The sequence below is a fragment of the Nuphar pumila genome, chromosome 1, assembly GCF_984573655.1.
Source record: "Nuphar pumila chromosome 1, dmNupPumi1.hap1.1, whole genome shotgun sequence".
NCBI classification, from domain to species: Eukaryota; Viridiplantae; Streptophyta; class Magnoliopsida; order Nymphaeales; family Nymphaeaceae; genus Nuphar; species Nuphar pumila.
In genome coordinates this window covers 2,349,369-2,421,457 of record NC_143249.1, presented here as the reverse complement: position 1 = coordinate 2,421,457, position 72,089 = coordinate 2,349,369, and the positions used below count along the sequence as shown (strand labels likewise).

Genomic DNA, 72,089 nt, shown 5'->3' with positions numbered 1-72,089 from the left:
AATGCGATTGCCTTCGTAAGGCAACAATGTGTATGTGTGTAGTGCTAACCGCTAAGTTGCCTGAAAATGCAGGTTGGGGGGCCATCTTATGCAGTGGAATTGGGAAGAAAGGATGGGCTGAGCTCGACCGCCAGAAGCGTTGCTGGCAAGCTTCCTCAACCAAGCTTCAGTTTGGATCAACTCAACTCCAAGTTTGCTGCAAACGGTCTTACACATACAGACATGATTGCCCTCTCAGGTTAATGAACAAATGGAGCCATTGATTCTTTTTCAGAGTTTACTGTTTGGCTCTTTTTGTTCCCAGTCGAGTTCCTATCTCTAGTTTTAGATTCAGGATCTAGGATATCATGAACTTTTGGCAGCTAGGCTTGATATAGATATTTGGGGTTCCTTTAATTTAGCGGCAGGAACTTGGAAAATTCAACCCTGGTTTTCATGGAGTAGAAATCATCTTAATATTTGCAACTAAACTTAAATCACAGATTCGTTCCCAACCAATCGTTCCAAAATCTATCAGTCAAACTTGACTTCCCCACTTGACCAACTACCAAATTAAAGTTTGCAGTTCTGCATCGTTTTAGATTCAGGATCTAGGATATCATGAACTTTTGGCAGCTAGGCTTGATATAGATATTTGGGGTTCCTTTAATTTAGCGGCAGGAACTTGGAAAATTCAACCCTGGTTTTCATGGAGTAGAAATCATCTTAATATTTGCAACTAAACTTAAATCACAGATTCGTTCCCAACCAATCGTTCCAAAATCTATCAGTCAAACTTGACTTCCCCACTTGACCAACTACCAAATTAAAGTTTGCAGTTCTGCATCGTTTAATTGAAAACATTATCTTGTGACATTTACTATTCTTTCTCTTTAATTTCTATAATATCAAAATTGTACTTGTTCTAATATTCCTATAAACCTGCAAGGGCTTGATTCGCTGATCACAATTAAGCAATCTCATTACCTAAAATTCTTTTGTCTTTGTTTAATTTGTGGTCTGCAGGGGCTCATACAGTTGGATTTTCACATTGCAGTCGGTTCTCTAGCCGTATATACAGACCTAACAATGGAGTGGACTCAACAATGAACCAGACCTATGCAGTCGAGCTCCGTGGCATGTGCCCTGTGAATGTGGATCCGAGGATAGCCATCAATATGGACCCAACAACTCCTAGAACATACAAAGATGCATGGGACTCTTCACTTCAGACCAGTCTCTTTACCAACTGGCGTTCTCAGCCTACTTCAATGCATATGCCGGAAAAAGGTCGCGTTCGAGAGAACATTTATCACTGCAATAACCAAACTGGGTCGGGTCGGGGTGAAGACTGGACAGCAGGGAAACATCCGGCGTGACTGCAGCTTGTTGAATTAGGAAAGAGGGTTATGGGGAATATGTCCTATTCGCTAGCAATGCTCATGCTCTTTGGTTCACTTCTTGGTTTGTCTGTATCTTGGTGTCAAGCTCATTTGTTAGGCTTGTGCTCATAAGATAAAAAATTGATCAGTAAATTGAAAATGAGGTACATGGGTCGCATATTTTTATTTGTGGGTGCCAATTACTTTTATTTTTGCGTAGGAAAAAGAAGATAAAGGACTACCCACCAAAGAATACTTACATGTGCATCAATTGCCATGTCCACAAGAGAGAGAGAGAGAGAGAGAGAGAGAGAGAGAGAGAGAGAGAGATTTTCAAAATATAAATAAATAAACCCACTTAGTCTTTCTTTCTTTTTCTTTTTGTAGATACAATAAAGTGGCTTTGGTGCTTTACAAGATGCTTAGAACCTCATCCCTTTGTTTTTCGTTTGCAAAAAAAAAAACAGTGGATGAGTTATGAAGTATTAGATAACCTTGGTGATGCATTTAAAAGTTTATTTAATCAGCTTGCCAGAATTAAAATCAGTACCACATTATTACAGGTTGGTACCGTAGCGATCTAAAGCATCTGGGAATTGTCATGTGGCTAACCAATTCACACTGTTTTTAACTCGATCGTTAGAAGGCAAATTATTTTCAGCACCACCAATGTCTAGGTCAAATATATAATTGAAGAAGGCTTGGAAGCAAGATACAAACGCTCAGCCATACCACCTACCAAGTTGCTGCTTTAGTAATACGAACAACAGACTGTTGAACATAACGGATCTGAGTTTAACCCATTGGGAGATACACTGTCTCTTCCTCTCATTATATAAGGGGTAGGCTACCACGAAGATGACGAGAGATTCATAGCTATTAGCCTATCCTAAATTTCACATAAGGTTTACGTGGTATAGGGGTATAGGGTCCTGCTCATCGTCTGGGCTCATCATGGGCGTCGGCCGGCTAAGGAGAATGCCGAGCACTCACACGTTGTTTTCATGACGTCTTCAAGTATGCTTTCTGTTTTTTATTATGAAGATACACCAACATTGGGTTATGGGCCCATGATGTGAATTTTTATTGCGCGTGCATCAAGCATTTTCTTTTGACATTGCTAATTGACTACGACTGTCGTTGTAGGGCGACGTAAGTCGCAGATTGACAACAATTATCATCATGAGTCGACTAATTTTTTCTGGCAGTCTGTCGTGGTGGGGCGACAACGTTTCCCAATATCACATCCACAAAAAAAATAGTGGGCCGCCTTTTTACCTATGGCCGTAAGGCTGTAGGGGGATTTGGCAGCGTTGGGGTTCACTGCGGATCGTCGTCTGAGGGGGGGGGGGGGGGGGGTTCGCCGGATTGCCGGCAATGTGTGGCAAACCGCTTCCCTGTTCTTTCTCCAGTCGTCGGACAATGGAGATTCTTCACGCCGTTGGCAAATACAGGAGCCATGCCGGCCATTGTCGGATAACCTCTAGGTGTGCAAGGTTCGACATGGCCATTCTCCTCTCAGTTGATCGCCGAAAAGTGGTTTGAAAAAACCCCTTTTCTTTTCCTCTATCGTCGGAATCGATGGAGGTTTCGTCATCAATGATGTTGACGTTGCTGGCCAGTGGGTCGCCGGCAGGCAATGTGGGTCATCGGCAAGCAACTTGGGTCACTGCCGATCGAGTTGCGATATTCAATTTTCTGAAAAACTGAATGCATTTGGTTTCTCAGAAAAAATGAATGCACGTCTTTTAGTATTCTTAATGGGTGACCCGGGTCAGACTGGGTATTTCGACCCGGTGGAGACTTGATCCGACCCATTTTAGGTGGATCAGGTCTGCTCAGATCCACTTGGATCCGGTCTGAGGTTTTGTCCCAGGATTGGACCCGAACCCATAAGGCATCCGGGTCTGGGTCTGATCCTGTGGACCCAAATCCATTTAGTAGTGGGTCCGGGTTTGGGTCTAAACCAGTGTTTTGGATCAAACTTAGGATCTGATCCCCTAGTTGGATCCAGATCCAGATTCATTTGGGGTTCGGGTCAGTGATCGTATCCGACCCGGTTGGATCGAAATCAGGCCCATTTTGGTTTTGAGTCTGATCCAATCCAATTAAACTGGGTTTAAGATCCAGAACTATTTAGACCAGGTTATGATCTAGACCCATCAGGTATTAGGGTCTAGATCTAATTCAAATGACTCGAATCTAGTTTTGGATCGGATTAGACCCAAATCCCGTTTAGATCGGGTCAAACCCAAATCCTCTTTGGATCTGATCAGACCCGGATTCTATTTGGATCCGTAACAGGGTCTAGATACGGTTTACATCTGAACCGGATCAGAAACCAATACGACCCTCTACGGGACTGGTTCAAAGCTATTTTTGACCAGTTTTTTTAGGTTTTTCACCGGTTCTGAAAGGTAGAGACTCTATTTTTCATAATTTCATGAAGATACATGGATTTTCTCATTTGGTTATAGGGTTTTATGAACTTTTGTTTATACTTGGTGTCAGTTCATAAGGTTCAGAACTGATTCAAACTCTTTGATAATTGGTTCAGGGTTATTTTAGACCGGTTCAAAGTATTTTTAAATCGGTTCCAGCTTGAGAACCTCGGGTTTTACCCATATGAGCATATTTTTGTTATTTTCATGCTTTATAAAGTGTTTATTCTAAATAATGCATAATTTATGCATGCTAATTCATGTATTTTATATATGTTGGTTAAGTTATGAACAATGTTTTAGGCATGAATTATGACTAAATTTATAATATTGAACTGATATTTTGACTATATAAAGTATATTTTGTCATGAATATACATGCATTAAAATGTGTGCATGAGCATGCTCCATAATATGAATATGTTTTCGATAAAAAATCTTTATTGACCGATTCATGTAATCACCAAGTTGACAATGTTACACTTCGAAACCCATGGGAGGCATCCCTTGCTGCAAGATTGAAGCTGGGTGTACTCCCTTATGAGCAGAGAGACCTCAAGGATTTTACCAACCGGAGGCCAACCAATGTGTGACACATGATCAAACAGACAAAAGTATTTCTTAGGGTCACCCTCTTGGATGTGCATATAGATCAACGAGATCAATTTCACTTCCTCAATCATTCTCAAGAGTATCACTATCAGTAATATCAGAGTGTACAGATAAGTTTAGCATTGCTTGTATAGTACAAATAATGTTTTTAATGTGACAATCGGGGTCTGAACACTTCTTTTTTATAATTATATTTTGGAATAATCGGGATTGTTCATTTTTTTTATCTTGATTTAGCATATATTTAAGTATATTAATTCAAGCTATGCTATAAAGTAAATGAACCATGGCATGCATGACAAACCATTACTACATACACTTAGATTTGCTTAAAAACACGAGATGAGGCGAGCGTATCAGGTTCAAGGTATAAATTTGTGGTGAGCACATTGGCACGGAATATTTATCCACTAATTAACTAGAAAAGATGACAAAATAACTGTGAAGAATATAAAAATGGACTAAATTAAAATAAGAAAAAAATTAAAAAGGAGAAAAGAAGAAAAACACAGCATATATATATACACACACATGGCTTGCCCAAAGGCATGCATCCCCAAGAAAAAGCTCCCACTCTTTTTTTTTCTAATATTATTCAATATCTTAAGTTACATATTTATACAGATTTATGATCCAAATGAGGAAACTTTATCTATAACAAACATGAGAACTAATTTCAAATAATCAAAGATGAGATAATGATTGATGAAATTTCAACTAATCCATCACATCTTTTGCTCCAAGTTTGCATAAATTACCTCTATGTTGCTATAGATTGCAACAATAACAATACACTAAAACTTGATACAAACATTACCAGCACGAACCAACAACTCAATCAAGCCACCAAGTTGAACAGATTTTGCTAGAAGCATGAAGGAGGCAAAATGCTAAAAACTAGCGAAAAGAAACTCTTTAATTTATCGTTTCTTCTTCCAGCAATTGTACACACAATGTATAGACAGATTTTTTTTTGACAGAGAAAGCTGGAGTTAAGCAGACCGCTACCAGTTATACAACCATACCGTTGGGATTCGAACTTGCAACGTCCCAACACAAGGTGACGTGCACTAACTGCTCATGCCAGACAAGCCGAGCCCCCCGTTGGTATGTATAGACAGATATTGGTAAGGAGTCTAAAACTCCAAATTACTGGTTACAGTAAAAAAGAGGAGTCCAAAACTCCAAATTACTGGTTACAGTATCAGTTTTATCATATATTTTGTATGATAAAAGTGAAAAGGTTGAAGGAATATAAAGCAAAATACAAGAAAAGAATAAAGAGAAGAGGGGTAACAGGGTGCAGCTAGGCATGGTAAAGAAAGGGTGCTCGCCTAGCCCAGGCGAAGAACTTCCAAAGAGGGCGTCTCTTGTGGCGGTGCTGCTGCAGCTGGTGGTGGTAGCTGGTTGCGTTGAAGCCCTCGCCCTTCCTTAGCATCTCCCACATGACTTGCACGTCTTCGTAGCCGCATGTCCTTACATCCTGGTCCAGATTCAGCAGCATTACACCTGCGCCCACACCACATCCTTTAAATACCCTACCTTTTCCTTTTTCGTTTTTTTTCCATTGACAGAGAAACCACTCTCGAAGTAAGGGACCTGGCCTTACTGGACTTATGCCTGCCAAACCTCTCGCTCCCAAGGACACGCCTTGCTTTGGTTGAGCTGACGCTCATGGGATTTGAAATCAGTCCACCGATCTAGCAGCCTAGGTCCCATCCCACTGCATCAAACGCCTTTGGAGTTTTTTTTTTTCGTTTATTACACCGAGAAATCACACATATGATCAAAGACTTGGCAGAACTGATATTAGGCAGTTGTACCTTCATCCCAGCAGCATTAAACTTCGTGGGCATATCTGCCAAACCCCATGGAGCCTCTTGCTTTGCCTTCTAGAAGGGAGCATCCTCACAAGGGTTCGAACATCTACATCTTGTGGTAAGTACGAGAGAGGGAGTCTCGGATTCGATGAAAAATTGGATCGGGTTTGTATCTGACTCCAAACCAAAATATTCAGACGATTGTGGGTCGGTCAAGTCCGCATTCATTGGAAAGGCCGGAGCAGGGATCCAGGGAGAGGTTATATATGTGCCATAGTCGTCAACATTACAGCGTTTCATGTGGGGCTTGCATTCTGAAACGGTGGGCCCAATACAATGCTGTTATGTGATTCCATGCCACTTAACCGCTCCTTTTGATCTCAAATCTGAGCAGAAACAGGCTCATCATTAGACTGGCTGGCTCCACAGCCTCCATATCACTATCACCACAGGTCCACATCTCTTCCACCGTACCCATTGTATGAGTTTTGTTGACATCTTTTTCTCTCCTTATAAATGAAATGTTTTCTTATCCCTCTAAAAAAAAAAAAAACTTCCTTCGAACTACTAGAGATCCGTGTTTCATATAACGAAACAAAATAAAGAAGAAGAAAATGATGAAGAAGATGAATAGGGGGGTTTGAAGGTTACCTGGCTTCGTCATTAGGCCAAGATGGGTAGCAACGCTGAACCAAACTCTCCTCGTGGACACAATCATCTTGCGCCACCACTCCTTCGACACAGCCCCTGCCCCTCTCATCCTCCCCATCAATACTCTCTCTCTCTCTGACCCTTCAAAGCTTCACAGCAGCCTGAGCGTGTGACTGGGCGAGAAGACAAAGTGAGGAAATTTATAGAGGCAGAGATGCCCACAACCAGGAGGACAGGTAAAGACACGTCTCCTTACCACCACCGCCACTGATGCTTCCACCTGGACTTGACTGGGATGCATTAAAGCCGACCCTTTAACATTCGGCCACGTTTCTGTTAACAGCCGGAAAATATCCACCAAGCAAAACCGCCACCTCCGTCTCATTGAGTCCGGATCGGGTGCAATATGATTGCACAAAAATTTGTGCATTAAGCACGCCCATCACCCTCCTCCATCAGATCTTGGGTCTCACACCTAGGGGTGGCAATCAGGTCGGGTCGGCAGGTTGGCGGGTCAGCATACCTCAACACGAACCCGACCCGTTTATTAAATGGGTCGGGTGTGGCAAACACGAACCTGACCCATTTATCATGTTAACCCGTTTAATAAATGGGTCGGGTCGGGTAAACGGATTGGCGGGTCAGGTTTGGGTAACCAGGTTGATCTGCCCACCTAACTTCTCCCCCCAACCCCTAGGGAGAGCGAAAATGGAGTGGTGTTGATGGTTCTCCATAAGTAAGGGCGATGCGCCACAATCCAAGGACGACAAGGGAAAGGAAGGGCGAAAAAACAGAGAAGTCGGCGACGAACGCGATGGCCGAAGAGCAGGAGGTCCCAGGGATGAATGGTGCCATGGAGGTGCCGAGGCCTGACGTCATTACCGTCTTCGAGTTCGGCTTTGTCGCCGCCTCCAATGACAAGATCTTGCTCGCCGGCTACTGCCCCGTCTTCGATGAGCTCGAGGCATGCCAGTGGGAGATCGAGAGAAGGACGATGAGGAGGGGCTGCTTCTGACAGGGTTGATGCCGATTGCCAATGGAGAATGCCAACCCGTGACTAAAATATTGCGATAAACCGGTCGGGTTGGCGGGTCGGGTTCGGGTAAACGGGTTGACCCGCCCGCCTAACCCATTTATTAAACGGGTCAGACGGGTTGGCATACCCCTAACACGAACCCGACCCGTTTAATAAACAGGTTAAGTGGGTTGACGCGTTTACGACACGAACCCGTTTAAGCCAAACCCGAACCCGGCTAAGAAGCGGTTTAGCGGGTCGTGTCAGATTTTGCCACCCCTACCCACACTCGACAGGCCCTGTTTAGAGTGCTCAGGTGCTTAATGCACAAATATTTGTGCAAATCATATTGCACCTGATCTTTTCACGGTCTCATTCCTGCCTCCTCTCGGCCATGCAACTTGTTTTTTTATCAAAATTTAATTTTCATATATATATATGATCTGCATGGTTCATTTAGTTTGAATCGTCGGGATTTTCTGACAAACCAAAAATTAATCAACGATTATGAAAATACTAAAATTAGTTTATTTAGGAAAACATACATATATATATATATATATATATATATATATATATATATATATATATATATATATATTTGTTAAAAAATACAATCATAAGGGTGAATTCTCATGAAGTTGACCATGTTGATTCCACCTACCGAGTATCTGAACAACCAGAATCAATGAGATCTCAATTGGGGTATCACAATGGGGTGACATAGGATGAGCATAACCAAGTTTTTTTTTTTTTTTGGATAGGCAAGCTGGGGTTAGGCAGACCCCACCAGTTATACATCATACCATTGTGATTTGAACTTGGAACGTCCCAACAGAAGCTGATGTGTATTAACAGGTCCTTCCAAACAAGCATAGCTCCCTGTTGGTAGAACCAAGTAGAATAAGGGCCTGTTTGGAATCCTGGCGTTTATGCATTTGGTAAAATCTTGGTCAAACTACCTTGGTGGTCCTGTTGGAATCTCGGGGATGGGTGTTTATGTATTTGTGATGGGAAGTGAGGCCCTTTCTCTTTTGTATTTACACTAAATCATAGATTTGGCAGCTGCCACTTCTCCGAATGCATAAACTGCGCTACAGATTCCAAACAGCGCTACAGATTCCAAACAGGCCCTAATATAGTCCCTTCATTTGTATATTCTCACCTCCAAGGGTTAACACTGTTCTCAACATCACCACGGGGTCACCCCTATGGCCAACCGAAGGCACCGGATCAAACCCCACTGGGGCACAGGTGTGTCCTTAGCTTTCAGAGATGGCCCACGTAAGGCAGGGTGGTCGTGGGGGCCTCATTCGGGGTTTTTATCTCTTTGGCAAGAGTTGCTCTTCCTGGTCATAAAAAAAAAAAAAACATTGTTCTCAACAAAACTGAAACCCAAGAATGACTGCTAAAGAATATGGTCCTTGTATGCAAATTGCCATCACAAGTACTTTTTGGCCCTTTTAATGCTTAGCCTAAGCCTGGATAAAGAGAGGGTTAAGGAGAATGACAAGTAATTAACTGCAAAACTTGTATCTTATGAAAATGAAACATGAGCTGTATGGAAAACATATATCATCACATGCAAACAAATTGAACCATATGTACAGTTAGATACTAAATAAAAAGCACATATGGCCACTGCCTCATAAAATGCAGCCTGTAATGCTGTTAAATCGGTCTGAATCGGCCGATTCCGATTCGAATCGACTCATAGTCGATTCGCGTGTCATTTCAATTCACATTTTTTAAATATATTTTTAAGAGGTTTAATGATTTTTTTGTTGTTTAACAACACTGGTTCACATGAACCGATTTTAACAACAATGGTTGGTTGATATAGAGATCATCGTCATGGCTCAAGAAAATTAGTGCCACGTGAAACCATTTTAATGAGGTGAAGTGGCACTTCAGCAGATGCCATGCGTGTCACTTAAAACCTCACTAAAAACTTTATTCAAATGATGAAATTGGTAGATTGATAGAACTAGGACACCTACGTGGTAGTGAAACCAATCAGGATGTCGCAGTGTATCTAACAAGGACACGTTTTGCGGGTTCGATTTTTTTCAGAAAATAAGACAGGAAAGAGAATTTTTACTTTTTTTTAATAACACGCTATTTTTTGATATTGTGATAGTAAAAATGTATTTTTATTGAAAAACAATGAAAAGTGTATTTTTTTTTAAATATTAAAATAATATTTGTACATGTCAGTATGTTCGAGCGTACCCAATAGCAAAAAGGTTTGGAAAAATGACCCATGCCAAAAATGACAAGTTTTTTGAAATATCTTATAATTTTCAAAATTCACTTTATGTTAAATTCATAATTTTTTGGCTATAAAAAAACTTTTTTACCTTTGATACAAGCCATTTTTTTTTTAGATATACGAACTTCCTTCCAAATATCTAAATATGTGAATTTCATGTTAAATATGTAAATTTCTTCTCAAATATGTAAATTTCTCCTAAATATATGATTTTCTTCTTAAATATGCAAATATCATACTATATTTGTTAGTTTTTACGAAGGTTCATGCATGTGTGAGGACACTCGCAAATGTGATAGTACTTAATAAAAAGAGGTTCAAACATTTTGGAAACATTTGCAACAAACAAAAAAATCCGATCATTTTTTCTACCACTATATATATAATGGTAGCTGCCTACCACTCACTTGGCGAGATATCCGTGCACTCGTGCTCGCTAAAAGGCAAAGGGCTTTTAGATATGCTTTTGATGCATCGCTAAAGGCTTTTTGTGACACTTTTGTAAATACGAGGCAATAGGCCTTAATTTTGTACTTTTGAAGCATTGCTATAGTTTTTTTTTTTTTACTTTTAACTGCACTCATGGTTTCAGATGTCCTCAAAATGTGCCAGCCTCCTTTTAATAAAATTGTATAAGAGCAAATGGAGGGGAACATTCATAATTGTGTGAGAGCAAATTTGCATGTTTAAAAGAAAATTTGCATATTTGAAATAAAATTTGTATATTCAGATATTTGAGAGGAAGTTCACATATCTGAAAGAAATTAGCTTGTGCCAAAGGTAAAAATATCATTTCAAAGTAAAAAATTTGTGAATTTGAACATCTGGCAAAATTTCAAAAAATTGTATGAACAATTCAATAAACACGCCATTTTTGTCGTACATTGCGATTATTTTCCGAAAAAGGTTTCACCTTGATATTTTGGGGCGTAAAGAATGATGTCCCCTTTCTAAACTGAACAGATTCTTTATACTCGCATTCCTTAATTGAAGGTAGCTTTATCTCTTGAAAATTTTGTTTTAGAAGGGTACGTTTGCTTGTCATAAGTGGGATGAGCACTCACTACTGTAACCAGCTTTATCTATTTAAAAAAAAGATGCATTCTCATGTGAGAATCATATTCATAATTTACATTTTCTCGTGTTTTCACTGAAAACGTGTTGCGGTTATAATTTGCAACGATATGAACTTAAGAAAATTCTACTTCCACATGGCAAACAATGCCTTTATTGCTTAGATTCTGGCCAAGAAAGAAGAAAGAAAATCAAAGGGCAAGTTGTGCCCTAAGGGTGAGTTTGCGTGCTGAGGAAGAGGGCTCTGCTGCACCTCTTCCACTGTAATGAAATCGGACACCCCCACCACGGGAAAGGATTCCGCGGAAAGGGGGTGGTCCTTGTTGAAAATAGGATTCCCTTTCCGCGAGGAAAGGGAAGCCCATGTTTCTACGGCATGCAAATGCACCATAAATTAACAGCATTGCCTTTATTGCTTGTATTCTTGCTGCAGAAGAAAAATGAAAGGGTAAGTCCCAAGAGCTCTTTAGACCTGCCCAGGGAGGTCAGGTCAGCTTAACAACTTCCAAGCTGAAAAATGCCATAAGTTTTGGGTATACATCCATTATTGCATAAGCTAAGCTATGAATATTGTTAGAAAGCTTGGTGGACTTTAAGGGCGTGTTTGAATCACAGCATGCACCTGAGCAGGGACTGACCGGTCCATGCCCGGGTGCCATCGATACACGGGAGTTTGAAGCGGGGACTCATTGGTTCCCGCCCTTTTGTATTTAACATGGCGGGAGGGAACCAGTGAGTCGCACCCCCTGGACAAACGCCACCTGGTGTGTCCATGTGGCATTTGTACAGTGAGTCAAACACCTCCTAAGGGGATGTTTGTCCAGAACTAATTGCATGCATACTTCCAAAATGGCCCGTCAAGGACGGCTGCTTAAAAGTAGGATGTCCCTATGATTGGGAGGAGAGACGATCGGGGTACTGTATGACTGCACAAAAAATGTGCATTAAGCACTCGATCGCCATCCATCAAGCCTTGGGCCCCACCCACACCTGATAGGCCTTTCCCGAAGACGGAGGGTGATAAGTGCTTAACGCACAAATATTTTAACAATAATATTGCACTTTATCTTTTCACCACGGGGAGAGAATGTTTTATCCTTTGGACTTGGGAGAAACCTGTATAGAGTGTCAAACATGCTCTAAGGGTATGTTTGATGGCTTATCTGGACGAAATGAACAAAAAGAACGGATTCGTTCTGTAACAACTGTTCCAAGTCGAACGTTTGTTTGGACCGTACTCAAATGCTATGTCACAAATGTTCGTTGTTTGATGATGACGTGCGGGTAACTTGAACAGTCAAGGATTCGTCCACCATTTTACATGTTTTAACAAATTTATTATGGTTTTTTGCCCGGATATGGATCCAATTATGGAATTATATCTAAAATCTTAATTTTTTGCTCAAAATATGAATTTAGAATTGGATTTTTGTCCCAAATATGAATTTTGAATGAGATTTTTGTCCCCAATATAGTTTTTTGCTTTGAATATGGATCTCAAATTGGATTTTTGCCTCAAATATAGATCTCAAATTGGATTTTTGCCTCAAATATGGATCTCAAATTGAATTTTTGCCCAGAATATGGATCTTGAATTTGACATTTGCCTCGAATATAGATCTCTAATTGGATTCAGTGCCTTTTTAAAAGTATGTAGGACTACTTGCTTAACATTTGATGATGAATACATAAGGTTTGGAAAAGTAGGCAACATGCTTGCTGCATTTTTTTCAATATCACAGCTATGGGAAGTCAATAACCTTGTGCCATGCAATGGGCTCATGGCATCCTGCAAGTACCTCCACCCGCCTGATCAATTATTCCCCAAACACTAAATTTATAATGTAGATTTATGAAAATGATCCATGGTATGATTTCCACTTAAGTTGGTTTTATCCTCCACAAGTTTAATAATAGAGCGGTTGATTTGCAAGTGGATGACAACCATGACTAAAATTTGATAAACCTCAACCATCAACTAACTGCAAATATGAATCAGAATCTTAGAAGAATTATTGAAAAAGAAAAAAAAAAGATTGAGAGCTCTACCAATCCACCATACTTAAAAATGCTTACGATCAACAAAAAAGACTTTACAAAAGGAAACTTTGTCTTCAGTCATATTTGTGTTTTCATGGTTTTTATCCTGGTTTCATAATCAACACAAAAAAAAATGGATACTATATATATTGAATTAACCATACATCATTAACCTGTGCCACACAGATACTCTTTTTATTCATATAATGAATCCTTTAATATATTAGTCGCATTGAGAACTTTAAAAACAACAGGAAACAGATCATGAATTGATTGCCAACTAAGCAAATCATGGTTAATCACTATATTAGATAAGTACAACTAGAAATATTATATCATACAACATGTGTTTATAAAAGCCAATAATCAATTGTATTACCAAAGGTATACATCAAATGATAAGTTACAGTGGAAGAAGATTAAACTTTCTTTCCGTGTTGTAAACTGAACGTTAGAGGGATCATTTACCAACAAACTGATGAATTTATGTTTGTATTAGACAACTGCAATTTATGTTAACTCAAAATCCTGAAGTGAACTCACTCAATTTCCTAAAGATATATTTTGTAATATTTTACACGCTTGTTCTACAGAAATATAATCACACCACAACTTTATTTCTCATAATGAGCCAGAACCTTTATGTATTGTGCTTCCTCCAGGGTCATAGATAGCACCTTTGCATAAGCTTAAAAGACATCTTTTGTGTTTCTGTAATTTACATGCCAACAACATAAAAAATGAAGAACCCCCAAAAAGAAAAGAGAAAGAAAAAAGAAATTACAATTCCTAACTATACACATACATCCAACCACCAAGCTTTTACATTGCTACATGTTGGATTAACCACCATGATTTACGTGGTGGTTATCCACGATATGGATTCATCCCCACATCTGGGATGATCTCTTTCGATAAACCATCATAGGATCAAGGGGGAACAGTTACGCAAACCGTTCCTACCCTATGCACTATACACAGGTGTCATGAGCAACCCTTTTATGAAGCGATCTGCTATCAGAAAAGTGCGTGTGTGCAAACTAAAGCGGGAAGAGGTCGACTCATCGGTTGCATTCGAAAGCCTGCGCTTGTGGTGGATGCAGTCTGACTGAGCAGACAAATCCCCTAGGCCTGATCGATCTTCAGAATCCGATTCGTCTTCCTCTGCTCCAGCGACCTCCGATTCTCAGTAACAACAACCCGTCAATGGCTGCCTCAGGTACGTAGCACCTCCCATGTGCTTTTGCTGTTTACATAACAACCTTTGTGTTTGCCGCGTGTCTTTGTTTTTCTATCACAGTATAGGGTCACCAGCATCAACAGGGGAGGCAATCTCGGACGACCCCAACAATGGGTTATGGGCCCACACCTCGCATCTGCTGCGCAGGGTGTGTCCTGGTCGTCCGGCAATGCAGGTCACTGTGGGGCGACGTTGCAGCTGGTCGTCGACACTGACGATTGTCGCCATAGGGCGATAGAACAAAAAAAAAGGGGTTTTGTGTTTTTACCTATGGTCATTGGGCTGCAAGAGCATCAACCATCGCCGATGGAAGCCGCAGACTGTCGTTGATCTAATGGTCGACATTTGTTCGGCAACACACAAGGGTTAAATTTTTTTTCCCTGTTTCCTCTACTATCGGGCGAGGAGAGGTGTAGCGCCAGTCCGGGCTCCGTGAAGGTCGCCGACAGGTGTGGCGACATTGGTCGCCAGTGGCAATTTGGGTTAACCCTAAACCCCTTTTGTAGAAAACAGAAAACCCTCAGGTTTTCTGTTTTACAGGTTTGGTTTTAATCGGATGGAACCAGGTTCGACCCAGATCAAGTTAAAATCGGGTCAGACTTAGATCCAGTTATATACCGGGTCAGAACCGGATCCAGTTATAAACCAGGTCTGACCCAGATCAAGTTAAAACTGGGTCACACCCAGATCCAGTTATATACCGGGTCAGACCTAGATCCAGTTATAAACCAGGTCCGACTCGGATCAAGTTAAAATCGAGTCAGACCCGGATCCAGTTATATACCAGGTACGACCTGGATCAAGTTAAAACCGGGTCAGACCCGGATCTGGTTATATGTCGGGTCAGACCCGGATCCAGTTCAAGTCGGGTCAGACCCGGATCTAGTTCAAGTCGGGTCAGACTCGGATCCAGTAGGGTCCAGACACTATTTAACTTGAATTGGATCATGGACTGATTCGGCCCCTTTTCAGGACCAGTCCAGAGTCATTTTTGACTGGTTCTTTCAAGTTTTTTACCGGTTCTGAGATGTTGAGATCCTATTTTAGCAAATATAAGAAAATATAAGTATTTTTGCACACGGTTATAGGGTTTTATAAACTTTTGTTCATACTTGACACTGATTCATAAGATGCAGAACCGGTTCAGACCCTTGGATGATCGTTTTGAGGTTGTTTCAGACCAGTTTAGGGTGTTTTCAGACCGGTTCCTGGTTGAGGACCTAGGGTTTTACCCATTTAAGCCTATTTTTGTTATTGTTCATGCATTTATTTGAAATTATGCATACATAAATGATTACTTAATATTGACAATAAGGATAGTTAGATGACTTAGTGTATTCACGTCACCAAAGTAACTGAATACACGTATGTCGTCAAAGAATTTCAACACTATCATACAGTTTAAGCCGATATTAATATTGTACTTAGATTTGTGAAACGATAAATGACCCAAAGGTAGTTTTATCATGTTCGGAATTTAAGTAGGGTGGAATAAGGTAAATGTGTCAAAATACATCACACATGTGTACCCAAAGGTACCTTGTGTCAATGGTCTAACTTCACAAGAACCTTAGTTTTGCCGATATGGTCGGTAGGCGAAGTGGTTTCGCGTGTTGAAGCTCTTATCAAAGTAGGATTCTGATGACCCCCTTCACTCGCCTGGAAATAAGCATATTAAGAGCCTTTATTCTTTTGTTTTTTTCATTAAAGTTTTAATCTTGTACGAATGCTTTATGATACATGTCTTTTGTCGGGCAGTTTCTAGTTCTGTGATTTTAGATGGCTCTAGTTGTATACCTTTTCTAGATTGATCAAATTTTAGTGATTGAAAAGAAAATATACTTTTTACATTAGGGTATATGGATCTGGATCTGGCCCTAAGGATAGAAGAACCTGCTGCTCTAACTGATCAAAGTACTATTGATCAAAAGGATGCTTTTAAGAAGTTAGAGCGCTCGAATAGACTTAGCTTGTTATTTTTGCAATCTAAGGTGGCTAAGAATTTTTGTAATGCCATACCGCAATGCAGGACAATTATAGAATTTTTAAGTGCTATTGAAGCATAATTTGTGAGTTCAAACAAGGCCAAAGCTAGTACCCTGATGTCTAAACTCATATCTATGAAATATACTGGAGGGAAAAACATTCGCCAATACATTTTAGAAATGAGGAACATAGCGTCTCAACTAAATGACATGGAGCTCACCATCTCTGATTCTTTCCTAGTGCATTTAGTTCTAGCGTCCTTACCCTTGGAGTACGGACCTTTTAAAATCTCTTACAACACACATAATGATGAATGGGTGTTCAATGAACTTATTTCCAAGTGTGTTGAAGAAAAGTAGAGGTTGAAAGGGAAGAAGGTGTAGAATGCACATATGGCTTCTCATGCATCCAAGGTAAGACCAATGAAGAATGCATTTAAAAGAAATGCTTGGAAGAAGCCAACAGGAGATAAGACATCCCAAGGCAAGCAATCCAACTCTGATCCCATAAAGTGCTTCTTTTGCAAGAAGAAGGGATACAGGAAGATAGATTGCATAAAGCACAAAAAGTGGTTGGAAAAGAGAGGTAATTTTTTATTTGTTTCTCATGAATGCAATTTATTACAGATTCCTGAAAATAGCTGGTAGATTGATTCTGGTGTTACTGTTCATATTTCCAACTGTCTACAGCTGTTTCTGAGCAGAAGGAAACAAACAATGCATGAGAAGAGCATCTATTCGGGAAATAAGATGCATTCACATGTGAAGGGTGTTGAAACTTGCATGATTACTCTAGATACAGGCATAGTTTTGGATCTTCATGATGTCTTTTATATTTCATCATATAGTAGAAACTTAATTGCAATTTTGAAATTGGATAAATTTAGATATTGTTTTAAGTTTGAAAATTTTAAATTATTCATTTATAGAAATTCAATTGAAATTGGTTTTGCATCAGTTTATAATGGTTTGTATAGATTGAACATGAAGATCCAAACTCAGGAGTCATTGACTTCTGAATACGCATTGGTTGGAAATAAACGTAGCTTGATAAATGATAAATCTTACATACTTTGGCATTGAAGGTTGAGTCATATCTCTGAAAAGAGAATAAAGAGACTCGTAAATAAAGAGATCTTAAAATCTCTATATTGTATCGACAATGACCTATGTGTTGATTGCATAAAGGCTAAGCATACAAACACATATAAAGAGGGTGTCAAACGCAATAGTGAGATATTAAAGATAGTTGACATAGATGTATATGGACCCTTTCCCCCCTGTTACACAGGCAAAAAATATTTTGTCACCTTTATTGATGACTATTCTCAGTATATGTATCTCTACTTGATCTTTAAAAAATTTGATGTTTTTCAGATGTTCAAGAAATTTAAGAAAGAAGTATAGAAACAAACCGATAAAGTTATTAAAATAGTCAGGTTTGATAGAGATGACAAATATTATGGTAAGTTTATTGAGATGGGTCAAATGGAAGGACCATTAGCACAATTTCTCAAAGAGGAAGGCATTATGCCTCAATATACCATGCTTGATAGTGCCTATCAGAATTGTGTAGATAAAAGAAGAAATCAAACGCTTAAAGAAATGGTAAGAGCTATGTTGAATTATTTAACACTTCCCATTAAGTTGTGGGGTGAAGCCTTAAGGACAGCTGTGCACATTTTAAATAAGGTACCTACAAAATCTGTGCCTAAAACTCCTTACGAGTTGTGGACAAGTAGAAAATCATCTTTGTCTTATATGCACATATGAAGATGTCTTGCAAATGCTAAGTTGTATAACCCCCACATTAAAGTCTTTGATCCAAGAACAACTAATTGATATTTTATTGGTTATCGAGAAAGATCAAAAGGGTATAAGTTTTATTGCCTATCTCACTCACCACAGATTATTAAAATAGATAAAGCAAAATTCCTAGAAGATGGTTCAGTAGGATTAAGTGCACTTCAAAACCTTGATTTTGAGAAAGTACAAGATTCAATTTCGTCATTTGTTAAGGAAAACACCAAAAGATACCGTATTATTATTCCTAATGATGATGTGGTTGATCATTCGGTTGTTGATGCACAAATCCAAAGTGAACCTATTGTGGACAATACAAAAGAGCATGAACAGGATGATCAAGTTCAATCTGAACCTGAAGAACAACCTGTTTGGAGATCCACAAAAATTAGAAGATCTGCCATACATCCTGATTATATGGTGTATCTTCAGGTGCCTGATGATTTCATAGATATGGATGATGACCTGTTGACTTTTATAAAAGATATGAAAAGCAAACAATCTAAACACTGAATAGAAGCCATGAAAGAAGAGTTAGACTCTATGGATAAAAATTAAGTGTGGGATCTTGTCAAGTTACCTAAGGGAGTAAAGCCCGTAGGGTGTAAATGAGTCTTTAAGATCAAGAAGGACTTCAAAGATAACATAGACAGACATAAAGAAAGATTGGTTGCTAAAGAATTCACCCAGATGGAGGGCATTGACTACAATGAGACGTCTTCTCCTGTCTCAACTAAAGAGTCAATGAGGATAATTTTGGCCCTTGTAGCTCATTATGACTTGGAGCTATACTAGATGGATGTGAAAACAACGTTTCTCAATGGAGATTTGAATGAAGAGGTATATATTGATCAACCTCTTGGTTTCTCTGAAAATGATCGTCTGGTTTGTAAGCTCAACAAATCAATTTATGGACTTAAACAGGCCTCCCAACAGTGGTATATTAAATTTTTTCAAGTCATTGTGACTATCGATTTTACAGAAAATATTATTGATCAATGTATATACCTTAAGGCAAGTGGGAGTAAGTTCATTATATTGATTATGTTGTATATGTATGACATTTTACTTGCAGCCAACGATATAAAGTTGCTTTCAGAGACAAAATAATTTCTTGCATCACATTTTGATATGAAAGATATGGGTGAGGCTGCTTATGTTCTTAGCATTGAATCCGTCGAGACAGAGCAAAAGGTTTTCTAGGTCCCTTCTAGAGATCGTATATAAATAAGGTGTTAAAGTGATATGGGATGAAAAATTGTTCTCCTAGTTCAACACCCATATCAAAATGTGACAAGCTGAGCCTAAAAGATTGTCCAGTGGACGATATTGACAAAGCACATATGAGTGTTTATCCATATGCATCAGTTGTTGGCAGCTTGTAGTACGCGCAAACATGTTCTCGACCAGATATTTCTTTTGCAGTAGGGGTGTTTGGTAGATTTCAGTCTAACCCAGGTATACCTCATTGGAAGGTTGCCTAGAAAGTCTTGCAGTACTTGCAAGGGACAAAAAACTATATGTTGACATATCATAAAGTTGATCACCTCGAGGTCATTGGCTACTCAGATACAGACTTAGGAGGATGCCTTGATAGTAGAAAGTCTACTACTGGGTATGTCTTCTTACTTGCTGGGGGCGCGATCTCTTAGAGGAGTGGGAAGCAGACGACCACTGTTGCCTACACCATGGAGGCAAAATTCATAGCATTATACGAGACTACCTCGCAGTCTATATGGTTAAAGAACTTCATATCACAGTTAAAGGTGGTTGATTCCATTGTGAAGCCACTGAAGGTCTACTGTGATAATGAAGCGACAATGTCCTTTTCGAACAACAACAAAAGTACTACATCATGTAAGCATATGGAATTGAAGTATTTTATTGTTAAAAAAAGGACAAAGAATCATTTTGTGCATATTGTTAATATTGGTACCAAAGAGATGATTGCTGATCCTCTTACTAAAGGGCTAGCACCAGGATTATATTCCGAACATATAATGAGGATGGGCTTGTTAAACTTTTTTTTACATATGCATATAAATAAAGTGATCACTTTCAGTTCTTGATTCTCATTATTTTTGTTGTTAATCTCATAAGGATTAGAGATTCAACTAAGGACCTATAAAATAGAATAAAAAGGACATTCTATTCGTCAAGTTATTCCCATAAGGTTTTCTGGTTAAAGGGTTTATCGTTGAATCAAGTGGGAGAATGTTGGATTAACCACCACGATTTACGTGGTGGTTATCCACGATGTGGATTCATCCCCACATCTGGGATGATCTCTTCCGATAAACCAGCATAGGATCAAGGGGGAATGGTTACGCAAACCGTTTCTACCCTATGCACTATATAAAGGTGTCATGAGCAACCCTTTTATGAAGTGATCTGCTATCAGAAAAGTGCGTGTGTGCAAACTAAAGTTGAAAGAGGTCGACTCATCGGTTGCATTTGGAAGCCTGTGTTTGTGGTGACTGCAGCCCGACTGAGCAGACAAATCCCCTTGGCCTGATCGATCATCAAAATCTTCTTCGTCTTCCTCTGCTCCAGCGACCTCTGATTCCCAGCAATAGCAGCCCATCAATGGCTGCCTCAGGTACGCAACACCTCCCTTGTGCTTTTGCTCTTTACATAACAACCTTTGTGTTTGCTGTTTGTCTTTGTTTTTCTGTCACAGTACAGGGTCACCGACATCAACAGAGGAGGCGATCCCGGATGACCCCAACACTACACACATACATCCAACCACCAAAACATATAAAATTCAACAACCAAAATCCATGATCAAAACCAAGATCAGAGCATACATCTTTTACATTTACACAAGCATGATTCTTTATACATTCTAGACTTAGAATAAATTCTTACATAATATTTAGGCAAAGCAAAAGACATAAATTCGATCCTTGGTTCGATTACCCCTGGTAAAGGTGCTAGGAACAGTCGAACCTCATACCGATGAGCGAATCCCGTCTCTCCCTTTTTCCCACAAACATTTCAAAACGGAGGCGAGTAATCTTTTAAATCTTTTCAAGTATCAAGGTCAGGTGAGACCTTCGCAAAAGAGTTCATCTCTCTCTTCTTTCTTTCTCTTCTCTCTTCTTTTTCTGTCTCTTAGTTCCTCTTCAAAAAGGGAAATAGAGGTTAGAAAGAAAAAGAGAAGGAAGAGAGAGAATACCAAGATGAAAATTTTTGCGATGATCACAGTTTTGGCGACCGTGATGAGACTGGGAGAAATACTTCACCAGAATGAGACAATTCTCTTTGAAAAATATAAACAACGCTAGGTCGCATCAAAATAGATATTGAGCATTTATTTCATTTTTGGATAACCAGAAAATTTCGCCAATAAGATGAAAATGTAATTGATTCAAATGCTTGAAAATGTGCACGTATGTGCGAAAGATATTCCCTTTTTTCACCTAGAGTATTTTCTCTAACGAGGTTAACTCCCCAGATTCCAGAGTCAGATTCAAATTTTAAAGTTGTTGAGTTTCTTCAAGGAAGTTATTCATTTCCTTGACATGAATAGAGAAGAAATACTCTTAATTTCATAAAAGCAAGCAGTGAAAAGATATTGATGAAAGGATTTTGCATGAGAAAAGATGATTTCTGACAACTTTGGCAGTTTGATATCCTGAGGTTTTTCCCATAATGATCTTTTTGCACTCTTTTTGAGTCATTAAGCTTTCTTGGGTTTCGGGGAAAGTTCATTACATCATCCTTCATTTTGGAGATGTCTTGGTTTTTCTTTTTTTTTTCGGGGAAGGGTACGTCACAAACTCCTTCATCTTGGAGATGTTCTGATCCTTCTTTTTCTCAGGAATTATACTGGTGATATCGGCTCATTGGTCAAAAGTCTCTTGATGATAGCAGCAATCAAATATCTTTTAAGGTTTGTCGGGAGGTTCAGCGCAGTCGCCTTCATCTTGACGGTGATCTGAACGTTCCCTGGAAGGATCCGTCATAAACTCCTTCATCTCGGAGATAATCCGAATCTTCTTTTGCCCCGAGGGTCTAGCTCACATATTCACCTTCAACTTGACAACAATTGAGAGATCCCCTTTGCGGATATTTGATTGAAGATTAAATGAATGAGGAGATATGGATTGAGTGGATTCTTTTTATTGCTCAACCAAAACATCATACAAACCATGAATGATGAAACCAACTTCAAAGAAAACACAAAAACAAAGAGGGGAAAAAACGAAAGGAGAGGAAAAAATTTTAACATAATTTCTCAATCCAGATAATGATTGCGTGTTTGACATTAAAAAGAGAAGGAACAGGGGGGAAAATGAAAAAACATAAATGAGGTCTTTGGCAGGATGGGTCAGGCAACTTTGGAAGAGTGGGAGACTCTGGAGAGCGAGAAAGAGACTCCAGCGAATGGGGTCTCTGGAGGGCTGGGTCAAGCGAGTTTGGGGTCTCTAGCGCGCAGAAAACTCTAGCGAATGGAGACCAGTGATCAGGGTCCAACGACTCACAGTGAGCCTGAGGCAGTAGCGGCAGCGGTGGCGACTGGCAAAGGAGAGGTGAGGGTTCAACGTTAGGCAACCAAGAGAGAGGAGAGTGATGATAAAAAAGAGCGAGTGAGAAGGTGGGCAACTACAAGCTTTTTAGGGCATCGATGGGTTGAACGGAAACCCGATCGACGGGTTGGACCGCTGCTGCAGTGCGAGGAGGTTGGCATTAGCGTCGGATCCGACAAAATTTTAGAGGGAAGGATAAAAAATTAGGGAAACAAAGAAGAGGATGATGATGTGCTGAGCTATTTTTCACAGAGAGATGCATCGACGGGCGTGACACGCCCATCGATACATTTTTTTTGTCCCCTCCATTCCTGTTCATTTTGTAACAGGGGGAGGTGGATCAAAAATTACTTACTAATATGGACACGGTGGACACACAGAACGCTGTCCACTGCAACCAATGTTTGTTGAAATCATCATTCCCAACGTGATTTTCGTTTGAATCAGGCTGAGAACGGTGCATCAAACACACCCTAAGGGTACCCTTGATGACTCATTCCGTACATTGCACTAGAAGAAAAAGATGTTGGGAATACGAATTTTAACAAACATTGTACGTGGCAAACGACGTTCTATGCATTCACCGTGCTCATTATTGTGAGTAATTTTTTATCCACCTCCCTCCTTGTCACAAAAGGAACAGCAACAGAGGGAACAAATTTTTTAAAATAAAATTATCATGCAAAAAAATTTCAAAAAAAAGGTCGAAGAGGAAGGAGCCGATTCTGGTGGGAAGGTGTCAAAGAGGAGGTTTTTGGGGGAGGCCGCTGAAGAGGGAGTTGGTGGGAGAGGACAAGGTTTTGGAGTCGGGGGAGGTAGAGGCAAGATATTGGGGGAAAAGGGTCAGAGAGGCAGTTTTCAGAGCCTCCCCCCCCCCCTCCCCCCCGCCGACTGGAATGACCCCGGCCGCCCCCTTGCTCCTTTCATATCGATCGCCCAAGGCCGGGTCCGGCAATGGCCGTGCTAATGTTGAGGAGCAGCTCGTCAGAGTCCTCGTCTACGGGGTGTTTCTTTCGGTGTTGATGGTGATATAGATGGATTCTCGTTAGAATTTGGTCAAATGTTGGCAGATATGTGAATAAAACCGAATCGGGTGAACGTGGATGATGAATTGGGGAAGGAGCTCGATCTCATCTTACGAAACCATCATGAGATCGACAATCGGGGACTGGGATCAGGATTTGCTGCCTTACCAGAGTGGCAGTGCCCCGCCGACAGTCAAGGGTTCATTTTCAGCGATCAACGACTTCTTAGGCAATGCCAATTCCAGTGAAGATGAATTGAGGATGGATCCAAGGTATCTCTCGTACTATTACTCGAATGAAATTTTGAATCTGAGGCGCCCACATGCCATGCTCTTGAAGGAGGATTGGTGTGTGACACAGTAGTTCTTGGCAGGGAGCTCGTCCTTAGGCCAGATTGGGGATAGGAGGAAGGTGGGAGTGGTAGGTGAAGGTGGGGATAGGAGGAATCGAGATGCCCTCGAGCTCATCGTGAAATGGCTGGGTCCGGCAATGGCCATCATCGATGTCGAGGAGTGGCTCGTTGGAGTCTCCGTCTAAGCTCAGATCTCAAACCCTCAATGTCACCGGGCGATTGTCCGAACATCGTAATCAAACAACAGACATTTAGAACATAGCATTAGAGTACGGTCCAAACAAACATTGGACTTCAAACAATTGTTACCGAACACACAAAATCAATGTTTGGTTCCATCTTTTTTATTCATTTCGTCCAACCCTAGACAAACCATCAAACATACCCTAAATGTTTTTTTTGTTTATGCCTACACCAGAGCTGGCTGGGTTCACACCTTTTTCGATCCCAGTTGTCGAAAATTTGGTTTTTTTTCGATCAGCCAAAGGGCAAAACTGAAAGTAAATTGTTAAAGTGAATTGCCAATAAGTGGACAATAGCACAAATTGTAAGAATATTTTTAGGATTACAAAAAAAAGTGAAAGAGTTTTCATTACTATCAGCCATAGCGACAAAAGTTAAAAACGGCAAAATATTGGCAGTCAAAAACTCGAGATAATTTGATTTTTTTTTATATCTCACTTTTTTTGGCAAAATCTTTAAAATAAAAAATAGATTAAAATATAAATAAGTAATTTGTATAAGAAAATATAAATAAAACCACATGAGTTTTTTTATGATAAATAGCTGTTAAAACATAAATATCATGTTTAGATCACGATATTTATATTTTGATGAAAAAATCAAGATATTTTGAATATACCCTGAGAAATTACCATTTAAAACGTTCGAGTAATTTCTCGCCATATTATCTTGAGATTCAAAATCTCATGATATTTGTCACTATGCTATCAGCTGTCACGACTTATGTTATTGTACCAACTAACAAGCCAGCAAAACATTATGCTTATTAAAAGTATAATTATTTTTTAAATAATATATAATTATAAATTTTTATAAAGACACTGTATTTTATACTGACGATGACGTAGCTGGCATTCACTTTTAACACCATTTTTTGTTTTGGCCATTATTAGAGAAATATGTCAAAACATGTCCAATTCACTAAAAATATATCAAATCTAGCTCTTGTTTTTTTCTTGATGGTTTTACCTTTTGTTGCCTAAAATGCTAGGCACCTTGGTCAAACCACTTGTTTAAGTTGTCACCCAAAAAAAATCAGATGCTATCTAAGTTGTCTCTTAGAAAAATCAAGCGCCATGTAAATTGTATTCTAAAAAATCACTTGTCTAAATTGTTGCCTGAAAAAAATTAGGTGCCTACAAGTATACTTATTGTACTTAACCTAAAACCACATACAATATACCTTACAACTAAATATACGAAAAAGTATACTTTGGTATATTTTGAATACAAAGATAAAGGAAATACAAGAGAAATATCTATATACACGTTGGTAATACTTAGATACATACAAAGTATACAAAAATTATATGTATCTTAGCAACAAGTACTCCCAGTCTATACACATATGGTCAAGATATTTCCAAATAACTTGTCAAAAATCACAAAAAAAATAAATATTACTCGGTTTACATAATTTTTTTGGAGTTATAGCTCATCGGTGTGCCAACTCCCTTGAGAATAAACAATTCCCAACACCCTGGTCATTCACACTATAGTACTTAAAGAATGGTAGTAGTGATGAGGCAAAGAGAATGTGGGCCTTTGTAGATCCGATACCATGTTGAACATCTGAAAGGAGAACATGAGATGAACAAGAAGAGAAAGTAGTGAGAGAGAATTATAGGAACCCGGGTTTAGAGCTCAACATGAAGTTACTTTCACCATATTTAACATTCTTTATTTCATGAAGATACAGATATGACTAAAAATAAAACAAAATAATACCAACGCCTAATATCATCTAATTATACATTGCACCCTTAGGATGGAATTTTAGAGCACTCTTCCTGTGTGAGGAACTGAACATGGAACCAGTAGAAAGTTTTATCAGCCAAAGTTGTCACCGTCTAAGTGGATTTCTTTTCTTTGAAAATATAAAAACATGAAACACAACTACAAACCGACATTAAAAGACAAGAAAACAAATATTTTGTAGAAAAGGTATCTTAGCCCTTTTTTGTTAGATTGACCTTTTCTTCTCTTATGCTTAGATTGTGGAATACCCCGATCTGGGACCTCGAGAGTCCAAGTCCAGTTGATATTACTTTTCAGAGGAAAATCATACAGATCACTTCATACAGAAAAACATAACTATTTTTTTTTTATTTTTTTTAATAACTTACCTTCTTTCGCAAAGTTAATCATTCATAATAAAAAAAATAACAAATACATGAGTGTTCAATGACAAAAAAATAAAAACCATCAAGTAATTTGTTGATATAGTTGATCACGTCCTGCCTGTGCTAGTGTGCCTAGAACCTACAGTTGTAATTATACAGGAGATGAGTTTACAACCTAGTAAAAAATATTTATAAGCAAATAAAAATTTTAACTTATAACTGTAGTGGGCACTAAGCCCCTAGTTTGAGTTTAATTTTCGACACACCGCACAAGGTTTGTATATTTCAATTTTCCTCCTTTAAACTCTTTCAAATACTCATTCATACCAAACACTAGGTCAATTATACCGTTTATGGGCATAGCAACTCACATAAAATATTTCAATTGTACAATGTTGGTCAGACTATGAACCATACACTCCTAGTGATCCCCAAATCACCAGGCACGACAGTAAAACAAAAAGAAGACCTCACCGGTAGTTATCTGGGAGGTCAGGATCAATCTCAATCTCAGCATGGTTCATGCTACATCCTAACCATGATAGCTTTCAACCATTCATGGCTGTCTAGAGTCTCAAACACTGTGTGAATATAACTATAAGTTTATATATTGAACCACATTCTCAAGCTTGTGTTTCATTCGTTTTCTCACGAATGATATCGTGAAATGATCACGATAGATCTCACTCTCAATGTCATAATGGTATTAGGGTTCACACTTATCTCATACACAATAATATAAAATCCCTATATCGTTAAATCACAGATGGCCCACTCTCCATAGTGGTTGTACTCTGACCGCAAACCAGACAACTATTTTTCACTGGTCGCTACTTCCGAGATTTAAGGGGTTATGCATGCTAATATTAATGTAAAAGTCATAACATTACTAGAATATAAGGACTCAAGTCTAATCACAATCTCATCATGATGCATTTTATTTGCAATTTATAACATACATATGCTATCATAAAAATAATCTCTTTCTAATATTCATGACATATTACGATTAACATGTATATGTAATCATCTCATAATTTCATGCATAATCATTTTATGCATATTATGTTTACACTCAAGAACTATTTTTCTGATCATGCTAATACACAACATCAACAATAACATGCAGTGAGAAAATACTTATTCACAACTAAAAATACTTATAATATCCCTTACCTCGAATATGAATGGTGTGCTCTGAATGTAATCGAGTCTCAAGAGGATCTAACAATATGATCTGATTATCACACAACCATATTAATATTAATAAACATAACTTCTTATATTTTGATAAAATTACTAAAATACTCTTCTTGAGTTGACTCGTCAGACCTCAAATTTTGTTACCCTAATTTGATCAGAACTAGAAGACACAAAGATTTCTTTCTACAATACGAGTCCAACACACCGAACCTCACTCAATTCTGAGTTTGAAGTGCAAAGTTATGCCCCATTTACTTAATCGGATCTTGGGTACATATAAGGGTAATTTGGTCATTTTGATTCTTATTATTTGACCCGATTCTTCTTAAATCAAAACAGATTCGATCTATGCTTAGAGTACTAGATTTATTTAACCTAGTCTCAACCCATCTGAGTTTGGTTCAAAAACTCAATTGGATACTCAAAATTTTAAATTAATCACAAACTAGATCGAGATCTATTTTTGATATGGATCTAAAACCATCAGACTGGATTCAGATATATCTGGATCCAGAATTGTCAGACTAGATTCAGATCCAGTTCTGATCTGAAATCAAAACTGATCCATTCAGTTGGATCCAGATCAAGTTCTGATCTGGATCTAACACTGATCTGAACCAGATCTAATTTTGATATGGATTCAAATGTGTCAAATAGGATTCAGACCCAAATTTATCTAGATCTAGTTCTATTTGGATCGGTCCAGACTGACTGGATCAAACTAGATTTAGATTCAGTTTGGTACAAATCATACCGGATTCAAATTGAGAATCGAGACCCAGTTAGACCCGACTCGGTTTGGTTTACACCCAGACCGATTAGATCTAAACCAGTTTGGTCCGAACCAATTCAACCTTATACCAACTATTTTTCCCTTACCTGATTCGGTCTGAGTGCAACCTAGACCGACCCGGTTTGGTTGCCTATATAAAGAACAAGGTGGAAGGGGCATAACCCCTTCCATCATTTCCTTTCTTCTCAGACGCAGAGCCGGTTGCCGGAGCTAGCCCTCTCTCTCTCTGTTAGAGAGGGGTTAGCCAACCAACCCTCTCTCTCCTATGTTTGAGATGCTAGAGCACCAGGTTTGAAATAGGGCGGCTAGTGGTGGCACTGCCAGCAACTTGTGGGTAAAGGAGGACAAAAAGAAAGGAGGGATTGCAGTCTTGCCGAACCCCACTTTTTCGGCAAGCATCTCTCTCTCAGCAGTCGAGTTTTTCTTTTTTTTGCAACTCACCGATAGCCATCACTGTTGGCTCTCTGCTCTCTTAAAATATCAAGAAGAAGAAGCGTCTTACCAGACAGAGGTTCCGGTAAGCCTCCCCCTCTCTGCTGCACCTCGTTTCTCTTTTTTTTTTTCTCACCTCTCTACCTGTTGCTCTTTGTTTATCGTCGGGTGGAGGCTCACTGTGAGGGCTCTTTGAAGGCGCAAATGGAGAACCGTCTTTCCTTATCCCCCCCATTTTTTTTCCACCCGTCGTCCGGTGGTTTTACAGATTGCCTGCATGAGGGTGGAGGTTGGTCTATTGGATATATCTGTTTTCAATTTCTCTGTATTGTGGAATTTAATGCTGGCCTGGAATGGTTGTCAAACCATTTTCATTTTACATGATCGATCTATTTTTTGAAAAAATGAAGGTTAACTTTTTTTTATCATAATTGGTCTACAGTAGCAGAACCTATCTTTTTCTCTTTTTTCTCTAAAAAATGCTTGGTTATCAGTATTAAGAGAGAGGGTGATGTATGTTCGCCCCCGATTATTCACTGAATCCCACGTCTGTGTTCGGGGCTTTGAATGAGCACCATGTATACAAGCACATGGGGCTCGTATTCCCGTGTATGTTGACATAACTTTGCATCGGACTCTGGTGTTGTTGCAAAGACTTAAGTACCCTTTCTTGCTATTCTTCTCATAAAGTGATGGTTTGAGAAAATGACAAAAATGCCCTTTATTCAAAAAAGAAAAACAAACAGTTCAAAAAAAGGACAAACATGTCCTCCATCCAGAGAAAGTCGAGGATGATGTTGACTCTTCAAAGTCTTCTTTTTTTCTGTTAAAAAAAAGGACAAACATGTCTTCTTCTTCTTTCTCCGTAAAACACTGTAAAACCCTCTCTCTCTCTAGAGAAGAAATCAAGGGAAACAAAGAGTTCTTCCTGGAGAAGGCCATGAACATCAACCCTCTCACTCTCTCTCCCTTCTCTCTCTACTTCTGTGCACATCCAACAGACGATCCTACATTGCTCCATCATCATCTTCTTCTTCTTTCTTCTTCGTAAAACACTGTAAAACCCTCTCTCTCTCTAGAGAAGAAATCAAGGGAGGTAAAGGGTTCCTTCTGGAGAAGGCCATGAACACCAACCCTCTCACTCTCTCTCCCTTCTCTCTCTACTTATGTGCCTGATTTAGAGTTTTTGCCCTTACAGGAGGGGGGTCCAGGGGTTCATTCCAGCGTGGGTAGCATCATTCAACTAAATGAGTTGTAGATCCTGATTCAGAGTTTTTACCCTTATAGGAGAGGGGTTTGGGGGCTCCTCCCAACGTGGGTAGCATCATTCAACTTGAAGAGTTGTGGAGTCTGATTCAAAGTTTTTACCCTTACAGAAAAGGGGGGTCTGAGAGCTCCTCCCAGCGTGGGTAGCATCATTCAACTTGATGAGTTGTGGAGTCTGATTCAAAGTTTTTACCCATTCATATTTTAAGGCATTAGATCTCATGTTTGAACATCCACGCATGTGCAGTTTGCTTTCATCATGTTCAGTTGCTTTCTAGATTATACTTTGAATTCTGGTGCATTTTAGATCTATCGATTTGTATGTAACCAGAGCTTATTTTAATCTGAATTTTTTACTGCAACTTCATGCATATGTGTTCATGCTCTCCACCAAAAATCAGATCATTCTGAGTTTGTTTGACCCACTTTAAAAATCGAGATTCAAAACCTGTTATTTTGCACTGTCAGGATTTTAGCAGAATCAGGACCAACTTGCGGAAGTGATTTCTCCCTAACCAGAGATGATCTTTCTGATCCGTAAAAAAGGGTTGTTTTCTAAATTGAATCTAGTTTGTTCATACCAAATTTCAGCGATTTCTATGGTGTTTCGTACCAGTTTCTGGTCAAAAACCATAACCCTGTCACCCTGTGTCATTTTAACGACTCAGATTTTGATCTATTTTGTTTGAATTTTATTTTCCTAATGGGAGATCATTTTTAAATTTTGTAAAACAGGTTCTCTTTGTTTATGTGTTTAGTTCATCCCTGTAAATTTTCAGAAATTTTTATGGTAAATTACTATTTTATTTTGATTAAATACCAGAACCTTGTATCCAGATTTTATAAATGTTCTGATTTTGGCCCCCATATCATGACTGTTGTAGCACTTCTTCAACAAATCGTTATTTGATTAACAATATTCTTCAGCAAATTGTTGTTATGATTTTTTTGAGTCTCTAATGAGTTCCTACTATGATTTGTAGTATTTTTGGGTCTCCAACGAGCCTCACAATGATTTATAGTGTTGTCCGGTCTTTTAACTATGATTTATATGATTTGGGGTCTCCAACAAGCCCCACAATGATTTGTAGTGTTTTTCGGTCTTTTAACTATGATTTATAGTGTTTTCGGGTCTCTAACAAGACCTACAGCGATTTATAGTATTGCTGGACCTCGCTATAGCGATTTGTAGTGTTTCTCGCTAAACACTACAGCGATTTGTAATACAAATCGCTATCCGAATCAGGACCAACTTGTCAGGGCCATATCTCGCTAACCAGAGATCGGATTTCAAATCCGTAAAAAATGGTGTCTTTGTTATGAAGTCTAGTTTATTCCTGTAAATTTTCAGCAATTTATATGGTTATTTGATACCCCATTTGGATCTAAAACCAGACCCCTATCAGTCTGCCTTATTTGAGTGACATAGGTTTTTATTTCATTTTGTAAGAGTCATATCTCCCCAACGGAAGATCATTTTTCAAATCCGTAAAAAGGGTTTTTTTCCTCTATGTGTCTAGTTTATATCTGGAAAGTTTTATAACTTTTTATGCTCATTTGATATTTCAAACCTATCTTTTTCTCTTTTTTCTGTAAAAAGTGCTTGGTTATTAGTATTAAGATATGCTCTTTATTTGTAAGACTTTCCCAGTGACCTATGATTGGTGTGGTAGCTCTCTAAAAGTTTGCTAGCCAATCACGTCGTCCAACCCTAATGGCCTTGGTTAAAGTTTTCTAATTGCAAAAATTGAAAAAGAAAATAATAAAAGTAGAATGCACAATACATCAATTCACTATGGCATCTGTCTCTGTTGTTCGTACATAAAAATTGTTCTGCAGAAATGGGACCAAAGTTTTCACTGTTCTTGCAGAGACAATCAGTGACACATCATAACTAATCCCCTCAATTAGGGGTGCCTTCAATAGTCCACGCATGAACTTAAAGTGGGTGTTTATAGTTTACCCCCACCAAAGGGAAGCCACTTTCCTATGAAAGGGATGCTCTGGCGAGAAAGCGCTTTTCAGGCCAAGGAGGAGAATGAACTGCCAGAATATATTCTTGGAACGGTCAAGCTAAGCAAAGTCAAGGTTGATTCAGCTGTACCATTCCCAGGTTCCTAAAGATGAACCAGTAATCCTCCCACCGTTTTATACATTCGGCCTGTATCACATATCATATGAACTAATGTTGCTTGGAAGGAATTAAACCTGAAATAAATGAAATATATTTCTGTATGTGAACATTTTTTCCTCTATTGCATTTTGTTCTTTTCTTTTCTGTCAGTGAATGCGCTTTGGTTGCTGGATAATTAAGCACAACTATGTGAATAAATGCAATGATGTAATCCATTCCACTTGCACATTTTGCACTACAAATTGTGTAGTCATTGCATTGGGTTTGGCAAATTTACTGCCTCATATTAAAAAGAAAAAGATGAAGGAGAAAAAGATAAATTTGATTTTTTAAAAATTGCGACATATGTTGGATTCTGGCATTATATTATTGTGTGTTTTTTTGTTTAGTGATTTATCTCTATTTTTTTTTGAGAAAATCAAAATATCATCAATATTTATCAATATTTATGACTATGGTTGAAAGCTGTTACATTGACAAGCATGATCAAGTCCACAAGAGTTCATAAATTTGTTGAAAAATAAGACACAATGAGTTTCTATTTTTTAATTAATAAGAAATATGCTTTGTTATTTTAATATATAAAAATCCAGATTTTGAACTGGAAAGCGTTACCTGAAAGTTAAAAGTTGCATGGAGCTCAACGTCCTGTCCTTTTGATGACAACAACTGGCTGGGTTGGTGGAGTGTTTTCCATGTACACGCATTCATAATTTTTTTCGACAGACAAAGCTGGGTTAGGCAAACCCTTAGGGGTTATAAAACCAAATACCATTGGGATTCGAATTTGCAACATCCCAACACAAGGTGACGTGCATTAACTGCTCCTGCCAGACAAGTGGAGCCCCTGTTGGTACACACATTCATAATTAGTGACTTACTAATGTTACCAAGTTGAGAGAACATCACAAGTTCGAAACTCATGGGTGTGCATCCTTTGCTTGTGAGGCTAAAGTTGGATACACTTCATGGTGTGGGGTTTTACAAGAAATGACTGTATTATGTGATAAATATGACATGTTTCTCTAAAAACTCTATAATTTTTGCTATTCTTCTGACGTCCAAAATCATAAATGTTGGGTGTTAAAAAAAATTCTTTACTTTTCACCCATACAGACTTCCTAAATATATGTGAATTTCTTCTCAAATATGTAATTTTTTTACAAAATTCTCAAATTTATATCTCTCAAATCTGGCATCAAAAACTTGTGTATTTAGTCATTGAAAAGCTGAGACACATGTCTCTAATTTTCTTGTTTTTAGGTAGAACCGAAAACCTCTCTAAGGTTCTCGTATATGGGTTCCTAAAGTAAGAGATGAACCATACGACTGCACCTTTTTCGTCTGTTCTATGCTATGTTTTGGCCAATTGCATCAAAAATCTAAAAAAAAAATAAGAAGAATAGAAATACATCGTGATGTTAGCTTAACAATACCAAGATCACCTTGATCTGATGAGCAATTAAAAAAAACATCCTTTAAAAGATAGGCTTTTCGAATGTATAGCACAATATAACTAAAAGGTAGATTCACATGATTTTTTTTTTGCGTACATAAGGAGGTTTACAAATATTTTATTCATGGATGAAGAGGTCGTGAATCTAACTTTTAGTTAAAGGGTGTGATACATCTAAAAAGTCTATCTTTCAGAAGATGTTTCTCTCAAACCGCTCATGGAATCAAGGCGATCTTAGTGGTATTGAAAAGCTAACGCGTCAATCTGTTTGTTCTTTTTTATTATTTTTTAAAATTTTCGATGCAGGTGGCTAAAAAAATCATGTGAATCCTTAAATTTTTCGATTGAAAATCAATAGTAAAGTTTGTAACATAGGAAATTCACATATATCAAGAGGTTTGCACATGTGAAGGTTAAAATGATCATTTTAATACTCAATATTTACAATTTTCGACATCGAGAGAATAGTTAAAATTATAGGTTTTTAGGGAATGATGTCAAATTAGCCATACATTTTCCAAGGGTTTATGCCATTGGATTTGGTGAAAAAAGGCAGTTCCAACCCACCCCCGACCCCCATGGTGCAAGGAACCTTTCATCCAAAAAAAAAAAAGGATACATCAATTATGATCCAAGATTATTAATATTGAGGTGGGGATATGATCTAGCGATGCACCGTAGACCATCTCTTAACCTTTTTCAGTGCTAGGCGGCTGGAACTAGCAGTGATGGTGTTCACCAAGAGCAGCAACACCATCTTTCGATTTCCAGTCTAGAATTTTCATTGCATTAACCCATAGAGAGAACAAAGAGAGGATTTTCTCTATCTGAAAGTTTGGAACATTTTCCAAAAAACATGACTGATCTGATACACGAATTTGGTAGTGCGTTGACCACCTTTTTTTTGGTAAGGAATCATGTTGCTAAAAGTTTCCATGAAAGATGCATTTGAGACTCTGAGTTGAGATCCACTGTGAGCCCCTGACCATTTACCCTAATGGTTCACGGTTAGTTTTGTCTTCTGGTTTTCTTCGTTTGAATTATTGCATTGAATTATATCAGAAAACCAGCCTTCTCAAACAAAAGAAAATTTTGCAACTAGTAAATCTAGTTTGGTTGGCTGACATTGGTTGAGGTTTGCTAAATTTCACTTTGTACAGATCATTGATTTGCACAAGCATTCCTGCATAGGTTTGAGTCGTGAAGAACAACAACGGATACCAATTAAGATAAGGAATTAATGCCAAGACAAGTCATGTTTAACTTGTCTTAATCTTGGTAATTTCCTTCAGCCTAGAAATGCACTTACGTCATATTAACAGCTCCCGTATCCCCATGAGCACCAGATTTAAGAAAAGGAATTCACTTTTGAGACCCACCATCTGAAAATCTCTCTGCTTGCCTAATATAGGATTTGATAGGATTTTAAGTCACAGAAAGGAATTCATTCAGCTAGGATAATATTTCTTAGCATTTGTTTCATAATAATTATCTTCAAGGTATCTTACATAACGATTCATTGTTCAGAAGCCTGAAATAAATTATTATGCCAATGAAGTTATGTGCGTTGTTCAACGAATTGGAGTTTCAGATGTTCTTAAGGCATAACATGATAGAGAAGCCACAAACTCTGAGCACCAAAATATGGAGGTTATAGTGACTACTTGGAGCCGTCACTGATCCCTTTTTGACAGTTACAGTTAATTTTTTTTTTGTGACAATTCCGTTGGGCGGTAACCACTTACCTTTTTTGTTGTAGTGTTTCCTTCCATAATAGAGAATAGATGATGAGTTGGGGGTTAGCGATGTGGGTGTTCCCCATAGAAGGAAAAGGCAAAACATGACATAATGACACAAAAAATGTTGTTTGGCAGTGGTAGCCGTGTCATTGAAATACTTCCACACAATGTAAAATTCGGTCATCAACACTTACGTTTGCATTGATGCACAAAGTCATAAACCCCACCGTTTGGATGGATGATTTGTGATGCATGCTGCTGACAGCACACCATTCGGGCAGTCAACCTGCCAAATCCAAACCAAGCTTTGTATTGTACTGCCACCATCATTCCCTAAATCCCTATATTTTAATCCAGATATTTCTATAAATAAAAAATTGAATCCCACAGTGCGTCACTTGTCTATTTGCTTCCTATATTACAAACTGAAATAAATGTTGAATCCTGCATGTACTATTTATTTTGTTCTGTTGCGCCTTGACTTTGTTTTGTTCTTGATAACCGAACAAAAACCAACTTGGAGTAAAAAACTCAGGTCTCTTTGCTTAGCAGAAAGGATGCTCAGTTCCGACTTCACAACAAGTGACACGTACCCGTAAGTTTTGAACTGGTGACGCCCCTTCTAACTTGGTGGCAGTTAGGAGCTTCTAACTTGGTGGCAGTTGGGAGCCACACCTACCAAATGAGCCGAGCCCTTGTGGGTCAATGGGCCACCAACTTAGACTGTAACTGAGACCATCCATCTTTGAGATGGACGGCACCCTCTGGCTCCAGCACCCTGCTCTTATCCTGGACCCAGCATGTTATAGAAGTGGTCAAGAAACACGTGCCATTGACTGAGGGCTTTTGAGTTTTGACTCTCTACAGAGAGAGAGAGAGAGAGAGAGAGAGAGAGAAGTTTCTTCTCTCTTGCCTTTGTGCGTCTGATTAAAGAAGATTAAGAAGTCTCAATTAGGTTGTTAAGCCTACCTCCCAATCGCGAAGAATCAAATAAAAAAAGGACAAGAGAGAGAAAAACGTGGGTGATCAAAGGGAGGCAGCAAAAGGGGGCTGCTGTATAGAGAGAGAGAGAGAGAGAGAGAGAGAGAAAGACGGCGAGCTCACCAAAGTCTTCATGGTACACATTTTTCTCCTGCTTTCGATTTCCTTTTCTACCTTTTTCCTGATAGATTTCTGCTTCAGTTTCCGTTTGCGATCGTACCCACATGAGCTTTTTCTCTTTCCTTTTCGGTTTCTTTATTGTTTTTACTCATTGGCGGGATGAGTTAGATTTCCGATCATTCTCACACTAGCGGAAACGGGAAACCCCAATTGGGGTTTTCTTCTTTTCTATTCTTCTTTTCACTTGGAATTTAGCGTGGACCGTGGAGTCGTGCACATTCTAGGGTTTTTGTGGTTTTGTTCTCTCCGAAGCTAAAAACCTAGTTCTTTGGTGCATAATTGTGATCTAATTTGAAATAGAACGGAACGCCAACTTCGAATTTGAGGTTAAGAATCGCAAGGAATTAGTTGGTTTTCTATAGTACGATGAAATTCGATAAAACCCTAGCTAGTTTTCTCTTTTCTGAGTTCTGTGTTTCTGCGTGGTTTTGGTTTTTTGGTTATTCTGGAAGTGCCGAAGGCTACCGTCGCGGAAATTCTCACGGGTGGACGTCATTGACCTTAAAGCTCAGCTTATTGATAAAATCGGGCGGAAGAGGTCGGGCAAGTACTTTCATCATCTTAATGGATTTCTTAGCTTGCGATTGAGCAAGAAGGAATTCGATAGGCTCTGCATCGGAGTGATCGGAAGGGAGAACATTGCATTGCACAATCGGTTGATCACATCGATATTTAAGAATGCTTCTGTTGGTGATCAGCCACCTCCCATCTCCAAGGAAGTCACTAGCGAAGGATCACAGAGTATTGGGGCTGGAACTCCATGTCAGAGGAGCCATTTGTTTCATGATCCAGGTCTACCATGGTGCTCCCGCAAAATCAGGTCCAAGAGTGCGCGTGATTGCAAGGTTAGAGATCGGCCAAGCCCGCTTGGTTCCAATGGTAAAACCAATCACTTTATCAACCAGCAAAGGAACTCGTATGATGAGCCGACTGTCTGGGCACCTGAAAGCGGGCTAACTACCGCTGCAATGAATTCTTGTGACTTACATAGACCAGTGGAACAAAACTTGGCTGAGATGGCTTCCGTCGATAGTAGGACTTTGTTTCAAGTTGTGACGGTAGAAGATGGGGAAGAAGTTGAGCAACAAGAAAGTGTTGGGGGTAGAAGCTCTCTTAGAGCTCCATTGGGTATCCCATATTGTTCAATGAGCATTGGTGGTGCAAGAATCAATCTAGCTATTGACGTAAGCGGGAGCTACAGAGAAATGACAGAGCTACCTGATACAGAATCCTTGAGGAAGAGAATGGAATGCACAACTAAATTTCATGGCCTTCATGGAGTTTCACTGGACAGTGCCAATCTATTGAATAATGGACTAGATGTGTTTCTGAAAGGGTTGATCAAGGCTTCCATGGTTATAGCTAGAGCAAGAAGTAGGCATGAACAACTAATGCCTATATTTGACAAACAACTTATTCAATCTGCATCCATTAATCCCTTTGCTGGTATGAATGGTGTCTGTGATGGCGATGCATGGGTTCTTCGTACAGGAAGTTCTGCTGCATATGAAGACAAAGAAAAACAGAATTCTGTGGTCTCGATGCTAGATTTTCGGGTTGCAATGGAGATGAAACCTCAGCTTATTGGAGAAGATTGGCCTATACAGCTTGAGAAGATCTGCTTACGTTCTCTTGGGGAATAAACTTTTCAATGAAGTTAGACGGATGAGATTGTTATGTACAGCTCGGGAAGAGGACTTGCTTATTTATGCTTACTGAATAAGATTTATATTTAAAGTTATGCTTAAAATCACATTATTAAATAACACAATCAATTAGGTCATGGTTGATCTTAAACTAAATTGCTGATTTCTTTCAGCATCAGCAATTCACATATTACAAATATCAGTGGACAGGTTGATCGCTAAATGAGGATGCACTGGTAACAAGGGTGAAATGATAAAATCCATTGAAAAAACAATGCTTTCTGAGATTCTGGTGTAAGGCCAGCGATGCATTTGTACCTTTGTGCTCGAATTTGGATAAAAGTGAGGGCTTGAGCTTCATTATCAGATGAATGTGCTTAGCTCAGTGTAGCTTCAGTTTGTAAATTGTAGATCTTTAGTGACTTCAGTTTTTTCTCACCTTGGGTTTGTGGGTCATAAAAGAGGTAGCATTCTTTTACCCTGGCAGTCAAGGATCTTCATGACAGGCAGACAAGTCTATCAATTCAAACTTTCTGAATTTGGTTGACGAGGATCCAGTGACTAGATTTATGTGTTGTAGAAGTTGTAACTTTTAGCGTTCTGAAAATAAGATGAGCGTTATATGAGCCATTTCCTCCTTTGCAAATGCAAAGATAAAGTACCACCTGTAGTTTTCTCGAGTGTGCAAGATCATTGTCAGACCACATCAACAAATCAGCTATTGTGAAACATTTTGAAGAGTACAAATAATTCTGCAAGTTCCTGTACAGATTAAAACACGTGACCTTTTTAGGACTTGGTGGCTGTATAAATTGAACTGGAGCCTCCTCTTATATTTATATCCATTATCCATAGCACACTCATGTTTTTGAATTTTTTGGAGCATGAAGCACGTCGTGCTTTCATTTACTCGCGTTCAGCTTTTCGAATTACCGAGAAAGTTTTGGCACACTTATAGCCCATGAAATGTATAAATTTAAGAAGCACGGCCACTGAAATAGTTCTAGCATGATTCATTATTTTTATGGTCGTGGTGCTTGGAAATAATGTCCAGTAGAATTCTCTAAATTCATCTGAAGTTGCATATTACAGACAGCACTCAAAGTAATTCATCCAGGACTAAGAAATTTCATGCTTAGCTCTGTCAAGTTCTAAATGGATGCAATTTCTTTTGTTCGTGTCATCATCAAATTTTTGTCAGGAATGAGTATAGATCAATTTTGATCATTTGTTCAGGCCTTGCAAAATGTTTGTAAGATTCGGAACCAACTGTTGGGCCTAAATTTGGAAATCACAAGCATATTAATTGTCTGTTTGAATTGCTATGTATAGAGGCCATTGTATAACAACCTGTCTATGCTCGGTCTTTGATACTCATATAGACGGGTTTTTATACAATGGCTTCTATGTGCATAGCAATTTAGACACAAGCAATGCATGTGACTTTCCAAATTTAGGTTCAACAGTTGGTTCCAAATTCTCCCCAAGTATATATATATATATATATATATATATCTGTGTGTGTGTGTGTGATGAAACTAAATTGATAAGAAAATTTTGGCTTTTGGAGAGTTCAATTATACAATTTAAAGTCATGCCTTTATCCCCTAACTCATACTAGTTTTGGGTCCATCATTTTATCTTGTTTGGAAGTTGTAACAAATCTTGAATCCATTAATTTTATGCATAACTGATGAAGATAAGGGAAGTCAGCAACCATTGTTTGTTAAGTTTTCTAAACCTCTCTATCTCCTTGTTTGGATAAGATTGAATTTTCTCTTTTCTCTCCTAAATATTGTCTTTCAGTTAATTAGCTTTGCTATAAATATCATGATGTACCTCATATGATATCATTGGAAGAAAAATAAAGAGTTGCAGTAGTTGCCTATCGTGGACGTAGGTTTTAAAGACCGAACCACGCAAATCGATGTGTCTGCAAATCGTGATAGTTACAAATCGCAGTGCCAGTAAATCGTGATGCCTGTAACTCGTAGTGCCTACAAATTGCAGTGCCAGTAAATCGTGATGCCTATAACTCGTAGTGCCTATAAATCGATGTGTCGGTATATTGTGGCACCTGTATATCACTATGTACCTATAAATCGTCATGGTATCAGAGCGGGAGCTGTGATCCTATTGTTCGTTTCATGCTAATCGCCATAGTGTATTGCCTGCTTCGTCATGGCCAACACATCAGAAAAGATTGTCATTCAGGGGCATATATCTCCTTCTCTCAAGATCACCTCTATCTTACTCAATGGTTTCAACTATATTTCTTGGGCCAAATCGGTGACTCTATTCTTGAGCGGTAAATCCAAGTTAGGTTTCATCAATGAAAAAACTCCTAAACCAGATAAAGATGAAACACAAATCAATGAATGACAATCAGTCAATGACTTGGTTATGTCTTGGATTCTTAATTCTATGGAGCCTAAAATCGTTGAGAGTTTTTTGTTTCTCCATATCGCTGAGGAAATTTGAACTACGGCTAAGAAGTTGTACAGTGAGCAAAATAACATAGCTCGCATGTATCAACTCACCCAGACCCTACACGAACACAAGAAAAACAACTCATCCGTGAGTGAGTATCTTGGGAAACTCAGGAGTATGTGGGATGAATTGGACTCTATGACCATCTCTTCTTCAAATGTTTGCACTATTCAAAAACTTAAAGAACAAGAAAAAAAATCAGTTTTTAATCGGGCTTGGATCATACTATGAAACTATTCGAAGACAAATTCTCTTAGGGCAGAAATTGTCATCTCTTAGTAATGTTTGCTCTATCATCTCGAGGAAAGAAAGTTATAGAAAAGTAATGATGAATAATACCAAGCCATTCACCGAAGAATCGGGTGAGAGAGTTGCTTATAACATGTACTCCACACCTCAAAATACGAAGAATGAAAATCGATCGAATAAACACAAAGGAAAACGTCTTGTTTGCTCTCATTGCAAAAAGGAAGGGCATCATAGAGATAAGTGTTGGTTTCTTCATGATAAACCTAACAACTATAGGGATGAAAGGAAAGATACTACTAGAACTAAAACAACCTATCTTGTTAAGGATGATAATATGTTCTCTCTGGACTCTTTAAGAGATTTTCAGAACAACATCAAGGGAAGCAAGAAGGACATCCCTACTGTTGCTGCATCAGCTGTCACGTTTGCTGAGACAGGTATGTGATCTTCCTCCTCAAAATAAAAATCGACTATTTGGTTATAGACTCAGGGGCTTCAGATCATATGGTTCAATCTGCAACAAATATCCAAAACATGCGGCCAATATATGAGAAAGGTTCGGTAACCATAGCCAATGGATCCTCTATCCAAGTCGGGGGAAGAGGAGAAACATATTTGTTGGACAAAAAGATTTCAGTCCTTCACATGCTGAAGATTTCTTCAAATTTATTATCTATCTCTAAACTGACACATGAACTAAATTGCAATGTTGTATTCTCTCCATACAATGTTATTTTTCAAGATCGTCTGACGCACAGGATGATTGGTGAGGGGCGTTTTGAGCAAGGCCTCTATGTGATAAATAAAGAAGGCTCGGCTATGATCTCTAGTCGAAGCATGAATAATGGTCAAAGATGACATCACAGGTTGGGACATCCTTCCAACAGGTCTCTTTCAGTCTTGGTTCCTGATGCTGCTTTTGGCACTCATATGTGTGATGTTTGTCGATATGCAAAGATGACTCAACCTCCATTCTTAATATCTGACAATGTTGCTAGTAAATTGTTTGATCTTGTTCATTCAGATGTCTAGGGTCGTGCACCCACGACATCACATACTGGTTTTAAGTATTATTTAGCATTCATTGATGATCACTAAAAAATGACATGCATATACTTGCTCAAATTCAAGGATGAAATTTTCGAAAGATTTAAGAATTTTTACAATATGGTTTACACGCAGTTTGATACCCAGATTAAGGTTTTGAGAACTGACAATGGGACAGAATTCAAAAACAAGAGTTTTGAAGACCAAAATGGCTTGGATCATCAGTTTACCTTCGTCGAAACTCCACAATAGAATGGAGTCGCTGAGCAAAAAAATAGGCATCTTCTCGAGTGTTATCATCGCAAAATTTTTCTCCCTCCCTCTGCGAGAGTGAGAAGAAACGATTCTGCGAGTCAAACTCGACCAAAGTTTTGAAAATTACTCGCCTTCGTTTTTTAAAATTTGCGGAAAAATTTCATGGAATGGGATCCGCCTGTCGGTATGAGGTTCGACCGTTCCATGAGCAAGAGGATCTCTCTCTCTCTCTCTCTGAGATTTGTCTCGCAGACAGAAAGCAAACAATTTCAATAATGAAATAGTTCATCACTTTCTGTTTTTTATTTTTGCAGAAAGAGACACTCTTGCACGTTGAATGTGCTAAAAGTTTCCCAAACATGTATCATCTAAGCTAAAATTCGCAGAAGTGGCAGCAGACAGTTTAGGCTATAGCCTTTGCTAGTTTGATATTAACGATAGCAGAATATAAATCCGCATGTTGTCTTCATGCCAATAAACTCACATATTTCATGGTCAATTAGCTAGCTTTTTGCTTCCCAAGATGTTCAAAGAAAAAAAAAATCGAACAGTCAAATCAGCAACATATTAGCAGATGATCAATATGAAGTTGCAGAAGATGAGAGTTCAGCTAAAATAACAAGTGCAACCAATAATGGACAAGAGATGAACTAAAATATAATGGTGGATTATATGCTAAAACTACAGGCTTTCCAACCTATTTTAGTGGAACTTGTGAGCTCCACAAAATATCCACATCAGAGTCTAAGCATCATAAATAAACAAACATTCTTCGCTTCTCAAAAAAAGAAAAAACCCCACATTCTTCAATGTACACTGTAAGGATGTCTGCCTATCCATCTCTTGTTCAAGAGAGACTGTAACATAAAATGATAAGGATTTGAGTAAGATGATACAGATGTCCCTTACAATCAGCACCATATAAAGAAAAGTTTAACTTCCTTTCAATTAATCTGTGTTCGAGGACATAAAAGGGAAATAATAATCCTGCTTGATGATGGAAACTTGGATACTACATTTATTAGGAAACGTGTACATTTGGTGTATGAATCTACTATACATTTGGTGTATGGTGAATTTACTGCCTCATTTGATCGACACTTACCTTATCCTCTCACCCACCACATTAGGAGGTTGTTATAGAGATATGGTAAGGAGATTAGGATGAGATCCAAGGATTCCATAGTGGTGGTTGTGATATACAGAATTCAAACGCTTCCATGGCCGAGTATGAGACGCTGAGGCCAATGAGCAGAAGATTGCCCACACTATGATGGCTTGCACTCTAACATGGCGGGTCCTATCCAAAACCACAAGACTTGCGGTGGCCTCACTGGAAGTGTTAAATTGGATATTTCGAGTGCCCATATCATCTACCAGCTCTTCCTGTGTTACAAGCACCAATAGCAATTAGAATGTGATAAACTGCATTGGTTTGTTCACTTTCTGCTCATAAAACCAACTGCAAGCATGATTTGCAAACACACCAAATGCCCAAGTCAAATCATATGCATTAACTGACACGGATGTTGAAAAACGGCTAAGGGTGCACAACGAACTGAGCTAACCCAAGCTCGGTCTAGGCTTGGCTCAAGCTTGTTTATGAGAATAATAAGCTGGGCTTGAATGCAAGTTCAGACTCAGTATAGATAAATGAGCCGAGCTTGATGAAGTTGTTGATCTTAAAAACCTTTATTAGACTCGTTTAATGTGCCCCAAGGGGGTTGGCGTAGTGGGGTGGGGCCTTGGCTGCTAGACGGGCAGTCAAGGTTTGATTCCCATGAGCGTCGCCCCTCTGCATAGGGATGGCAGTGGGGCGGGGCGGGGGACAAGGTCTCCACCCCCGCCCCACCTCAAAATTTTATCCTCCACCCCCGCCTCCACGGCGGGGATGGATTTTATCCTCCACCCCCGCCTTCATCCCCGTTTCATGTCCTCCATCCCCGGTTCAAACGGGGATGAGGCGGGGCGGGGATATTGCGGGGAAAAGTGGTCGGGGCGGGGTTGAGGCGGGGATTGTGGCAGGGATGGGGCGGGGCTGGGAAAAGTGCACGTCCATCCCCGCCTCCACCCCCGGACGGGGATGGATTTTAACCTTCGTCCCTGCTTCCATCCCCGTTTCATAACCTTCATCCCCGGTCCAAACGAGGCGAGGCGGGGCCCCACTTTCCCCCGGTCCACTGCCATCCCTACCTCTGCACAAGCCAATGCGGAACATAGGCCTTGGGGCAGGGGTCCTAGCCTCGGAGTTTTACGCTGCCAGCACGATGACCGTAGGTATGGCAGGCTGAGCCAGCGTGACCAGGTCTTCGTGCCTAGTGCAGTTTCTTCGGGTTATAAATCCAAAAAAACACTTTTAATGTGCATATAGACTTGTCTTGATGGCAGGGCATTCGTCTCTTTTTCAAAAGTCCCTTCTTAAAAACAAATGTAACTTTTTTTTGTTTTTTAGGATAATATGACTCATAGGATACGAAATGGATACAAGAAACAATACAAGAAGTGAAAGCGAAAAAGCAAGTGTTAAAGAATAATACCAAGTGATTATGAAAGCAATTACTTATAGTTACCTAACATATTGCAAAATTACGATTGGCGATTTCCAAATATTTAAGATAGATGCCTAATCTTTTAAAAAAGTACTCAAATAACTATTTTTTTCCTTTAACTTATTTACTACTAAGCATAGCTGCAAGTCTGCAACAGTAGAAAGCCACAAATGTAAACTTCCATAATTCAAATAAGAAAAAGGATAAAATCCTCATTTTTAAAAGTTAACTAACTCGTGAACAAAAAAGCAACTCAGACAGTCATTTGAGCAAGTTTTTTAAAAGGTTATCCGCCTACCCTAAATGTATGAAACCTAAGGCATCTAAACCTATTTTGCCATCACCTACTTATATTATATTATTTATTTATTTATATTTACTGTAATTTATTCTACCTAGGGGTGTCAACAGGTTGAGTTTACCCGGTCCAAACCCTATAGGGGCCGAGTATAGTGACAAATAAGAAGAACCGAGTTCAGACTCAAAAGTCCGATTAATACAAATAAGAAGACCCCAGGTATACTTTGTGAATTTTGTACCTGGCCCGACCTGAGTTCCAATTAAGACCTGCAAATTTTCAATGTAAAAATGATAAAAAATATTATTTTATCGAGTCTGGTTCATGTAGTTCTTATTGGGTCTGGGTATGGTTTCTCTTATAGTAAACCCGATTAGACCCATGTCGAGATCCGATATCATACCTGAAAATCTGGTTCAAGCCTGATTCTACCATAGTCCGACAAAACCCGACCCGTTGACACCCTTAATTGTACCTACGACTGAGTTGGAATCTCATGAAAGAGGAGTTGTTATAGATGTGTTCAGCATGCCCAATTGAATAAGAATCGACTCTTGCATAATGTTTTATGCTTTTATGAGTTAGGAAAAATTGATACATGTCATTTTGGGATCATTGAAAAAACTTTTATACATATCGGATTTGGACGCAAAAGTCATGTTCCGAACCAAGCCTTCGAAATGAGGCATGTGCAGTGCAGAGCTGTACTAAGTGAAAAATGCATTGAGTGTAGAAACATGCGGTATGTGTTGTCTTGATCGGTGACGTACAGTGATAGCACAACACACGATAGCCAACAATATCATCCTTAGTGCATCACTGTGTGGCGATACAGGCGTAAAGCGTTGTTTAATTAAGCAGTGCCAGCGGATTAGAGGATATTGTCTTTGTGGATTTGATTAAACACCTCTCGACTTGGAGGAGTTTTCCACGCATAGTGTTTGGATCCACGGGGATGCGTATGGGTTAGGGCTATATCTCCTAGAGATCACCTTAGGTGATTCTAACCGAGTATGGTGACTTAGGGCTAGGTGAGTGAATGCCTAGGTACCGATGAACGAGTCTGATTGGTGCTCTTCACTATGGTGTTCAATCATGAATTGGTCTTCGGACTGTGGGTCATGAGATCTTGTTTCTTCAATCAAGAGGTTTTGTTGTAGCGTGTGCATGGAGTTGCAATACATTCCATGACACACTAGGCTAAGGAAATATATGTATTGTTTGGAAGTGATAGTTGGTATGAGATGGTTATGCACGAAGTGCATGAACCAAGTAGAATACATATTTGGAGATGTGTTTGATCAACTTTTGCTAGGCAACTGCGCATGAAGTGATGCGCATGGCCAATTAAATGATCCAGCACATGAAAAAGTGTTAGTGCACGACGTTTAGCTGTTAGGCTTGCCGGACTGGGCAGTTTGGCACATCGCGGGTTTGCAAAAAATGCTATGCTCATGACAAATTGACATCATAGGAGAAAGATTCACAGAAACCTTGTTATTCAGTGAGTGTGTCACTGAAGAGGACAGTGATGATTTATCCTATTTACGCAAACTTGCGCAACTGAAGTATAGTTGACTGAGAGCGCAGAAGCAAGTTGTTGGCATGATGGTATGGGTCATCTTGTTGATGGTAAGTAAAAGTATAAGGTTGCTCTTCAGTTGGCTAAGAAAACGTGGATAAGCAAAAGATTTATACCAGTTGTACGTTAGGCTTACAAGTGGAGCGTGACGTTTGCCTTATACATGCAGAGGGTGTACATTGAATTCGATTAGATAAATTTGCACATTTGAGTATGAGAAACTTAATTGAACTTCTATGTTCTCTTTCAAGTTTATGGGTTAGTGGAGTGCCCATCTTGAACAGAATGCTCGTTGTTTTGGTCTCTTGAGTTTAGTAATTTCTCTATGATTGTGTGTACAAAAAAAGTTGTTGTTCATGGCTATTCAGTTTGGTTCTTACGAGAATGTTTTGCTGGATCTAGATGAGAGTTGTAGTATGTTGGTTCCGAATGAAAGTTGCAGAGTACTTGCTTCAGATAAGAGTTGCAGCATTGGACCGTGTTGTCCTTTGTATGAACGAGTGCTCAGAAAGATGCTTTAAATGACTATTTTGAGGTGATACGCAATTAGGCATCCATTACATGAGGACTGGGTTGGATTATTGAAAAACTGCAAGTTGGTACTTTAAGGGAGTTAATATTCCTGCGACACGTATTGGTGGTCACTCTTCTCTGCGAGGATCACAGAGGGCTTGAAATTGTCCTTGCTAGAGTCGAAAGGTGCTCCAGCCATGAGCACGATGATGGCAAGTTTGTTGTGCATGCGAGGATAATCCGCTTGTGTATGTGACTACACTGGGATCTTATGAGCAAAAAATGCTCGATGATGTTAGAGCAAAAGATCATTGTCTAAGTGATTTGAGGCGCATTGAAGAATAAGACTTGACGTGCTAAAGGTTGCGGCGATGACGGATGCAAACTAGAACAAGTTAAATAGGGAAAAAAAAGAATACCAAAGATAAGTACAAAGAAAAATTGGCATATCAATTAAGGTTGTGTTCTTACCTGCACTGACATTGTCGAGGATGACAGTGGTTTGGGTGAGAAAGAATGTTCTGAACCAAGCCATCAGAATAAGGCATGTATAGTGTAGAGCTCTACTGAGTGAAAAATGCATTGAGTGTATGAACGTGCGGTATGCATTGGCTTGATCAATGACATGTGGTGATAGCACGACACGTGATAGGCAACAATATCGTTGTTAGTGCATCGATGTATGGCGGCACATACTTGGAGCGTCGTTTAGCTAAGCAATGCCAACGGATTAGAGGATGTTGCCTTTACGGATTTTGTTAAGCACTTATCGAATTGAAAGAATTTTCTACGTATAGTTTTGGATGCACGACAGTGCGTGTGGGTTAGAGCTAATTCTCGTAGGAATCACCTTAGGTGCTTCTAATCGAGTATAGTGATTCGGGGCTACGCAAGTTAATACTTAGGCATCGATAAACGAGTTTGGGTGGTCTTCTTTGCTACGATGTTCAATTATCAACTTATATTCAAATTTAAGGCTGCGAGATCTTCTTTAATGATGAGGTTTTGCTGAAGTGTTTGCATGAAATCACAATACACTTCATGGCATGTTTGAAATTGATAGTCGGTATGAGGCAGTTATGTAAGAAATGCATGAACCAATAGAATACACATTTGAAGATGTGCTTGATTAGTTTTTGTTAGGCAGCTGCAGACCGATGCACAGATTCAATAAAAAGATAAAGCGTAATACAAAATATGCTGGTCACTCCAGCACGTTGAGGGTTTGCTAAAAATTCTATACTTGTGATACGACCCTTTTGCTAAGGCCATTTTACTTTACAATCGCCCTCAGCCAAGTTTGTTTTTTCAAACTTTCCCTTCTTGAACGGGCGGGCTGAGATACCGTAGAGAGGCTGTGGTGAGCCAGCCAACCGAAACAGGTGTGCTCGGAGAGAGAGCATGAGGATCAGGGTGACGGCCAAGAAGCAGCTCCCACTCTCCCCCTTTCCCTTCCTCCTCCTCCTCTCTGCCTGCCTCTTCCTCATCTTCCTCTATTGCTCCTCCTCTTCCTCCTCCGCCACCACCCTCATGCCAAGGGCCACCACTTCCACCGCCACCACCCTCTTACACTCCTCCAACGGCAGCCAGCAGCAGAGGCCGAACCAGAGCTCCTGCGATTACTCTGATGGGCGATGGGTGTACGACCCGCAGGCCAAGCCCCTCTACGACCACACCTGCAAGGAGATCTTCAAGGGCTGGAACTGCATCGCCAACAGAAAGCGCAACGCCCTCGACCTCTTCAAGTGGCGTTGGCAGCCCTACGACTGCGATCTCCCCCGCTTGGACCCCCTCTGGTTCCTTGATCGGTTCCGTGACACCAATATCGGTCAGTGATCTCGAATTTTGTAGTGGGTTTCCGCCATTTCGTGATTATCGGATGTGTTGTGTGTGGTTGGGGTATTGCAGGGTTCGTTGGCGATTCGTTGAACAGGAACATGTTCGTTTCGCTCGTTTGCTCGCTCAGACGGGCTTCCGGTGAGGTGCGGAAGTGGCGGCCGGTGAGGGCAGATCGCGGGTTTACGTTTTTGGGGTATAACCTCACGATTGCGTACCACCGGACGAATCTCTTGGCGCGTTATGCTCGGTAAAGGAGTTCCCCTCTGTCTCCGATTCTCTTTCTTTTTATGAGCTTATTCTGTATTTGGATTCTGTACCGGTTTGATTTTTTGGGTTTAGAGAAGCATGGTGAAGTACATTCTTGATTTCTGTATTTAGCAGCAAAACTAAACTACTGATGTTATTTCCTGTGGAATTATGGCAGTTGAGAAGCATTTTCTTGGTTCTGAATTGTTTTAGTGATCTCATTGGGAGAATGATGGTTATGGATATCTTGCAACGGTTTTTTGAATTTGAACAACCATTGAACTACTGAATCTGTTTAGTAGTTGATCATTCTTTAGAATTTGTGATATTTATGCGCACAGAGGGGTTGGATGCAGCGACTTATCCATAGCAGTGGGATAACATTGGGAAATTGCATATATGCTCTACAATGCTAGTTCCTGCTTTCCTGGATAAATGCCTGTAGCCGAACACCCTTGCGTCATGAGGATTTTTTGGGAAAATTTGTGTTTAATAATGTGTGTGAACGAGTGATATATGCTACGCTATGTTGAACGCCACGATTATTTTGTATTTGAAGGATGGATTGAAGGGGTCTCAAAGTGGTCATAGTGAATTTTTGTGTCAGTTGAATACGATGATTGTTTGGTCTTAGTTGGATCTTATAAAGTGTAATCATTTGCTTGTCGTTGTTGTAGATCTTGAAATCGCTATTTTAGATATCCAGAATAGCAAAGAAGAGGTGGTTTTGAAGATACTGGGAAAAGTCTAAAATGAGATTATTTGGGAACTTGTAGTCTTGGATACTTGGATGTATTCTTTGATTGAAAATTTTGTATGAGTATATGCAGTACATTGAATAATTGACTTATAAGATGGACCTCAACTATGCAGAATAAGTGCATTAATTTATATCATTGACTGAAAAGGCCTGCAATGCCACATTGTCACATATGAAAGACCAAGATTTTAAAAAAGCAATCCCTCTTTTTGTCATTAATGTGCTACCTAACGGCAGTTCTAGAAGTCTTTACTCAACCAGAGTATGATGATGACTTTGTTTTCTTGGACTAAGTAGCAACACTTATTTTTTTAGCTCGTTTATGACATTCATTTGATCTTCTTGCTATGACCAAAAGGTATATCTTTACGTCTTGATATTTTATTTGCTTGAACAATTAGTGAATGGTTTTTAGCTAATTTGGCTATTCCATATGCTTGAGAAAATAAATTATTGATGAAAATTGTATTCAAGGTATATGTGGCATTACTTTGGACATAATCCTAATCCCTATAACTTATTTTCTGATTTCATCTCTTGTGATGCATTTCTCTCATAGTCTCATGTATCATTCAAGGTAATTTTTCGCCTAGGGTTTTTCTTGGAGATATTTTCAAAGGTGGTTTTTCTCAAAAAAATCTTTGGAAAATCTTGGAAGTTCTAAAAATTAAAAATATAAGTAATAATAAGGTAGGAAAATAACAGGTTTTGTATTATATTCTTAGACAAAAATATAAAGGAACGAGTTTTAAAAGCTTTTAAAATAGTAAAAAAAACAAAAAAATAGAAAAACTAAGATTAAAATATATAAAAATAAGAGATTTTAAAAATATCACAAAGATATCATGATAATATCGCAATATTTTGCTGATATTGTTGGCCTAGCTTAAAATGACAATAATATTGTGATATTTTCAAAATATCGGTGATATCAGTGACTGATTTCTCTAGACCTAAAATTTCTCTGTGTTGTTTATATTGGTCTGTAATATTTGTTTCCTTTTCTAGTTCCATGGTATACTTTTGCGGTTGTTTATCATTAGGATGAAGGATAAGGATAAGGATTCTCCCTTTGGTATTGTGCTGCTCGTGTTAGATTATCCTCTTGTTTTGAACTATGTAAAAAAGACATGGCCATGACCCGACACATGACTCAAGGTCGACATGCAAGTTCATTTTTTTTTTTAAAATAGGATACAATGACAGTTTTTTTAATCAATCGAGAACTATTTATTGATATTTTTAATATTAAAACTATAGGAATAATGCTAATCCATGTCAAATTTGTATGTCATAGCGTGTCCGACTTGTGTCACCAATGACACACCTTCTAAATGGGTGTCTTTGAGACCTAGGTTTTGAATGATGTAATATTAGAGAACTTGTCTTATTTTTTGCAGGTGGTCTGCAAGCTCTGATGGTGGTGTATTGGAGTCACTTGGTTACAAGAATGGCTTCAGGGTAGATGTTGATATTCCTGACAGCTCTTGGTCTTTGGCTCCAACCTTCCATGACATTCTTATCTTGAACACAGGCCACTGGTAATCTTCCTTGACGTTCCTGTGTTAAATTGTGGTGCATTGGATCCTTTCTAGCGTTATGAAGCAAAGGTGCAGTGAGGTGTTTATTTGGATGTATTTATATATAATAAATAGAACCATTTTTTGTAGATATTTATAAACAAATAGAAATAAACTATTGTTGTCTGGATGACATATTTAGAAATACATGGATTGCCTCTAGGTCGGATGCAGAGTTGCAAGAAATGTGTACGGGTACATGAGGGCTTAAAAAATTTCTGGTACATTTTTGTTTGAAACACATATTGAAACGGTTCTGAAAAATATTGATACGGGTTTCTAATATACATTAATATGGTTTCTAAAAGAATTCGTATGAGTTTCTCAAAAGTTGATATGAAGTTTATATTTTTATAAAGATACCAATAAATTAAAGTGGTTCATAATATGTAAATCAATCAATATTGTAGAATAGTTTTTTGCACATTATAATATTTATCACTCTCAATAAAAATAGTGTCTTTATAGAATGCAATTGTTGTTTTTATGCAAAAAATGCTAATATAAATGAACTTGATGCTCATTTATAATGTAATAAAAACATGTTTCTATGTAAGATGGTATACATTTTTGAAGTAATTGAGTCGACTTTCTTAAACATTTGGTACTTTAGTTTATGGTTTCGGAGACTAGTTTCGTACCGGTATATGGTATTCGTACACCTGATATGCGATACGCTAGGGTGTATCGAGTACCAATGCAACTATGGTTGGGTGGGATTGGTCCAAATGAGTGTATTGAATTTAAAATCAACTTCACAAATCTAATATAGATCTGAACCCTGAGGATCCAAGTTGGAAGTATGTCGGATCATGTTTAACGTGAATATGGGATCAAGTTGATCCATATGACATATATAAATATTATTTTGGAACTATTTAACTTGTGCAGTAAAAAATTGTGTCAAGGACAAGGTTGGGTCAAAATATAAGCGGATCCATATATGATACATATTAGACCCATGAATTGGTCTGGTTCCACCCATAATGATGGTTGCTTGGATTTGAACCTAAAAAGCTTTCTGTCAACCCATGCTAGTTTCTATTCTTGGATTCTTTATTGAACCAAATTGAGTGGAACCTATGATGATTGCACAATTTAGACTGAATGCATAAACACAAACAAGAAAAATCAACACCTCCTGCCTTATTTATAAGAGTTGAAAGTTTTTGTTATTGTTGTTTACATCTCCTGAATTGTATGTTATGATGATTCATAATGTCTACTGGAAAGTTTTTCGGTTAATAAAATCTTATTCTATTTATTTTATGCAAATCATCATAATGCTCTTCCACATACATCTACTCCTTATTTGTCCAATAACTTTCTTTGCCAAATCAATTTATTGGACTCTAATTTGATAGCGTCACCTAGTTACTTCCATTTTGCAAGTGAATACTTCTATAACCTGTCTGGATCTATCCTGTACAGCTGCTTTATGTTGCACTTTGTTTCAGTGACTTTGGTAAATGTCCTTTATATTGGGGCAACTCCTTGCCTCAAGCTCCTTCCAGGAAGCTCTTAATAGATTTTAAGTTTAATGTCAAGGATGAGTAGAACATTTTATGACGGGGGAACTCTGTTCTCTAATTTGCTTCTAAGCTTCCATAAGATATTTTAAGCTAAAAAATTTAGTAATGAATAATATAATAGTTTCATTTATATAGCTTGTCATTTCCAGATATGATATGCACCTAGTTTTTAAATCATATCTTAACTTCTTGTAGTTATTTACATGTTATAACTGTTAGGTGGTGGGCACCTTCCAAGTTTGATCCAGTGAATTCACCCATGCTCTTTTTTGAAAAGGGTTTGCCCGTAATTCCTCCTAAATCTCCTGAGTTTGGCTTAGATTTGACTCTAAACTACATGGTATGGCATACTTCTTTTGAAAGCAGAATACTTAATCTACCATCTGAGTTTTTCAATTTCTTGTTCTTGTACTGTAAGCATGTGTTCGACGAAAAATTGATTTGATTAAGAAAGTTCATCTGGAAACTGACAACTTCAATGGGTTGCATCTTTCATAATTAGCAGTTTGTGATAAATATGTTATATATACTTGCCTAGAATTTTATATATCTCATTTTTGTTGGTCGTTGTTGTAAAGAAATGAAAGCCTCCAACAAGATCCACCACAATGCTAAAGTGAACACACCAAAAGCCACAAATGGGCTCACTCACAAAACCCACAGAAGGGGGAAAAAACAAGAGGCTAAAATAAATAATATTTTAATGATAACATTTATGCAAAAAAGCATACAAATGGGAGGGGGTTTCACCCCTATATATACACAAGCAAAAAGAGCTTCCAAAGAGACGTTGGGAGAGGCCCAACGACTCTAAATAGAGTCGTTGGACCTCCCTAGCGTCTGTTTTGGTTGACTAGTCAACAAATGTTGACTAGTTCAATTTAAACAAAAAAGTAAAAATTAAACTATCCTAACCTAATTACATATCTATTGAAAAAGAGAAAAATAAAAAAGGAGAAAAATATATATTTATATAAATAAATATACATAATATATATATATATATAAATATATATGTACAATTTTTAACACTCCCTCAAACTTACGGTACAATAACCTAAAGTTTGTCTAATAGAAAGTGAAAATAGGGAGCAACAAGAGGTTTGGTGAATAAATCTGCTAATTGGTATTCTGATGCAACATAAGACTGATCGATGATCTCATGTAGATACTCCTCTCGAATATAGTGACAATCAATTTTGATATGTTTAGTACGTTCATGAAAAGTATGATTGCTGACAATGTAGATCACACTCTTGTTGTGACAACACATGCGGGAGGCTCTTGTCACTTGAGCACCCATTATCAGCCAACAACCTTCTGAGTCAGACTACCTCCATCGTTGTAGTTGCCATGATGCAATATTCAGCCTCAGTTGATGAAAGCGAAACCTTCTGCTACTTCTTGCATCATAATAAAATCAAAGATTCACCTAAGAAAACACAAAAACCTGTGGTTGTATGTCTGTTATTGGGATCACCTCAGTCAACATCAATATAAGTAATTAAATCTAAAGAAGATGAAGCAGATAGAAAGCGGCTTCGAGAAAGAGAAGTCTTAATGTCTCTAATAATACGCAAAACTGCTCTCATGTGAACAAAAGTGAGAGCGTGCTGAAATTGACTAGATATGTGTACAACGTGTGTTATGTTAGGTCTAGTAATTGTGTATTGTTAGGTCTAGTAATTAAAAGATAAGAGAGTGCTTCATTAAAGAGTAAGATCTTCAAGAAATTCTCCTTCATCAATTTGCATCTTGGTGTTGGCACTTTCAGGGGTATCAACTCTCTTATCATCTGTGATGCAGACCTAGAGACAATGTCACAAGCAAATTTAGACTGAGATAATAAATATCCTTTAGGAGAGTAAGCAACTTTGATTCTTAAGAAATATTTTAAGAATCCTAAATCAATCATTTCAAAATGTTTTTGAGAAGTTTTTTAATATTTTCAATGTTTTTGTATATCTCTTTCATGATATTGTTATCGGTCCATTAGAGACCATATTGTATTTATGCACTTGTGTAGCCCTTCGTTGACATTGTGATTGTGCACATCTTGTTTCATTTCATGGTATCAAAGCTTCAGGCTCTTGTATTGTTGAAAATCATCTTCGGCGTGCTCTCTTTGTGGTGGTGGACTTCAAGCTTTGTTCTTCAATCTCAAGTTTTCTTCTTCATCATGGGTGAAAGAGAATCTTCTTCCGTCATCTTTTACAAGCTCATCGAAAGCAATTACTTGAAGTAGGCTACCGCAATGGAAAACCATATCAAGGGGAAAAAGCTATGGGGCTTTGTTAGTGAAACCATTAATGAACCCTAACTAAAGATAACAAGAAAAGAAGGAAATCAAATGAAAATCCTCTCCGAAGAAGAAAAGGAGAAGGCTTTGCAAGAGTATCAAGATACAATGGAGGATTGTGAGCAGTGTTGTTAAAAACACGCCTTGAGGCGTGAGGCGGAAGAAGAAGCTATATTATCTTCAAGACAAGGTACGTAATACCAAACAAGGAGATAAGAGTGTAAGAGACTTCTATGGTGTCTTATCTCCTATTTGGGATGAATTGATTATGTTGAAACCTAAATGGGAATGTCCGGCAATTGAAATGAGAAAACAAGTTGAAAGAGAAAATCTTTTCTCTTTCTTATATGGTCTTCGAGCGGAATTTGAGCAAGTTAGGTCCTCTTTGCTTCATAGGACTTCGACTCCTTCTATAAGTGAGGCTTTTGATCAAACTTGTCAAGAAGAAACAAGACTTGGAATGCACAAGTCTACTGATGAGGTACTTGCCGTATCAAGACCCAGAAGTTTTGTAAAATCTTATAAACCACCTTACTTTGAGAAAAAATTCAATGGAAGACATAATGGGGGGCCCTTTCATTGTATGTGAGGCTCATATGTTTTTTTTAACCATATTTGTTATGATAATAAAATAAACTATTTTTACATTGTGCTCTTGTGGAATTTGTGCTTTTGTACATCTCTTTTATGAGATTGTTATCGGTCCATTAGAGACCATATTGTATTTGTGCACTTGTGTAGCCCTTTGTTGGCATTGTGATTGTGCACATCTTGTTTCATTTCAGAAGGTTCCACATATGAATGAATTAATGCAATAAATGCCTTGTATTTTAGAGAAAAAGAATCATAAAACACAAACTTTCTAGGTGGTTTGGAAATTCTAGATAACCTTCTAGTATGAACTTCATGTTGTTCAACATATTAATCTAGTGCACACATCTTGTTTCATTTCATAAGGTTTCACATATGAATGAAATGCAATAAATGCCTTGTATTTTAGAGAAAAAGAATCATAAAACACATACTTTGGAGGTGGTTTGGAAATCCTAGATGACCTTCTAGTATGAACTTCAGTCTGTTCAGCATATTTATCTAGTGCATATGGTTGGTTAAGGTCCCTACGCCTAGAATATTGTAAATAGTTTTTGTTCTTATGAGGTTGCTCTTCAGTAATTATATCATCATGACCATTATCATGATCATATTCATCTATTATATCAAGACCACTATCCAGGTCACATTCATAATCATATTTTTTATGACTTGAACTTAAATCAAATAAAAAAGAATACTCATATACTTCATTCGCCTTTTCAAAGTCAAAGAAGTTTTTTTTTCTAAAAAAGTCACATTACGTGAAATCTATGTCACATGGGTGCGGGCGCGGGCGTGGGTGCGGGGATTTGGCACTTCCAAAAAACCCGGGTGCGGGGGTGCGGCAGGGGAAAACATGTATATATATATATATATATATATATATATATATATATATATATATATATATATATATATATATATATATATATATATATATAAGTGGATCCGGGGGTTCCCCCGACGCGGGTTTTTTCAAATTTCATTTTATATACAGCTGCACGATAGCGCACCCATCTCGTCAGGAGAACAATGAATACTAATAGCCAGCAAGGCTACCACCATCATTATCATTTATTATGGAGAGAGAAAATCCTTTACGAAAAAGAAGGATTAACAAGGCTACCACCATCATTATCATTTATTATGGAGAGAGAAAATCCTTTACGAAAAAGAAGGATCAGCAAGGCTACCACCATCATTATCATTTATTATGGAAAGAGAAAATCCTTTACGAAAAAAAGGATCAGGATTGAAAAGGCAGGAGCAGCAGCAGTTGTCAGCAGATTTTTTTTTTTAAAATTTCGCAGCCCATTTCATAGGGCAATTTTTTTTTAAAAAAAAAAAATCCAAAAAAAATGGACCTAAATGATCTTGGGTGTGATCAACGCACCCAGGATCGGGTTGACCGCACCCGCGTCGAGTCACATCGACGTGGGTGCGGCACCCTGCTAGCCGAATCCCTGTGACATAGCGTGAAATATATAATTTTTTATTTTTAGGATCAAAGCACCTGTAGCTTTTTTGGTTATCTGCATAACCAAAAAAGGCACAAGGAATAGCACGAGGGGAGAGTTTATCATTTTTGTTAATAAAAACAAAACATTTATATCCAAAAATTCTTAGCCTAGCAGAATCAGGAGATACTTTAAAGAGTTTTTCAACTGGTGTTATATTTTGCAAAGAAGAAGACATTCTATTGATGAGATACATAATAGTTAGGGTTGTTTCAACCCAAAATTCTTGACACTTGATTTGCTATTAGTAGAGCTCTGATTGTTTCCATAATATGTCTGTGTTTTCGTTCAGCCAAACCATTTTGTTATGGTGTATGAGGTGTGATACCATACAAATTTAGATAATCTTTAAATTCCTTTGATAAAAATTCTCTCACTGAATCTATGCAAAAAATAAAAATATCATTTTTAAACTTATTTTTGACCAAGTTGTGAAATATTTGAAAATATGAGAAGACCTTGTATTTATGTTTGAGAAAGTAGATCTAAGTATACCTAGAAAAATCATCAGCAAAAATCACATAGTATACATATCCACCCTTTAATATAACTAGTGTTTTAGCTCAAGCAGTATAGAAGAAAAGAAAGTTCTTTCATGAAATGGTAATCTCTTCATGAAAGTTCTTTACACGTAAATTCTTTCTAAATTTGGAAAGTGTTAAATTTAGGATACATTAGGATGACCAAGTCGTTTATGCCATATATCCAACTCTAATTTCTTAACATTATGACAAAAGGTATCCTTGAGTATTTTCAAAATATCCCTGTAATAGAGACCTTTTCTATGGCCTTCCTCAATAAGCTTCCTTGACTGACGATCCTGTGCCCAATAACCATTAGAACTAAATGAGACATTATATCCATGGTCAAATATTTGTGAAACTAATAAGAGATTTAAATTTACTTAGGAATATATCTAACTTTTGAAATGGTAAATTTTTTGGAGTTTTGTAAGATTTTTTCAAAATTCTCTATTCCTTCTATTTCAAGAAATTTACTATTGGCTGTAAAAACATTTGACATGCTTGAGTTGGTATGATATTCATATAAATTTTTACTATTAGGGGTCATTTGAAAGGAAGCACACGAATAAAAAAGTCAAAGAGTTTTACCGGGATCAGAGAAGGATGAAACTGCTGCTTCAGTTGAGGCTTCATTTGAAGAAGATACTCCTTTGAGAAGTGGTTGGAGAATCTCCATAAGTTGTGACATTGATATGGGTGCATCATTAGTTTCTTGTGAAGAGCCAACTGAAGCCACTTTCTTTTTCTCCCTTCTTCTAAACCTTGGGCATTAAGGTTTAGTGTGCCCAGGTTCATGACAGTCTATGTCACATGGGTGTGGGTGCGGGAGCGAGTGCGGGTGCGGGGATTCGGCACTTCCAAAAAACCCGGGTGCGGGGGTGCGGCAGGGGCAAAAATGTAAAAAAAAAATTATATATATATATATAATTTTGAAGTTTTAACAGTTTAACATTTATTTTAAATTATTTAAATGTTATAAGGCATAATAATTTATTTTAATTTTTCATGATTTTCTCCTAGGTTTCATCTAGGTGCAGTATGGAAATGGACCACTGTTTCTTAGTCATTGTCACCAATCCATGTGTTATATTCTAGATAATTAGCAGTCTATACCACTCAATGAACTTCTTCATGGAAATGAACGAAAAACTCGGTTTAAGATTAAGCTAAATCAGGACTTTCACCATGCTTCTCCATGAATGTAAAGGCATCTTCTAGAAAATAAAAGCTCTTAAAGGAGAGGAATATGAATGTCACTAATCTTCTTGATGGGTACTAGTGACCTTACCTGGAATCAGGCATGCAAGTGGTTTCATTTAAGCATCCATTAAATCAAGCAGACATTCATTTAGTGGTCAAGACATTGACAGTGGACCCATTACTTGCAGGTTTTAAAAACAGATTGAACCAGAACATCAATTCTGTGCTAACCCTCCAGGCAAGGAGCTTCTGCATTCATTTCTACCACCAAGCACACCCTTGAATTGCAACATGCATTTGAACTTATTTATTCTTAGTCATGCATTTGAGCTTATTAATTCTTAGATATACACTGCATACTTAGTTAATTCCATGGCTGGTAGCAAGCGCCTAGTCCCACCACGCAAAATAAAAATGAAGAAGAGCAGTGAATAAGATTACTTCCACTGTTGCCATGCTTCAAGACACATACGCAACATTCAACAGTGGATGACTTACTAGATACCATTCAACAATTTATAACATTTAAATAAAGGGGAGGGGCTCGGCCCCTCCCCTGTCGACCCAAAAAAAGAGCTAGATGGGGGAGGGGCTCGGCCCCTCCTGTGCCGAAAAACGAGGGAGCAGGGGAGGCTCAGCCCCTCCCCTGCCGACCCAACAAGAGACCGAGAGAAGGGGGGGGGGTGCTCGGCCCCTCCCCAGCCGACCCAAGAAGAGAGTGAGAAACATACCTGCGAAAGGAGCCTGGGAGGCGGCGCTGGGGGCGGCGGAGCTGGGGCGGCGATGGGAGAGCTCGAGCTCAGGGGGAGAGAGAGGAGAAATTAGGGCAAAAGATTTTTTTTGCCCTAATCCTCCTCCTTTTCATCGGGGGAATTTTTTTTTTTACGCCCAAAGTATGGACAAAAATGACCCTGGGTGCATTGACCGCACCCAGGGTCGTGTTGATCGCACCCGATGCCGCACCCGCACGCGAACCCGCGTCGCGTCGCGTCGACGCGGGTGCGGCATCTGTTTTGCCGAGTCCCTGTGACATAGATGACAGTTTTTACAAATATTTTTTTCCTGTCATAATCATTGCCTTGTTTCCAATAAGGCTTGTTATTATGCCCATTTCCTTGTTTTCAATGAGGTGACTTGTAGAGGCGCATGTAGTTTCTCAATTTAGAGATGGCCAAAACAGAGTCGTCTTCATTTTTCAAAGTGTGTCATTTTAGCCTATTCTCTTATATACTCAATTCTTCAATAGTATCAACAATAGAGGGTGATTTTCTTCTATGAAGAAGAGTCGATTTGGTGCTTTCAAACTCTGTTCTCAAGTCATATATAAATTGATAGAAATGTTTTGCATCAAGTTGCTTTTGTCGGAGCTCTATATTTTCCGCACAATGCTCACTTAGGCTCAAAAATAGATAATTCTTCCCAAAGTTTGGACAATTCATTGTAGTATTCCCTAATATTTTTGTCTTTTTGAGTCCGTCCAAACTTTATTTTGAAGATTGCACACATAATCAATATCCTTAAGAGAGTATATATTCTTAAGGTATTCTCAAGCTTTGTTGGCATGTTCAAATTTTGCGAGACTAGAGCATTTTTTAATATCCACGCTATTGATTAATCAAGGCATGATCTTGGCATGTTCCATTCTCCACTCTTTTCATTTTTTTTCATAAGTAGCTAGTGCCTTAGTCTTCTCACAATATGTAAGAGGCACATTTTTTTCCTTCTTTACCTTTGTGAAGTCTAGTTTAGGTTTCAGATTAGAAGATAATCTTTTTCTCCATATGTGGTGCTACATTATTGAAGACCGCATTACAAAATTAGTATCATTGAGTTTCATGGGTACGATGGTGACTTTCTCATTGTCATCCATCCTTACAACGTAGAGAGAAAGAGAAAAAAAACAAAAAGATAATAGATGAGAAATGAGAGAGTAGTAGTACGAGCACACCATCACGAATACACAAGCACTTTCATCATCAAGAAATTCTTTCTTTCTCTCATGAGCACGAAAAATGAGGCAATACGCAATCCTCAATAGTCAAGAGCGAACCTTGCTTTGATACCATATAAAGAAATGGAAGCCTCCAACAAGATCCACCACAATCTAAAGTGAACACACCAAAAGCCACAAATGAGCTCACTTACAAAACCCACACAAGGGGCAAAAACAAGAGGGTAAAATAAATAATATTTTATTGATAACATTTATGCAAGAAGCATATTGGGAGCGGGTTTCACCCTATATATACACAAGCAGGAGGAGCTTCCAAAGAGACGTTGGGAGAGGCCCAACGGCTCTAAATAGAGTCGTTGGACCTCCCCAACGTTTCTTTTGGTTGACTAGTCAACAAATGTTGACTAGTTCAATTTAAACAAAAAAGTAAAAAATAAACTATCCTAACCTAGTTACATATCTATTGAAGAAGAGAAAAATAAATATGGAGAAAAATATATATCTATATAATTAAATATACATAATATGTATATATATATATATGTGTGTGTGTGTGTGTGTGTGTGTGTGTGTGTTAGCGCGTACAAATTTTAACAGTTGTATGTTCTTGTTGTCAAGGTTTTCTGATCCCCACCTATGGCAGTTGTTTGAGATGTATTTCTGGTGTATCTTATAGCACCTCCTATAATATTTATGAGAAGGGAATGCCAAATATATGGTTTGGGATGGTGCTGCAATTGCTCAAGAATACCAGGAATGATGGTTTCCATTTGCTGAGATGAAATACAGAAATGGGAAGGAAATGTGGGTGGTATCAGTCAATCCTAGTGAAGCATTCCAATATTTTGCTTTGAGCTGAATATTTTAATGAAAGTGTTCTCCCATTTCTTCAGGAGGGAGCTTTCTTATGTTTCCAATCTCATTTCAAAATATCTTTTGAGTTTTTAAGAAATTAGATGGTATCAGTCAATCCTCGTGAAGCATTCCAATATTTTGCTCTGAGGCTGAGCTGAATATTTTAATGAAAGTGTTTTCCTTGATAATGATGAGAGACTGTTATGAGGCAGTAAGGCACCTGTGGCAGAAAGGTTTTGAAAACATTTTAGTTTTCTGTCATGAATTTTCATTACTTGGTATTAGCTGCAATCTTATACTCATGAATCACATTACTATATTTGATCATATGCATCTTGGTGTCGTAATTTATAAAAATATCAACCTGACAGTTGAAACTTTATTTTGGAGCATGGTGTTAAATTTTTGATAAATTGTTTATGTTCGGTTGGATAGTAAGCCATATTGTACAATTTCATGCCCAGATTATTTTGTTATGCAGACACTGTTCGTGGAGAGACAAATGAGAGACAGTTCCGTGAAAATTTTCTGCTCACAGTCTCCAAGGCATTTTGAAGGTGGTGATTGGAATGAAGGTGGTTTTTGTCAGCGCACAAAACCTTTGCTAGAAGAGCAGGTACCTTATGTTTTTACTGATTTTTATGTGTCATTGTATGCTTTATACGTGGTAATGCAATGTTTTTAGAAACAAGCCTTATGTGATTTCTGTTATATACACTTTTGTCTTCATTTTTTTTGGACTTACCACGTATAAACCTCTTAAAAGGCTATACTATATAGCAGTTATTTTCAACATAGGGCTTTGGTTCATCTTTATTAAGGTTCTGTTACCTATGATCTCTATTTCAACACTATAATTATGCTTTGTTAAGGATCACACCTTACTGAGCAGTAAAAAAGCATAAAACACACACAAGTTTCAAGAAAATGATTGCATGCTAAGGATGCTTGAAATGCTTATGGAGAAAGGCCTAGGGCTTTTTCAAAGAATGGGTTGCCGATCGAGCAAAATATATTTCAGAAGAGGGGGATAAAAAAAGGAGACATTAAAAGAGGTTTTATCAAAAGGACTAGAAGCAGAACTGGGTTGAAGAGTGACGACAAATATTTCACGAATTGCAATAATGCATTAACTTTAGTATTCCTTTGTGCAGTTGAGTGGATTTAAAAGGAAAGCTCCAGTTTTCTCACTGATTTATTTTGTTGATTGGTTCCTCTTATCAGGTGGAGCAACTGTTTTTGCTAGAGAATAATGGAACAAATATAGAAGCACGCTTGGCAAATGAGCACATGTATCGTGCTATAAAAGGCACAAGTTTTCAAATTCTGGACATTACCCGTATGAGTGAATATAGAGCCGATGCTCATCCATCAAGTTCAGGAGGGAAGAAACATGATGACTGCATGCACTGGTGCTTGCCTGGAATTACAGATTCATGGAATGACTTGCTTGTTGCTCATCTAAATAGAGTTTGAAATGTATGTGTGCATGTGTCCTTTATTTATTCGTTTATTTATATACATATAATATAAAGTTGGTGCTCATCCATCAAGTTCAGAAATCAGGAGGGAAGAAACATGACGACTGCATGCACTGGTGCTTGCCAGGAATTACTGTTCCAAGGAATGACTTGCTTGTTGCTCCTCTAAAAAGAGTTTGAAATGCATGAGTGCATGTTCTTTATTTTTACATTTATGGAGGGAGAGAAGAGGGAGGGAGTAAGCAGGGTTGGTCTCTGTATGTTGGACTCGTACCACAGGTTCTTGTAGCATCTGTCCATGCAAAAATTTGGTCAGATGGCACCACCCCCACCCTTGTGAGAGGGTGCCAGGTTTGGTCTCTGCATGTTGGACTGATATCACTGGTTCCGGTAGCATATATCCATACAAAAAATTGGTCAGTTACCATTTGGTCAGATGACACCATCCATCCCCACCCCTTGTGTAGTGGCATCCATACCCAAATGATGCCAGTAACCTAAGAATTTGAGGTGAGGGTGGTTGGGCTGGGCTTGGTGTTCTCAAAACCCCTTTTGGTTAGGGTTTGAGAACATGAAAAGCGTCTCCTTCTGGTGATGTTCTAACTTGGACCGAGTATGGTTAAAGTGCTACTAGTGTCAACAGTGGCTGGCTAAGGATTCTGGGTCAATGCCTTGGTTGTCAGGACCTACAATAGTTGTAATAGTCGCCTGCCTCATTGGACTGCCAGATGATGAAATCCTCCTCAGGGCATAATGACTTATGATGGAGGTCTAGGAATTCCATAAAGGAGCTGGGTGATGTATAGCCATTTGAATACCTTCTGCGTTCCATTCCAACAGAGATCTAATAAGATCACTTCCAATATGGAGGAGATAGTCAATGATTGTCCTCCCATGCCATAATCCATCCAAAATTTCACCCTCATACCATTCTTCACGTTCCGAGAAACCATAATGGATAGATATGCCATGCCATGCCATGCCCATGAACCCCTAGAGATGTGATGAGAACTCCAAAAGCCATTCCTTGCCATTTATTTTGTGTATCAAATGTTTGGAACTTCAAAATCGAAATGAGAGACATGTTTTAACACTACAAAAAGGAAAGGGTGTCCAATTAGTCAAACAATTTATGAGACAAAAAAAATACTGATTTTTTAATTCTTTATTTGATGATTAAAAAACTCTATGATCAATATAAAGTCATTTATACGGTTGTAATTCTAGCTGAAATTAATAAATTCACGATAAAGAGCATAGTTGGATCCAAAAGGGAAACCATAAGGATGCATATATAAAGGCTTAAACACTGAAAAACTAGTGTGTCCAGAAGTGTTTGTGTCAATGTAGCCAAGTGTTAGATACGAACATAGCTGGCTGGTAGGATGACTGTTAATGTGTTAAATATGTGCTGGGTGCCTGGACCTGGATTATTCAATATAGAAAGGAAACTAGTTGAGAAAAAGTGGATCATCCGATTACGATGTATAAGAAAGATCAAGCTTGCAAATCAACAACTCAGAATTTTCATAAATATTCATGCATCTAAAAATTGATTTTTTTCATTGAAAATACAAGATCCAACAGTTGTTTCCTAGCAAATTGACCATGCCAAGTGCATCTGCAATGTTGGATTTGCAAAAAAAAGTATCGGAAATCCCAAGTTCATACATTGGTTCACATATTTCTAGTTAACAAATTCTAATGACTATATATATATATATATATATATATATATATATATATATATATATATAGAGAGAGAGAGAGAGAGAGAGAGAGAGAGGTGTAACGTCAAACAGCAAAAAGTTCGACGTTACATTGGACTTGCGCACGATCAATGCCGCACGAAAGTTAAAAAAATAAAAAGACCTTTAGTGGTGCATGAAAGTGCCACTAAAGGTTTGGCAGCTTTAGCGTGCTTCTTGAGTGCCACTAATGATCATTAGTGGCACGCAAAAAGCACCAGCTTTGTTTAACCAGCGCCTTACTTGACCAACCTTTACTGCTGCTTTTGTAAACCACTAAAGGTATTTTTTTTGTTTTTTTTACAACGGCCGGACACACATCGTAAGCGCAAACGTTCGACTGCTGTTTGATGGTTGAGGCATTCGATGATACGCCGACTTATATATATATATATATGTGTATATATATATATATATATATATATATATATATATATATATATATATATATATATATATATATATATATATATATATATATATATATATATATATATATATACACACATATATATATATATATATGTGTGTGTGTGTGTGTGAATGTGTGAAGGTGGTAGCTGCCTACCACTTTGTTGGCCTACTGCCAGCTTGCCACGAGCAAATGGTGTTTTCAAGTTGTTTTTAAAAAATCTGACCATTTAGGAGTGTTCGGAATGATCGATTTTGTTATGTAATGACACTTTTTTTTTTATATATTTAATGGAGAAACTGCCCCCAAGATTAGAGACCAAGCCATGCTGGCTTTACCTGCTGTACTTGCGATCACTGTCCTGACAGCGTAAAACTCTGTGGCTTACCCCTTGGCCAATGGAGTCGCCATGCTTCTGCTTGTGGAAGGGATGGTGCCCATGAGATTTGAGAAAATGACACTTAGATCATAATTTTTTTTGGAAAAAATGATTTTCTTAGTCTTGAATATTTATGAAAATTTTAGACTGACAATTTTTAAATCATACAAAAACCTACCTGTGTGTTAGAATCAGACAATCCAAAAGTCAATTTTTATAAAATCAAGCATGTAGAGCTATACAGTGAGATTTAAAGAAAGCATGTAAAAAACCCTTTAAAAGCCACAAAAGTGATATGTAGCTACTATTTTTCTTATATATATGAATGCATTTTTTGAGGAAAATATATGTATACACCTGTCTCTCTGTCTATATATACCGTCCAGGAATCGACCAAAAAAACCCTTTATGCACCTTAAAAATTGACGAAAATAATCTCATATAACAGGTAATGGGTTGGGCCTGGTTCAGGTCATATCCAAAACTGGTCTGACCCATACCTATGCCAGCAAGAGTTAGCACGGTTATGGCGCCTTTTAGGAAGTACTCTTATTACATAGCCTTCTATGCGCTCATAATTTCATCATATCTTTCACTGGCTGAGGAATCAGCTTTTTGACTGGCAGATAGATCTGAAATAGAAAGCAGAAAAGACATGCTGCCATTCACAAAGGTATATTTTTCATCAACCTCTTCCATCTCCCTGCTAATGGTGAAAATGCCCTTGTTTTTTTTCAGGTGTTAGCACTGCAGTATGCCACCTTGATTTATCATTTTTTAAATAATGCAATATAAATGAACTTATAGGATCTTGATATTTTCTATTCTAGGGTAACTGAACAGTGTTGATTGGTGATTGAAAGATTGTTGTTTTAATATTTGAATATAGGAAGTACCATCTCAATGATTTTTTGCTTCTGGTAATTGTAAAATGATCGCTTAAAACCTATGCCAAAAGCATTATCTCAGGTATCTAGTCTCAAAAGAAAAAGACAACCATAATGCCTTAAGGAAGCAAAACGTTAACTAACTATGAAAAAATGATCCAAAGATTCAATCTTCCTGTTGCTTTCCTAAATGGCAACCATTGAATCAAATATTTTATTTTGTAAATTGCATAAGAAATGTGGTCTATATTCTACAAATTAGATTTTGTTCCAATGACTAGGTATTGGATTATAAACCAAATAAGAAAATAATTGCAAGGCCTGAAAAAACATACCTAATTGCTATGGGAACTGTACACCGGGCCTAAAAATGACCGAGGCAATGCCAAAGGATTCTATGCAGTCATGTTGGAAAGAAAGGTACATAATTTTTATTGGTGGAATTGCGGCAGTTACGGGGCACCAAAAATGTGAAGGATGTTTCTGAACTGAGCGGTAAGAATTCTTGCACACATTTGTCATTTGAGAGAGATTTTTTGGAACTTTTCGTACGTTGTGACTCATTTTACTGCTTCAGAATGTGGGAAAACAATTCTGATAGTGTGAAAATTGTGGGCTCCCAGGATGTTTTGAAAAGTATGCAAGCTAGGGTTGTACTACCATTTAACATTGTATCTTACCTACAACGATGGAAACAGTCGCAGCCAAAGGCATTCTCCATTACTGGTTTGCTGCTTAGCTACATATGCTGCAAAGAATCAAATTCCAAAAGTTAAGTTGTGCTACTTCGATTAATGTTGTGCATTTTTGCTTCAGTGGTCCTAATCTTTGTCTAGGATCAAATGGTAAAAAGATACAATACCAAATGATCTGGTATAATGCTGAACATCTGTATGATTAGAGCATCAAATTGGGCATTAGGCATTCTTAAAGGTTGGTGTACATCTTTAATGGTGAACAAGCAGCTGAATGAAACAAAATTAGCAGCAAAAGATTGCCAGATTTCCTAATTCTCTTGTAATATTTGCAGAGTAGTGCCACTCCTATTTAGCTTTTTCACATTGACCGTATATCGAGTGTATCGTTGATAGTTACCTCTGATCTGCGTTAATATTGCTGTCTATGCTACACTTTAAATCCTGGGTTCCACTTTAATATCTTCAAGAGGTTGCAGGATATGAACACACGCATGCAGCCCCACAGTTTAAGCATTATTGAACTGGAATAATGCCAGCATAGTTGACTTCTTGCATTGCAGATGCCATCTTAGTGAGGATGTGTTTGGACTTTGGAAGTTGGAATTTTTTGGGCCATAGAATTCCTGAATTTGGATATCAGGATAGGTTTTTTAAGGTTCTCTTACAGATCTAGGATTTTGCATTTGGGCCTTAACAGGTTGAGCTTAAAAACAGGAAATCGGCATTTTCGGAATGTTCTGGAAAGTGGGTTCTAAATATCGAATTCCAAACATGAGAATCGTGCACTGTTTTGGAGTTCCAGAGTCCATCTGTACAAGTGCCTAAGCTGTCTAATTGCTGCCCCCGAAAATGAAAGCAAAAGCTTGGTGCAACAGCGCAGGAGTTTCAAATCTTTCTCTTTCAATTCACTGTGCAAGTTGGGATGAGATTAATACTCGAAACAGTGCATGTGAATTCCCCACAAATTGGTACAACCAATTGCGTACGTGTCAGGGAATCGCTAGGAGGCTGGTCCTTGTGTCCACTGCTAGTCTGAATTCAGTGCATCTTAGTATGTTGCAGGCCCAAGACTCAACCAGGCATAATGACAATTAAAGAGATCAGAACTTTGACCATGGATCTTACCATGAAGAACATGGTCTGCCTTTAATTGGTTTAACTTCCGCTTTTCTTAAGCGTCGGCTGCGATTAACTGAACTCGGGATCCATTTGTTACCTCATCAAGAAATACATTTGGCATTCCAATGTGCTTCCAATTGATTTTGTGTGCTGTAGCATATCCTGTAAAAACCACCCCGACAAAATGGTCGGGGGGGGGGGGTGGCTATAAAAATCCCTCACAGTGTTTCTCCTCCACCAACCGATCGAGCCCTAAATGGGTTTGGTGTAGTGGGATGAGGCCTAGGTAGATAGGCAGGCGGTCTAGGTTCAAATCCCATGGGCATCACTCCTTGAGCAAGCCAAAGCATGGCGACTCCCTCGGGGCAAGTAATAAGCCCATGAAGTTTTATTTTGTCAGGACAATAATCGTAAGTATGACAGACAGATGCGACTAGGTCTCTTATCCTGGGGGTGGTTTCTTATGTACATATAAAAAAAATTAGCCATATTTTCTCTGTATACTTTTCCTCTGAGAAGTAATACCAATCGGACTCAGACCCTCGAGGTCCCAGATCGAGGTGTTATAAAATGATATCAGAGCCAGGTTCACAAAAAATTGATCATCATTCATAACCAAGTTCAATGACATAGAATATGATATAAGTATCTGCTCGTTAAAAATACATTAGTAATTAGGTTATTTTGTGATTAAGAATGGCTAGCGAGCACAATAATTACAAAGACCCTAAAACGTAAGAACCTTCTGAAATGCCCATTGTAGAAAAAAAGAGTTTATCACTGCAATAACGATGATTACTGGAGTCATGATGAGCATGACTCAAATTGTTAGAGAGTTGACACCACAACCCTTTCCGATTTATATCATAGCAAAAAAAAGAGACGTGTACCAATAGGATGACTCCAACACTAATTAGGAGCGATGACCACAGCCTAACGGGCGAGGGATTCACCAGTTCCACTATCAGAAAACTCGGTCAGTGTGCGAGCGAACGACGAAGAACTGGATGACGACTTAAGGAGGAGTCGAAAGGAAAGCATCCCCTAGCGTGAACTATGCATCTCGGGGAGGGTCTATAATGGATAGTGTATGAGGATGATATATGTCCCGAACCAGCTACACAGTTGCTATTTGTGTAGCAATCAAGAAGTTTTGAATCCGACCGTAGAGTTTTTTATTGAAGAAACCAGAAGAACGACAATTCAGGTCGTAGAGGCAGCATGACACACTGTACAAGTGAATGAAAGTGGCCTAGGACTAGCACAGGGACGCGCAACATTGAAAAGTTCATAGAAAGGAGGCACGAATGAAAATCTCACTCTTACGCTCGCCTCACCTACCTTTACTCCTGCTTCACACACATACAATATGTGTACTCTTCTTGTGCCTGAAGATCCCACTGTTGATATCGCATCACCTACCTACACTCCAATTTTGCTCCCATACGACTTGAATGCTCCTCTTATGACTCACCCTTAGCAGACACATAGGAGTTCAAGGAGAGAACCAAGCTTCGGATGGATTGAAGAGTGATATGATGTCACATTTAAAAATACTTAGCTTTATTTAGTCTAGTTCGATTATCTTTTGTTTTACTTTATTTTCTTTTTGCTTGCTTAATATTATTTTCTTTATATATACTGGGATTATTAATGAAATAAAATATTTTTGACAAAATAAGTATCATAATTGCATGCAAGTGAGGAAATTTTGTGCAAATATAACTTAACCTACATAAATAATGATAAATCAATTACATGATAATTTCAATTTAGCATATGTGTTGTTTGACTCTGGAGTTATACATAGTTTTACCACCTCAACTTTTGAAAAACAATTACCAGTTGAACTTTCACGATTAATTGTTTCTTACTTGATAAAAACACTTATAAGTGAGTCCACCGTAGTGGACACTGTGTACAATAATTGTATAGTAAAAATAGAGAACCATGAGTTGCCTATGAATTTGTTGTAACTCGATTTCAAAGATATAGATACAGTCTTAGGTATGGACTGGTTGTCGAACCACCATGCTACTATTGATTACAGAAAGAAGTGCATTAGTTTTTAAAACCCCTAGCTCCAACTTTCACATATCAAGGTGTTAGGAAACTATACAGGTCAGTGATTATATTATGCTTGAAGGCCAATAAATATATTCAAGAATGGTGCATTGGATTTCTGGCTTATATGAAGACTGATAGGAGAAAGAACCTCACCATATCAGATGTCGACATAGTTCAAGAATATGCAGATGTTTTTTTGAAAGAACTATCAGGTCTCCCTCCTGATCGAGAGTTGAATTCCAGATTGATCTTGTCCCAGGAACAACACCCATTTCAAAGGCCTCTTATGAGATGGGACCTGCAAAACTTAAGAAACTCAATAAGCAACTGTAAGAATTATTGGAGAAAAGTTTTATACGATCATCGGTATCTCCTTGAGGTGCTCCAATTTTATTCGTTAAGAAGAAAGATGGATCACTGCGAATGTGTATATATTATTAATAATTAAAGGTAGTGACCATCAAGAATAAATATCGATTGTCGTAGATTGATGACTTGTTTCATCAACTTCAAGAAGTTGCATGCTTCTCGAAGTTGGATATGAGATTGGGTTACCATCAGCTAAAAATTAAGAAAGAATATATGGCTAAGACGACTTTTAGATCAAGATACAACCAATATGAGTTTTTGGTATTGCATTTTGGTCTGACTAATGCACTAACAACTTTTATGGATATGATGAACAAAGTTTTCAGACCATATTTGGATAAATTTGTTGTAGTATTTATCGATGACGTCTTTATTTCTTTAACTATGAGGGAGCAACATGAAGAACACCTGAGGATACTTATGCAGACAATCAGAGAATATCGTTCTATGCAAAAATTTTGAAGTGTGTATTATGGTTGGAGCATATGTCCTTCATTAGATATATCATATCCAAAGAAGAAATTATAGTAGACCCTGCGAAGATTGAAGCAGTCACCAATTGGGCTAGATCCAAGAATCCTATAGAAATTCGTAGTTTCTTGAGATTAGCTGGGTATTATCGAC

General features: G+C 38.3%; 2 protein-coding genes and 1 pseudogene across 2 annotated transcripts; all 3 read left to right on the top strand.

The window, feature by feature from the left end:
* Positions 1-1,377, top strand: part of LOC149847667 (peroxidase 51-like) — a 1,984-nt pseudogene extending 607 nt beyond the window's left edge.
* A 35,328-nt stretch (positions 1,378-36,705) lies between these two features.
* Positions 36,706-39,048, top strand: LOC149847666 (uncharacterized). Its single transcript, XM_090009124.1, has one exon. It carries the CDS (start codon positions 37,745-37,747, stop codon positions 38,417-38,419), a length of 675 nt encoding a protein of 224 aa, XP_089865250.1. The 5' UTR covers positions 36,706-37,744; the 3' UTR covers positions 38,420-39,048.
* A 9,752-nt stretch (positions 39,049-48,800) lies between these two features.
* On the top strand, positions 48,801-63,952 carry LOC149847665 (protein trichome birefringence-like 13). The gene is made up of 6 exons (XM_090009112.1): positions 48,801-49,233; positions 49,314-49,491; positions 51,651-51,791; positions 53,582-53,702; positions 62,787-62,921; positions 63,530-63,952. Exons 1-6 carry the CDS (start codon positions 48,807-48,809, stop codon positions 63,779-63,781), a joined length of 1,254 nt encoding a protein of 417 aa, XP_089865238.1. The 5' UTR covers positions 48,801-48,806; the 3' UTR covers positions 63,782-63,952.
* The last annotated feature ends 8,137 nt before the right edge of the window (positions 63,953-72,089 follow it).

Excerpts from the sequence above, each read along its gene's own strand:
- LOC149847666 (XM_090009124.1), top strand. The coding sequence starts at position 37,745 with ATGAATTCTTGTGACTTACATAGACCAGTGGAACAAAACTTGGCTGAG.
- LOC149847665 (XM_090009112.1), top strand. The coding sequence starts at position 48,807 with ATGAGGATCAGGGTGACGGCCAAGAAGCAGCTCCCACTCTCCCCCTTT. Across the intron at positions 51,792-53,581 it reads ATCTTGAACACAGGCCACTG|GTGGTGGGCACCTTCCAAGT; the intron begins GTAATCTTCCTT and ends TATAACTGTTAG. Across the intron at positions 53,703-62,786 it reads ATTTGACTCTAAACTACATG|ACACTGTTCGTGGAGAGACA; the intron begins GTATGGCATACT and ends TTTGTTATGCAG.